The 72,089-nt window shown below is 33.5% G+C and overlaps 1 protein-coding gene across 1 annotated transcript; it reads right to left on the reverse strand.

Moving 5' to 3' along the window:
- Nucleotides 1-34,926: 34,926 nt before the first annotated feature.
- LOC149556558 (uncharacterized) lies at nt 34,927-36,462 on the reverse strand. Its single transcript, XM_089785887.1, has 2 exons — nt 36,194-36,462; nt 34,927-35,400 (listed from the first exon to the last, which is right to left on the reverse strand). The coding sequence occupies exons 1-2, from the start codon at nt 36,373-36,375 to the stop codon at nt 35,040-35,042; spliced, it is 543 nt and encodes a 180-aa protein (XP_089642013.1). The 5' UTR covers nt 36,376-36,462; the 3' UTR covers nt 34,927-35,039.
- Nucleotides 36,463-72,089: the final 35,627 nt, after the last annotated feature.

Consider the following 72,089-nt stretch of genomic DNA (forward strand, 5'->3'; position numbering starts at 1 on the left):
CAAAACATCAAGAACGACTTAGTCAATCTTGGTACATGCATAAAAGAATTTCAAAAATGCCAGTAGGAAGGGAAAGTTTTGTACGTTAAGTGTACCTTATCATACAAACTGACTAAAGATTTGGACAATCAGATAGAGACTAAGATGAGTGAGCTAGAGGCTTTATCTAGCTAGATCTAGCATCTATCTAGAAAAGTTGATGATTTTGAGAGTCAAATTGCTAGTGTTCTTAGTGACATCAGGAAATTGGAACTTTAGAAAGAGAAGATCTATTGAAGAGAACATCTGATTTCATAGATTCTATTGCTTAGAAGTTATCTTTTGTTGAGAAACAACTAAAGGAATGTGTCAAGGCCAAGGACACATAGACAAACTTTTTTGTATTCAGATATCAGTGCAATTGAGATTGCATCATATGCATTATGTGCAATTCTCACATCAGCTAAGTCTACCAAAGAGACATGGACCAAAGGTATGAATAGTCTGAAGACCATTTTTGATGATTGTATAAAGATAATATCATCATAAGGGAAGACAACAGTTTCAGTAGTTTTGACCAAATTTGGGCAGAATCTTGACATTTTGACCTTTTTCATTGATGTCAAAGGGGGAGAGATGTGAAAATTGTTTACATGAAAAAAGGGAGATTATTGGGAGAAATACATGTGAAGATTGCAAAAGTGTAAATTATATTGTAAGAGGGAGCACATATATAAAGTTGAACAAGTTGTAATAGATGTAATGTTTATTTTGATAGTTTGTTTTTGTCACTTAGCCAATTTTCCCTATTTTGTTTCCATCAATGCCAAAGGGGGAGATTATGGAGAATTGGCTAATAGTGATATGTAATTTTTTTCATTAATGGAAACACATGATGTACATGTTGAAAGGAAACATCAGAAATAAAGATACTTAGTGTTTGGAAATTAGAAAATTGTCTAAGTATAGAATTTGGTTTACAATAATGTATCGTTTTGTTTAAACATGTTGCAGATGTCATATTATATAAGCTATAAGCTAAGTTTTATATAAGCTATCTGGTGATCTAAGATCAAGTTGAAGATTAGAGATCAGACTAGGAAGGAAAATAACAATAAATTACTTGTTTGATCAGTGAGCTCTTCTTGTAGTTGAAATTGCATGTTGGGGTAGTGCGCTCTTCTTGCATACATTATACTACAACTCCTAACATGGTTGGTACAACTCCTAATAGGTTTGGAATCTCCTAGCAGGGATTTAAAGTCTCCTAATAGGGACTCCTTATACTAAATTTTCTCATTGACTCCTAACAAGGTCCATCCTCTAACAAGGAACTTATATATTAGTATATTATATAGTGGGTACCATCCCCACTAGGGTTTTCCCTTGGCCAGGGTTTCCCTAGTTAAAAAATATGATGTTATGAGTTATCTTTGTGCATTGTAACTATTGCAGTTCAACGTTACTTTATTGCTTTTTTATGCATAGTTTAAAGTAAATAATAATATCCAGTTGGCGACTAAAGTTTGTAGATTACTGATTCACCCCCCCCCCCCCCCCAAACAATAATCCCTATTTCTGATACACACACACACATATATATATATACATATATATATACATGTATATGCATGTATATATATATACATGTATATCTATACATGTATATGCATGTATATATATATACATGTATATCTATACATGTATATACATGTATATATATATTCCAATAGAGGCATCCTATTCCATGTATAGGATTCTCCCAAATCACTCAAATCTAGAAACAACAAACTATAAATGAGAGAGAAAGCCAAAATTCAAACAAGCCTATAGGGGAACTAAAAACCAAAAAAGGATATAAAGAAAACATCAGTATCAAATCCTTGAAATGAGTTAACTGATGAAGCCTTTAATCTATAGTATGGGAACCAAAAACTAGACAAACCTGTCCACAGTCTACCAAAGACAACTAGTTGATACAATACTAATATCTCAAGAATGTTATGAACAAAAGAATTAATAGTATTAGGCCTCAAAATTTCTTAAAAAATAATTTTCATTTAACATTAAAGAGTGAATTTTAAAAAATTAAAAGGAAATTCCTTAAAAATTCATAGTCCATCTTCACATTATTTTCTAGAGCACATCATTATGATAAATTCATAAATACATATTCACAAGGAAAATTTAAATGAATGTATAGAATACCAAATGCTCATATCATTATATTAAAACATGTACATTATATTCAAAACTATTTAGAGATACCAAAAAAACCCAAAAAGGACTATAGTTTTTCATATGATTAAGATTCAAAGCCTATCTATAAACTATTCACATTAGGACCTATATTACTATGCTAATAATGGAAATATTTAACAAAATTAAGAAAAGGACACCATCCATAATGAAGATATAACATACATGCTCAAAAAAATACTCTTTTCATAACTAGTCCCATTACATGATATCTTATCTTCTAAGATACCAATCCACACCCTTCTAGTCCAAGAAAAAATGAGTGTTTGTTATAAGTAATAGCAAACATCCAATTGCTCTTGACTTCCTCCCTTTTCTTTGAGAATTTATTGAGGTTCTTAATCTAAAAAATTGGATATACCCTAAGTGGTTGGTCATTAACCTGATACTCATTATGCTTAGGGATGTGGAGATCATCATCAATATTCTCCAACACCTTGTCCAGCTCTTCAAGAAGAGGTCCCTTAACACAGCTCAAAAAAATTGTTATCACAGGTTTATCCCTATCAACATGGAGAAATATTATAATGAACATGGAAATGATATAATAATTGTGTATTTGCCCATCCATAAAATTAGAGAAATCCTCAACCACTATCAAAATAGTGCTATGAACTAGTTCGTTTCTATTTGTGACCATCTTGTTGATCCTAAGTTAACTAACTTCCCCCAAAAAATATATTTCCCTTTTCCTTTACTTCATTTAGATTGGAGTATCCATGGACTAAACTAAGAAATCCCACAACCAAAGAAATTATAAATCCCTCGCTACCAATGATTGTGAAAACACACAGAGTTAAGCTGCTTAAATAAGAAAAGTCTATCCCTAAATTCTTATGGGAAGGATAATATTTTTAATAGTAATAATAATGACCTTTTTCTATTGTAAAAAGATTCCAATAAATTGGGCATTGAACCGTACCCCTATACCATGTAAACATGTGTAACTGGATACCCTTAAGACCTTGACACATAATTGGTATCAATAGTTCTATGCAAAGATGGGTTCATCACTTCCGTAAAGGGATTTTTGATAGCTTTAAATATATCCTAGTTCATTTACTTATTAAATTTTAAGTAATTTTAAGATACAAAAAAGAATAACAATAAGTATCCATATTTAAGTAGTAATTATATGTACTTGGAAACTGCAAAAAATAATCAAAGACATGAGCTAAACCATGAAAGAAATCATCAAAAAATATTAGGTAAATATTTAAAGGGCTTGCTAATTATATCAAAAAATGGAACTATATAGGTGTCAGTTCCACAAAATGACTATCATTAGATATTTCTAAAAATGTATCATTAAAAAATGTATATGATTCCCATTCCCAAGCCCTATTATGATCTTCATAATAAAGGCATCAATCTAATTTTGAATTGATGGGGAGAGTACATGAAAGAAGAAGAAGAGAAAACCTAAATTACTTCACAAGTTAGGGGTCTAGATTAGAAATCCATTTATATCCTCCACTTCCAAAACTAGAAAAAGATGGAACAAATCAGTCACCCACTAATTGTTGATTGTAGAATATTGGTTTTAGAATAGTGACATCTCCTCTAATATTTGAAATCACCAAGCCTAATTCCTAAATATAAATGGCTTTAACAATTCTTTGGCAAAGATGTTTAATAGTATCTTTATATGAATCCACCTGAAGAGCTAACACGATGAACATAGCCAAAATATTTGAGTTTACCTTGCATCTATCATAGTTATGGATAAAGTCCTTTCCAAGAATCCTTTAGACTACTCTAACCACTATAAATGTGATAAAAACATGATATTCCAAAGTTTGTGGTCATCAATAAGGTCATCAAAACCAATCTAAAGATTAGGGTCCCTAATCTTAATTGGGTCATCATCATGAAGATTCAAGCTCAGATCGGCCACATATAGATCAAAATGGAAACCTCCTCCTACTTAAAAGGAAAAAATCCTAAGAATATGGGAAGGCATGACAATTGGAATGGGAAAAAAATTGCTAAGATAGTTTGGCTACTAAGGAGGGAAAACCTAAATGCCAAAAACTAGGATGCTAGAGGGAAAGGAGAAACCTAAAAGAGAAAATAAATAAATCAAAAGGTCCTAAAATTTCAAATTAACCTCCTTGATAAAAACTAACTTATACCAATCTTGTCCTTGTCTAACCGTCAGTTGCCTAAATGATCAACATCACTTTTATCCTCTCTGAAAAGGTGGTTAGCAATATAATGTCTAAGGTTGTGAAGGAATACCTTTTTATTATGTAATAGCCTATCCAATTCTCAATTAAGAGTAGAAACTTTCATAATAGAATTAATAACAAGAGATGAGTCCCATTTGATTTCTAAGTTCTCAATTCTAAGCCAATTACATTCTTTCAGACCTTTGATAAGGGCTTGGAATTTTGCAATATTGTTGGTCATGACTCTAATAAGTTTTGTAATGGAATAAATTCTAGATCCTTCCCAATTATGGATGTAACATATAGTTCCTACCAATCTCAGAGTACCTCTAGAAGCCCCATTAAATTTTAATTTAAACCATACTACCTTTAAGGTCTTCCACACACACTTCTTCCTAGCCTCTACTGATGTTAATTTAGTTTTTTCCTTTATATTAGGAATCATTAAGCCACCCCAAAAATTTTGCATACTTTTATCCCAAGGGGTAAATTTATTCAAACCTTTTTGAAGCCTTAGGAATCTATTCACTATTTCCACAATGTCTACTTCCAATTCGATCAAGTAATGGAGCAACTACATTGATTTATCCTTAAAAAATTTACTAATTTCTTTCCTTCTAAATCTCTTAGATGAGGAGGGAAGGAGATAAAGACCAAAGGCTTCCATTTGAATATTTAAGGTGGAGTTTAGGCCAACTTAAGAAGAGATTAACCAAATTGTTGGGGAGAATATATTACCAACCTAACTTATTCATAAACCAAATCTAACACTAATTAGAAAATTCACAATTTAAAATAATATAATCAAGGGTCTCATAATCCTTTTTACACATAACACATATAGATGTCCCTTGGTAACCCATCCTCACAAATTTTTCTATTGTTAGGATTTTTTAAGGAAAAGCTAGTGAAGAGAACATCCCAAGTTTAGGAAGACAACTTTTTCTCCAACGCAAATCCAAAGGGATATTGGATCTAGGGAAAGCATTAGACTTATATAAAATATCATATCCCAACTTAGAGGAGTATTTACCTAATGGAGATCCATTCCAAATGATCTTATCAAGCTTTTAATTGAGAAATATCATTCTTGATTCTAGAATCTCCTTATTCTAGATCTAAACTTTTTTGGGATGACAAGATTCAAATCTAATCTCCATTAAAGTCTAGGGGATTTGAATCAAATTTAATGATGTAATCTTCCACATACACCCCTATCATGTCTTTCAAGATCTAAATAGGCCTTTTATCCTTATAATTATTTGAGATAATTGGGTAACCGTCCCATGCACCATCCTAGAAGAGAGCTTTTTCTCCATTACCTAGGCTCAAGGATAGTTTATTAGTAATCAATGATCTATACTTCTTAATGAGATTCCCAAGAGGGGATCCACTGGGAGGGTTATCATGCCTAAAAATACTATTTGAATTCATGTCATCTAGGTACTTGCATCTCAGAGTCCTAACCCATTTCAAATTAGGTTCCAAATTCATCCTCAAAACAAGCTTGGGAGCTAGGGCCTTCATCTACTCCTCTAATCTCTTCATTCCAACATCAAAATATTCCTTAGATCTACATATCTTATCCTAAGCTAAGAGAGAGTTTTATTTTGTAAATAGACCCTTGCAAAAAGAATGATCTAAAATTATTAGTAAGTTGATAGCAATGTCTACCAAAACTAAATGAAGCATAGTGGTTATACCTGCTAGGGATAGCCACTTACCTTTCCAGTAGGTAATCTTATCATTCACTTTATTAATCATTTCCTTCCAAACTCCACCTTTCCTAGATCACATAGGGATGGTTGGAAGATTAGGGCCAATGGTGCATCTAAAAGTCCAAACACCTTGCTAAGTTAATGCAAGGGAATTAAATAATAGAGAGAACAACACCAAGGAGAGAAGAAACAAAATATTTTTATTGATTCATCACATTATCTACAAATATACATTGTTATGAAGTCTTTCAGGTTGTGACCAATACAAGATAATTACAAATGACCACTTTGAGATCCGCAGTCTCTATAAATGCTAACTCTAAACGTGTTCCCCTATGATCATCTTCTCTTTTTTAAAACTCTCTAAGCACTTCCTAACGTAAGGATAGACACCACTACTTATACTTTCCCAAATGGCTTACAGAAGAATCTAGATATTTACATAAGAAAAGGTCAACCTTATATTAGTTTTCACACATCCTAATGCATGATCCTTACATTAAATTCATGATTCAAATTAGATTAAAAAGTTGGATCATATTAGGAACCAATCAAAAAAAACTTGGTCAAAGAAGGAGCTGCGCATTAGCAAACCAACGAGATCACTTGACACCTAAAGGAACTAGGAAGCAACAGAACTCAACCAAAGCACAAACTCATCCATCATAAGGAAACTCAACCACTACTAGAACTGGGAAATCTCTGCAACTCAACAACAAATACAACTCAACAATAACTAAAAAAATGTACAAACATGAGAAGGATAGAAAAGGCAACTCAAGATACTCCTACATCAGACAATCAAGGCTAAAAGAAATAATTCGTCTATATCATTGAGATGTCACAACCTGAGTTGAATCCAACTAAGATTGAGAAACCCATGTAACATCTTCAACTGGTCTATTCCTCCACTTCACCAAGCATTCTTTGTAATATTTTCCTCTTGTGCTTTTACCAACTCTCTAATCCAATATTTCTTTAACCTCTTCAATATGCTTCTTAGGATTATCATCTGGTACAAAACCTTCATCATCTGACTCATGATGCTTATACAAATCAAGAACATTGAATATAGGAGATATATCCATGTCATCAAGTAACTCAACTTTGTATGCATTACTACTGTCAAACTTACTCAAGATTCTACAAGGACCAAACTTCTTCATTTTCAGCTTATTGTATGTACCAATAGGAAATCTACCTTTCTTTAAATGAACCATCACCTCATCTCCAACTTCAAAAAAATGATATCTTCTAGACTTTTCTACATTCTCCTTATACTTTTGGTTACTTTGTTCCAATCAAAACCTCTCTTCCTCATGCAAAGATTTCATAAAAATAGCAAATACTTCCCCCTTCAACACTTATCTTTTCTTCAATAGAAACATCTCTCAAATATGATATACCTTTAGACTACATTCTAGTAATAATCTAAAAGGTGTTTTCCTAGTACTCCTATTTACTGAATAATTATATGAAAACTCATCTTGTGCCAATACCATATCCCAAATACTCAACTTAGCTCCAAATAAAACATCTCAACAAGTTACCCAATCTTATATTCACAACCTCTATCTATCCATTTGTCTATGGATGGAATGTACAAGGAAACTTTAACTCGCTATCTATATTCTTCCATGAAGCCCTCCAAAAATAGTCAACATTTTTTCTATCTTTGTCAGAGATAGTACTTCTTAGTAATCCATACAATCTAACAATCTCTTTGAAGAAAATATCTGCAACATGCACTGCATCAGATGTCTTCATACATGGTATGAAATGTGTCATCTTCAAAATTCTATCCACAATGACAAATATGGAATCATACCCTCTTGTTGTCTTAGGTAATCTGAGAACAAAATCAATACTGGTGTCACTCCAAGGTTTCTCAAGTATAGAAATAGGTGTATACAATCCAATATTCTAACTTGCTCCTTTTGTAACTTGAAAATTCCACAACTTCTAACAAACTTTTGAACATCCTTATACATTTGTGGCCAATAATACTTGTCTTTAATCAAACTTAGTGTCTTGTCAATTATAAAATGTCCAGCCAATCCACCTCAATTTTCTTCCCTAATCAAATTAACTCTCGTAGAGCTTCTTGGTATACATAATTGAATCTCATTAAACAACATAAGTTAATGAATAAAATACTCATCATACTTATTCGGTTGACTTGATAGATTTGTTTCTCTGCACTCTGTCCATGCCTTAGAAAAATCAAGGTCAATATCATACAACTCCCTCATCTCATCAATGCCAATAACTACAATGGTTATCTCAATTAGTAACCAACATCTTATGCTCAATGCATCTGCAACTCAGTTAATGATTGCACTCTTATGCTTGATCACAAATGTGAAACTCTGTAACTACTCAACCCACTTAATATGTCCCTAATTCAACTTATGTTGACTTCCCAAATACTATAAACCTTTATGATGAGTATACAATACAAACTCTTTAGGAATCAAATAATATCTCTACTTATTCAAAGCTTAAATAATAGCATATAACTCTTGATCATAAAAATAATACTTCTTTTTAGCATGATTTAACTTCTCAATGAAGCAAGAAATAGGTTTACCTTCTTGACTCAACACATCTCCTATTGCATGACCACTTGCATCAAATTCAACTTGAAATATCTTATTGAAATTAGGTAAGGCCAATATAGGTAATTCAACAACCTTTTGTGTCAAAGTCTCAAAACTCATGTCATCTCCATGTGTCCACTTAAAATCCTTTTTATCTCCTCTCATAATATTAGTCATAGAATTACAAACAGAACTAAAATTCCTTATAAACTTTTTGTAGAAACTAGCTAAGTCATGCAATGATTTTACCTCATCCACATTCTCAAGTGTAGGCCACTCTAGAATCACTTTAACCTTCTCAAGGTCCATTCTCAAACCATCAACTAAAATCACAAATCCCAAATACACAATCTCCTCTTGCATAAATGAAAACTTCTTCAAATTAATCAGTAACTTCTCATCTTTCAATCTCTACAATACTTTCCTAATATGCTCATGATGTTCTTCCTTAGTCTTACTGAATATCTGAATATCATCCAAATAAACAATCACAAACTTACCCAAAAAAAATTTTAGAACTTCATTCATCAATCTCATGAAAGTATTTGGTGCATTAGTCAAACCAAAAGGCATAACCAACCACTCATACAAACCATCTTTTGTTTTGAAAGTAGTCTTCCCTCATCACCTTCTCTCATTTTGATCTAATGTTAATAACTCTTCAAATCAATCTTGATAAAATATTTTAATCTACTCAAACAATCCATTATGTCATCCATCCTTGACATAGGAAACCTATATTTCACAGTTATCTTATTAATGTCTCTAGAATCATGACACATTCTCCATGCTTCCTTCTTCTTAGGTACCAATACAATAGGTACAACACATGGAGTCAAGCTTTCTTTGATCAAACCTTTTTGCAACAACTCATGCACTTGTTTGTAAAGTTCTTCATTCACAATAGGTATCAATCTATATGGTTATTTATTCAACAAACTAGCTCTAGGAATCAAATCCATACAATGACTTATACTCCTTACTAGTAGTAAACCATTAGGGATATCTTCTGCAACAAACCCTTTATACTCATTTGGCAAGTTTTCAATTTCTGTTGGCACTCGACTAACACTGCCAACTTTTGTTGTTACTCATCCTCTACTATATTTTGTCACTCTTCCATTACTATTGTTTGTCACTCACCCATTACTATTATAACTCGGTCTTCTAGGGATTACAAAAACATAAACTTGGTTCTTCTTCATGTCCTTCTCAAATTGTTTCCCATTAACCATACAAATTCTAATTGTAGTACAATTTACCTCATCTAGAACTTCAATCAAAGGCAATAATGTTTTCTTCACTCCATTCACCTAAAGAGCATATTGGTTCAATCTACCATCATGCACAAGATGTCTATCATACTACCAAGTTCTACCCAAAAAAATATGACAATAATTCATAGGCATATTATCACACAAAATGTCATCAAAATTGTTTCTAATTCTAAATTTCACAACACATTGCTCACTTACCAATAACTTATGCTCATCCTTGATCCATGTAACATGATAGGGTTTAGGGTGTCTCAACTTCTATAACTAAAAATTTGTAACAAGCTCCTTTGATGCCAAATTTTTTGAACTGGCACTACCAATGATCATTTTCCAATATTTTCCAGCCATCTTTTATCTCATCTTGAAAAGACTTATCTTTGGGAGAGGTTCTTCACCAACTCTTTCACTACATAGAGTTCTCCTTACCATCAGGTTTTGACCATCCTCAGGTCCACTTTGTGAATCCTCAAGATCCCCTTGAATCACAACATTTACCTTCATTCTTCCTTCTAGAATGTTTACATTTTTTGAGCTATCATTTTGCATGATGTTTAACAACGAAAATCCTTTCGAACTCCTCTCTTGAAAAGTTAATCTGGGATCAACTCCAAGGTTATGGGTGATCTTGCAACCTACTGGAATCTACTTAATTGAAGATAAATGTGTTTGTTCATAGGGAGGCCTTTGCTTGTTTGAATAATCTAGATAAGATACAAAACCTTCTTGCTATCTCAAAAGAATAAAACACACAAAAAGAAATATATTTTTCTATTTTCCTATTTTTTGATGAATGCAATCTAACAATGCAACTATATGAATTCCTAATTTAACTGAGTTTTGTAAAAGAAAATAAAAAATATAGGGTAACAAGAAGTTTAAGAAAATAACTTGAAAATTAAATCCCTAATGGACATAAGCCACGGAAATAACATGTCTATGAGTTAAGCCTTTGAAAAGATCGATACGTAAATAATGAAAATAGGAACAACACTTCCTTAATTCCACTAATGTAATCATCGATGGGAATTCAATAACTATAAGATGTTTCACTTTTCATTAGATCACAAGGCCATGGAAAGTGTGCTCATGCAAGACAAAAAGCTATGCAGGGAAAATAAGGTGATCTCTTCTCAAACTAAGTATATTAATGAAATTTGTAAACATGTGGGAAACACCAAAATTAAAAGATCACACAACCAGAATAACACAATAAAACTATTGTCTCAATTACATTTCATGAACATACATTCACATAATATAACACACTTAAGAAAGAATCACTACTCTTCAAATGCAAGCGCCAATAGCATATATCTATATATTTATGCAAACATATGCTTCTAAACTAATAAAACAAATCTAATTATGTACAAACTAAATATCTAACCTATGCTAAGTAGGACTCCATCCATATTTATAACATTAAATGGATGCATGAACCTTTACATGTCTTAAAACCAAGAAATCATAATAAATAAAGAAGAAGAAAGCCATTCGATGATGTAGGAGTGTCTGGAAGTGCCAAAAATAGCTCCATGTTCATTGCATGTTTGTAGGAGTTAAATTGTTGTTAGAACGCATTTTTGATGCATGGAAAGCTCTAAATTTAGAACTGGCAGTTAACTGTCGGTGCACCTTAGAATTCTTCAAAACTTTTGGTGCACCTCTGAAAAAGTGCACCTAGCACACTTGCACACTTTTTGCATCTGCACACCTTAGAAGCAAGTTCAAAAAATACAAAATTTCACCAAGTGTCAAAACTAAAATTCTAGCTTCTGGGTTTTGATTCATTTCATACTAGAGCTATGCTTGAGTATTTGCTCTTAAATTTCTCAATAATCTCAATGACTTGAGTTCCATCTATAAAAACCTAAGGCTTCATATTTTTCCTTCACTTTCTACTTATATTTGCCCACCTCAATGTGGGTCTCTGCAAAATCTCCAAGTTTCACATCCAAATCTAGTAATGCTTCTTCAGTTCTGAATGCTTGTCTAATATCATCATCATTAGAAGCTTCTCCAAAAGTCTTTTAGAACTATTCAACAACTACTTCTACAAACATCAATTCGTCCCTTAAATCATCTTCAAAAATGTCTAAGCATGCATCACTATAATGTTGCTCTGCTTCCAAGATTTTCTCTTGGGTTTGATCCTTGAGCTTATGAATCTCTACATGTAATGTTTCCATTACTTTATTGCCATCTACAATCTTCTCTATTAAATCATCAAATTTATCTAACTCTTCAGCTGTATATACCTCCAATATCATCTGATATCTTTGACCCTTGATCGATTGCAGTGCTTGCAAGTCCTTTCTCCAGGTATGTACTTAATCCATTAAACTAAAATCCTAATTCAAAATAGCCACTAGCTTATCTACATTATCCTACATATGGTGTAGCAGCTTAAGATTTCCCTATATAATTTGTACACCTTTTTTTCAAAACTTTCTCACTACTGCTAAAAAGCTTTCAAAAATGGATCAAGTTGCATTGTCTCCTTATCTCTTTTCTCCAATGCTACATTCAAAGTCTCCATGAGATTTTTAGGATCTAAAGGACTAACAACTTCATTCAAATATCCTTTTAGGATCTCATTCTATTTTTGAAGTGTTATGAATTCTATATCATACTATTCCAAGTGCCTAAACACTTCTTTGATTCTCATTGTTACCATCAACTTAGCAGTGTCCTACATGGGTTTCCCAAACATAACATCCCTGATCTAATAATCTTTCAGAGTCAATTCATCAAGATCTACATACGAAGGAGGGATAGCAACATGAGAAAATAAATCTTGATTCTGATCACTCATAATAAAGGCCAATGCCCGTGTATCTTTTGGTGGTGACTCGGGTCTCTTGAGAACTTCAATCAATACTCTCATATCCTCTTCCTTGGTAGTATATTGCTTCCTTTTGTTCCTAAACACCTCTTTCCTCAACCACCTCATAACATGTTCCATCAAAGATTTTCCTTTTGAAGATGGAGTTTGTTCTACTATGTTCTTTTCCTTATCACTCCTCTCTGGAATTTTCTCCTTTTGTGATAGATCCATGTTAAGAGTCTTTGTATCTATGGATTCCATAGTTCTCACCTTTGTTTCTTGGGAATTGTTGAGGTTTCTCACATATTTTCCCTTACTCTAAAACTTCATCAACTATTATTTATTGTGGCTCTTCCTCCTACTCTTCTTGGACCTATTCTTCTTCATTGCTTGAAGGGAGAGGAGTAACTAAAACTTTATCCATGCAAAATATAACTTGATTTGGTGATGGTGGAGCTACTTTGGGTCTTTGTGGTTGAGATGATAATAGACTCTAATTCTCTTGTTGGGATTCATTAGTTAGAGTATCCCTTATCTTATCTCCCACCAGTTCAGTGCCAACCAACATAAAATCAAAATCTAACATCTTAAAGACATCAGTCCCTTCACCCTCTTGCTCATCAATCTATTATTGTAGCTCATCTTCTGAAGTGGTAGACTAAATAGGCTGCACAGGAATGGATGGTGGTGTAATTGTGGAGTTTCTTCTCTATGGCTTTGGCAAGATGAGTCCTCCAATTCAAAGGAAGTTTATCTTCTTCATCCTCATCATCCTCTTCTTCTCCTTCTTCTAGGATAACCTCAGGTACAGATGGAAAAGGAATAACTCTTCTAATCACCTTTTGTCTCCTCTTGACCATAGTCTTGATCTTTCTTCTCTTAGGAGTGGATGGGGAGGCTTGTACCTCTTATTGTGGTAGAGAGACTTCTTGTACTTCTATTTCAACTTCTCCTTGCCCTTTTTTAGTTGGTGGTACTTGAGAATTGTCCTGGGTTTGTGTAGCTTCAACATTCTTTGACCCTTGTACATTTTCTACCCCAGGCTATAGTGGTGCTTGAGTTGGTTCCTCTTCTAGCTCAACTTTTTGGGGATAAGTTTTCTTCCTCTTGCCTTTACCTTTCTAAGCCCTATAATATCCAACACCTCTATCAAATTGGTACACTGTTTCTGGCCTCATTGGGGATTCAGCTATAAAAGTGGGCACTGTTACCTTAGCTCCTCAACCTCTTTCTAGGTGGGTTGTAGCATGGAAGACTACCACGTGAGGAATTGGATCCAAGTTGAAAGGTCTCTTAATCCAATCCTTAGTTAGTTTGATAGCATACCTGGCCCTTTGACTAATATCTGAGTTTTCTTCCTTATCAATATCAGCATTCATAATGGATTGATCACCAATCTTATCCCTATTGAACAATAGATCAAGGACATCCTCAATATCTTATTGCATAACCTTCAAAGGAACTTGTATCTTTAAGGAACTACTCACCAGATAGAGACTAATGTGTTCATCTAGTGATCCTCAATTTCATCTTAATGTTGAAATGTCTTGCTAGCCAAATACTGCACTCTTCCAATGCTATCAAAATAATGGCGAGGAGAGTTATATTCCTCCAAGGGATACTGATCGCACTTAGGCTCAAAAGATGGAATATCCTATATCTAGACCACACTAAATGGACCTATAGTAAAGGGCCACACCCAATTTATTTTGTGTTGCTTCCTTACTCTATTGTATGCAAACAAGAGTTGTTGAGTGATCTCCAGCAATATAAGTCTACCACTTGGATACCTAGGATTGGTAGCGGTACCCGCTACCCTCAAATAAGTGAATGTTCAATATTGAATGTAGTAGGCTTCGACTTTTAAATCTTTTTCGTTGCCTCCTCTGACATCCTCTTCACATAATCCCCTTCAATGAACTGGATAATTGTAAATATAAAATCCTCATTCACTATCTTGTATTTCTTGTTGTGCTTGGGAAGCTATTTCTTCACCAACTAGGGATATACTATATATGGCCATGCATTTGCATCTTGCATACGACCCTTTTTAAAGAGTCCCGAATAATCCATTGCCCTTGTAGCTAACAGGAACACCAAATATGATGTCATGTAAAACTTACAATTAGTCTTAACTATGACCAACTTTTCATCCAAGTTCCCACTAAGAATGGAAGCCCAATCAATCGCCATCTTTGTTATCTAGATAGTCTCAATAAAGTGCACCATCCATATATTCATGTGTCTTGATGTTGCCAACCCCATGAATCTACTCAAGAGTATTATAGAATACCTAATATCTTCTTTCATGTAACCCCCTATCATGTCCACTTTACCTGCTTTATGCCCTAGAGGAGTCTTCTCAATGAGATATGAAGAATGGATGAGATGCTTCCTCTACATGTTCTCTATACCATCTTTCCACCTGGTGATAGGTTGATTGGATAAACTAATTTGACCTTGGAAGATGGAACACCTTCCCTATGTTCTTAGGTCAGAGATCTAATACAATCTCTCCAATTATATCCTTTATGACCCTTTCCTAAGAGACATAGTTTTCTGCCAGTGTCATGATCAGTTTCAGGGACTATAACAATACTAGGTGTGATGTAGTGTTGACTAGTCCCGATCGGATAAGAGTGGATATCAATGGGGACCTTTTTGTAGGTTTTCTGCACAATACTAGGAACACATTCTAGTCTATATGACCAAGCTTGGCATCCCAAATCTCTAAATAATCAACTTGGAAGCATGACTTTGCTAGAACACCTTGAAACTTGAAGATCATTGGTTTTAGGACCATCTTTGTAGCAAGGGAGGATGATGAAGAAGCCATTGAATCTACACAAAAATAATGTATATTAGTTCAGCGTTGAAGAAAAATCAATTAATACCAACCCTAATGATGACATGAAAAAACCTAAAAAACCCTAATTGATGAAAAATATCTAAAAAAACTCAATTTTATCCTTGAAATGTAAAAAAGGGCACATCTAGCACACCTCAGAGGTGCACTAGGTGAGCCAACCTTTGAAAAATTAGGGTGCACATCTAGTGCACCTTTGAGATATGTCAAGTGAACACCTTGGTTAAGGTTAAATTTATAAAAAGGGTGCGCAGTAGTGCACCTAGATAGGTGTGTTGTTGCACACCTATACTTAGATGTAAGTTCTTTAAAGTTTTTTAAATTTTTAAAGATTTAATGCAAAGAAAAAAGGTGTGCAATTATGTACCTTTTAGATGTTTAATGTGTTTGTGTTATTTTTGTGTGTAGGTGGAATAGAGGAGACCTGGCATAGCAGTGCACCTAGATAGTTGCACAGGTGTGGGTTAAGGATGCAGAGGAGAGAAAAGTGAAGAACGGGTGAGGGGGTCCTGGGTTTTATAGACTTGGGACCCAGCACACCTCTTTGAGGTGCACAATTATGTTGCTAGGCTACTATACACTTCAAAGAGGAAGTGCTTTCCTTGAATATTTGGCACACTAGCGCACCTAGATAGGTGCACTAAGTGCACCATTTTTCTCGCAAAATATGATTTAGTTCCTTAGAATTCAAGTTTCCAGAGTCTAGGTTTTCAAGTCAGGACCCAGACTGGCCAAATATACTAGGCAGAACTCTAAAAAAGATACACCCTAGACTATGGATCCGAAAAGCCAAAAAATAAAGTAGGGGGTCCTCATTTCTAGGAGAAATGGGGTATGTGTTGTAAAACCACAACAACATTCAAAGGCTCAATGTCCTTCTTCACCACATTTAAAGTAGTTACCACTAAATTCTCCTCTAGGATAAGAGTTACATATTCATCGCTAAGAACTAGTACCTCCTCAATACGAATTACAATATTTCCACTTGGTCTTGCATTTCTCATCAAATCTTCATTTAGATTTTCCTTTATCTTGTGCAAAATTGTCATATCTACCACTTTCTCCATAAGATCTACCTCTGCCTCTCTAGAATCTACTACCTCTATCTCTCTATCTTTTCTCATGCCTCTTTATCAAGATATCCTCAGGTTTTAAGGCATATTGATATGCTTCTTTCACACTATCCAATTTCAAAAAACTTATTCAATCTTGAATTCTAGATATCAATCCATTTAGGAACCTTGCTACTTTCTCAAACACATCATCAAAATGTCTACATCTTATGTCCAATCTATAGAATTCCTTAGTGTACTCCTTCATAGTCATGTCCTTTTGTCTCAAATTTTACATCTTCCTTAACAAAATAACTTGGTAATCAGAAGGAAGGAACATCTTCTTCTCCTTATTCACCATTTTCAACCAAGTTTTGATTTTTTCTTTTCCTCTTATTTTCCTATTAGTTTATAAATGCTCCCACCATAGTGAGGCATGACCTTTCAACCTAGTGACTGCATTCCTCACCTTTATATTATCAAGATTATTTTCAAACTCAAATAACTTATCCATATCAGAGATCCAATCCAAAATAACATTGGTATCCAACTTTCCATCATAAGGAACAACTTCCATGACAAGCTTTCAATGTGACCTAGATAATACTCTCAACAATTATTCATCATCTTGATCTTCCTCAGGTTCAAGATTAGGGTTTGGTCTCATTACTTCATCATCAAGATGTGCTCCTCTCCTATGGGTTATCTCCACAACATCTAATATAGCTAAAATCTCTTTCAACATGTCCAATATGGCATTATCAATATTTACTCTACCTCAAACCATTTTGACAAATAGGTTCTTGCAAGATCATAACCCTCTACAAGTTATAGATCAAATTCGCAGATCATCTTGTTGGTAACAATTGATTAATTATGTATTGTCTTTGATATTACACAAAATGTCATATCATTACCAGTCAGTGTATGTTGAGCTCACTTGGGAAAAGAAGATAGTTTCTTGTGTCTACCGAGCACTCCAGAGTTTGCCTTACTCAGAAGATAGTGTCTACCAAGTTCACTCGAGTGACAAAGTAAAGTTTACAAAAGTTGAGTGTTAACCAAGCTTACTTGGTTAATGAAGGAAACATTGGATGAAACTAGTGTTAACCAAGCTCACTCAGTTAACAAAGAAACTTTGTAAATATGTAATGTTGATTGATTTCACTTGGTTAACACAAGAAAATCGCTTTGAGTTAGTATCTACCGAGCAGGGTCAAATAATGAAGGATCTTTCTTATTTTGGCATATTGAGTTCAATTAAATTGTTTGTTAGTTCTAACCAGCTAAGAATATGAATATTAATTATTCTAAGTTGTATTCAAGCCAACTTGACAATGTGTAAGATATAAATATACGGTCAAGTTGATGATTGAATGTGTGGAACATAATTGAATATTTAATGATATGTAGAGGAAGAAAATTAAAAGGATAAGCAGAATATCCTTGGTGAGCTACAAAGATACATTTGATCGGGAAGGATCGAGTATACAAGCCAAAATTGAGATCTATAATAAGCAATTCAATTGCATCAAAAATTAGGTCATATCATTGTTACTCTCTAACCATTGTAGTAGTGATATAAATCTCTTAATAGAGTTGGCTTAACATCTATTTGTAAATCCTCTAACAAGGTGGTATTTCTATTTAAGTGTCTAAACACCTCTAACAAAGCCACTCCTAATAGGGTGATTAAATCATCTAATAGAGTTACATCTAATAGTGTGTTTTGTAACTTTTAACAGGCTTGGCTCCTAACAGGGCTCACTTCAGAAGAGTGAAAATTAGTAACTAGTTGCAATTGGTGGTATTTTCCAAATTGGGTTTCCACATTAAATCTTGGTGTCAATTATGTTTATGCTATATCTTTTATGTGTATGCAACTAAGTTAAAGTAAGATCAATCACAGATAATATCTTACATTTTTCATGATAAGCATTTTCTAAGTTACTTCATTATTTATCGAGTTACAGAATTGGTTAGTGTAAACCAAATGCCTGTGTATTTGTTCAGTTATAGTAGAGTTCAATTTAATCAAAGTTTTGATTTGTAGTAACATCTAAGGGATCTAGGATTATTTTTTGGTAATTGATTCACCCCTCTCCTCTTAGTTATTCCTCTCATATTTCCAACAATTGGTATAAGAGCTTTTGGTGCTTGCAAAGAAGGTTTCAAGGACCTAAGCTAAAGATTAGGATATCTTTAAAAAAAGAGATTTCCAACTTGAACAGAGACAACTTTACAGCATGGCAAGGAGTTATGAGGTTACATTTGGCAACTATTAGTGATTTAGGATGCAAATATCTTGATAATGAATACAAGACTCCTAGTGGAACATTACCAGTTGAAGAAATTTTTGAAAAGAAAAATCATAACATCATGATGATTGATATTGCATCTACTCTTAATTATGTTGAATTTGATGAAGTCAAAAGTTGCACTATAGCTTATGATGTGTGGATCAAACTGAAAGCCATGTATGGAGGAGATGATAATGCACAAGAAGAGCCAAAGTCAAAAGTCTAAGAGGACAATTTGATTAGATGAAGATGAGAGAAGATGAAAACATTGTAAAATATGTGGAGTGAATTAAAGCAAGTATGAGTGCAATCAAAGCATCTAGAGGAGACAATGATTAAAAAATAGTTGTAAGAAAGGTACTCAAAACCGTTCTTCCTATATATACAGTTAAAGTGTCTACTATTCAAGAGATGAGATGTGATCCAAATAGAAAAATAACATTAGATGCTCTAGTTGGAAGATTGACAACTTTTGAATTGGATAACTATGATAGCTATGTCCCTAGTTCAAAAGGTATTGAATATACATTTGAAGCCAAGCTTTCACTCAAGAAAAGGGGTAAGAAATCAAAAGCCAATCAATCAGAGAGTGAAGAAGAGGAAGAAATTTTAGACGGTGATCTTGAAGTTGTTGAAGTCCTACTTGCAAGGAAATATTTCAAAGGCAGAGGAAAGTACAAATTTAAGATTCCTCTAATCTATTTTTCTTGTGAAGAAGTTGGACACATTGTTGCAAGGTGCCCAAAAAGAGAAGAAAAAGATGAAAATAAAAGCAATAAGTTCAAAGGAAAGAAGGAATTCAAGAACTATAAGGAAAAAGGTAGGAAATCTTGTTTTATGGCTAAAGATTCTAATAATAGTGAAGATTAAATGGTATATATTATTATAAAAGATGAATCTGATGATGAAGGAGATAAAATGGAACTTAACTCTTACGTTAGCAAAAATGATACATGGATTATAGATAGTGGCTACTAACATCATATGACTAGTGATAAAAAAAAATTTGAACACATGGAACATAATGATGGTGGTAGTGTGAGATTTGGAAATAATAAACCTTGTTGCATAAAGGGAAAAGGTTGTATCTCATTAACCAATGAACTTAGATGTGGTAATGCTTATTGGGTTGAAGGACTAAAGAATAATCTACTAAGTGTGGCACAGTTGAATAACATTGGATTCAAGGTAGAATTCATGAATGGGAAGGCCAAATTGTTGGATGGAAAAGGTAAGTTGGTTGATTCTCACAAACAAACAAAAGGTAATCTATTCTACCAAGATCTCAGTGAAAGTTCATATTTTATTGCTCAACAAGAAGAAAGATGGTTATTGCACAAAAGATTACGTTATGTGAATTTTGATAATCTAGTCAAGATAAGGAAAAATAGAAGAGTAAGAAGTATTCCTAGCTTGAGGAAACCTGATATGGGTCTATGCAAAAATTGTCAAATTGGTAAGATGGGAGAAACTAGTTTCAAAAGAAAGAACTATCATTCTAAAGAAGTCTTAGAACTTGTACATATAGACGTATGTGGACCTACTAGAATACAGAGTTGCAGTGGAGATAAAATTTTCATTATTTTTGTTAACGATTATTCTAGAATGATGATTGTAATGTATCTAAAAGAAAAGTCTGAAGCATTTCAAAAATTTAAGTGGTATATGGCAAGAATAGAGAAAGAAACTAGAAAGAAGCTAAAATGTTTGAGATCAGACAAAGGCAGTGAATTCATTTCCAATGAGTTCAATGAATTTTGCATTGAAATGGAAATTAAGAGACAGATATCAACCCCTAGTACACCTCAGCAAAATGGCATAGTTGAAAGAAGGAACATGTCCATCATGGATTGTGTAAGAACATTGATGATAGAAAAGAATGTTGCAATCAAATACTGGAAGCAAGCAATCAGTATTGTAGTGCATACCTTGAACAGAGTACAATTGAAGAAAAACTCAAATCAAACTCCTTATGAACTATGGTATGGCTATAAACCTAATTTAAGTTACTTAAAAGTATTTGGTAGCAAATGCTATATCTTGAAAGAAACTAGGAAAGGTAAATTTGATGCCAAAGGTGATGAAGGCATATTCTTAGGATACTCCTATAGAAGAAAAGCATACAAATGTTTGAATTTTTCTACTCATAAAATCATAGAAAGTGCACATGTGAGAATTGATGAGTTTGTAGAAAGGAGTGAAGAGGAAAGTAGCAATGAACCTGAGGATTACAAAAGGTTTGTGTATTATGAACTTGATACATTGCCAAATATATCTAGAAATTTGAAAGCTTCACCTCCTAAATCTCTAAAATCTCCAAAAACTATCGAGTTGCAACTAGTGCAACCCTAGTCACAATCTAAAGGACCCAAGTCACAGTATGAAGCTATTGAGTTGTTGTAAGAGTAAACCGAGTCTAACAGACCCAAGTCACAAACAGTGAGATCTAAGCTTAATGTAGAAGATGATAAAGAGATTGGTAGAAAAAAATCAAAATCCAAAGAACCTATGTTAGCAAGATATGTCAGGAAGCATCATGCACCTAATCATATCATTGGAGACAAGTCAGATGGAATAATGACAAGAAACAAATTGAAAGGTACATGTTTGCTTGCTGAATTTGAACCTAGAAATGTTAAAGATGCTTTGGATAATGAAAGTTGGATTGAAGCCATGAATAAAGAAATAAAAAAAATAAAGAAGAATAAGTCGTGGACTCTTGTTCCAAGGCATAAGGATAAAAATGTAATTTGCACAAAGTGGGTTTTCAGAAATAAACTAAATGAAGATGGAGAAGTTTCAAGAAACAAAGAAAGGTTATTCTCAAGAAGAAGGTATTGATTATGGTGAAACTTTTTCTCTTGTTGCAAGATTGGAAGATGTTAGAACTTTACCAGCATATGGGGTATACAGAGAATTTAAATTTTATCAAATGAATGTAAAATTTGCATTCTTGAATAGAATTCTTGATGAAGAAATCTACATAGAGCAACATGAAGGTTTTGTAGATCCTAGCAAAAGAGATATGGTCTACAAATTACACAAAGCATTGTATGGTCTCAAGAAAGCTCCCAAAGCTTGGTATGAAAGACTTTATAACTACTTGATAAATATTGGTTTTCAAAGAACAAATGATAACAATAGTTTGTACATCAAAGAAGGACTAGACAAGAAGATTGTGTTGGTAGAAATATTTGTGGATGACACTTTATTTACAAGAAAATATGACTTGTGCAAAACATTCTTAGAAGAAATGAGTAAAGAATTTGAGATGTTTATGTTTAGTGAGATAAAATTCTTTGTTGGGTTACAAATCTAGCAAAAAAAAAATGGTATCTACATTACTCAATCTAAATATATCAAGAAGATACTAAAGAAGTTTGGAATGGAAGATTCAAGACTAGTTGGAAATCTTATGTATACTAGACATACGCTTTCCAAAAATGATGATTCCAAGGAGGTAGATCAGATCACATATAGATCAATGATTGGAAAATTGCAGTATGTAGTGCACACAAGGCTTGATATTGCATTAGCAATTGGTATGGTGGAAAAATTCTCAATAAATACCGAAGAAAATTGCATGATGGAAATCAAGAGAATCATGAGATATTTGAATGGTGTTGAAGACTATGGATTATGGTGCAAAAAAGGAGGTAATTTGGATTTGAAAGCATTCACAGATGTTGATTGGGCAGGAAGTGTTGATGACAGAAAGAGCACCAGTGGTGGAGCATTCTTTCTTTGTAAAAGACTAGTGTCTTGGACAAGAAAGAAACAGAATTGTATTTCTCAGTCCATAGTAGAGGCAGAATATATGGTAGTTCAAATATTTTTTCGTTCAAGCAACTGTTGGCAAGTATGAAGATAGCATTCAAGGATCCAATGGTTATCTTTTGTGATAATACTAGTGCAATTAAAATATCAAATAATCCTATGATGCATAACAAAACAAAACACATTTCTATAAAATATCATTTTTTGAGAGAATTGGTACAAGATAAAGAGGTGAGATAGGAATATGTGAATTCCAAAGAACAAATTGTAGATATATTCACTAAACCATTACCTAAGGATGCATTTATGTATCTAAGAGGTAAGTTAGGGGTCATTTCCCTATCTGAAGCTCACTAAAAGAAGTTTAGTGATGCATCAATTAGAGCATGTTGAATATCAGTCAATTGATGCAGTATTGACAAAGACACATTGCAAATGAATTAGTACATGAGGTACATTGATATTCACTAAACATTGTCTTTGGCATGAGATGTCAAAGAGGGAGAAGTTTACTATCATATATCATAGAAATTTTTATAAATATAAAGAGAAATAAATGTCAAATAAGGAGAATGAACTTGGTCTGGTATCAAAAACAAAGTTTTCTATCAAAAGGAGATGTTTAAGACAGAGTTTTGCTAACAAAGGGAAAAATTGAAGGCAGAAGGAGTTCACACTAATAGAGGGAGTTCTCATGGATGAGAATTAGAATGAAACTAAGGATATGTTACTTATTTTATTCTTGGTGTAAAGATTCCATTGCATTATGACATGTTGTATTGCCATTAATGCAAAAGAGGGAGATTGTTGGTGACAATTGATTAATTGTGCATTGTCTTTTATGTCACACAAAATGGCATATCATTGCCAGTCATTGTATGTCGAGCTCACTTGAGCATTGAAAACAACTTCCTATATCTGTCAAGAACTCTAGAGTTTGCCTAGTTTAGAAGATAGTGTCTACTAAGTTCACTCAGGTGACAAAGCAAAGTTTATAGAAGTTGAGTGTTAACTAAGCTCACTCAGTCAATGAAGGAAATGATGGATATAACTAGTGTTAATTGAGCTCACTCGGTTAACAAAGGAACTTTTTAAATATGTAGAGTTGACCAAGTTCACATCATTAACAAAAGAAAATCATTTTGAGTTAGTATTTGTCGAGCAAGGTTGGCTAACGAAGGATCTTTCTTGTTTTGGCATATTGAGTTCAATTGAATTGTTTGTTGGTTCTAGCTAACTAAGAAGATGAATATTAATTATTCTAAGTTGTATTCAAGTTGACTTGACAATGTGTAAGATATAAATATAAGGTCCAGTTGACGATTGAATGTGTGAAAATAATTGAAGATTTAATGATGCTTAGAGGAAGCAAATTAAAAGGATAAGAAGAATATCCTTAGTGAGATGCAAAGATACATTTGATCAAGAAAGATCAAGTATACAAGCCAAAATTGAGATTTGTAATCAACAATTCAATTGCATCAGAAATCAGGTCATTTTATTGTTACTCTCTAAACATTGTAGTAGTGATTTAAATCTCTTAACAGAGTTGTCTTAATAGCTATTTGTAAATCCTCTAACAAGGTGGCATTTTTATTGAAGTGTCTAAAGACCTCTAACAAGGCCACTCCTAATAGGGTGATTAAATCCTCTAATAGGGTCACACCTAACAGTGTGTTTTATAACCTTTAACAGGGTTGTCTCCTAATAAGGCTCACTTCAAAAGAGTGAAAATTAGTAACTAGTTGCATTGGTGGTTTTTCCCAAATTGGGTTTCTACATTAAATCTTGGTGTCAATTGTGTTCATGCTATCTCTTTCATATGTATGAAATTAAGTTAAAGTAAGATCAATCACAGATAATATCTTAAGATTTTCATGATAAGCATTTGCCAAGTTATTTCAGTATTTACTGAGTTACAATATTTGTTATTGTAAACCAAGTGCCTGTGTATTTGTCGAGTTACAAGAGAGTTCAGTTTAATCAGAGTTTTGATCTATATTAATATCTAAGGGATTTGGGATTTATTTTGTGTTAACTGATTCACCCCTCTCCTCTTAGTTACTCCTCTTATATTTCCAACACTTTCACCCTACAACCAAAACCAATCAAATTTCTACATGAGGCAATCTTCTCAAGGATGAACTTCAAGCTCTGATACCACTTGACACAGGGATGGTTGGAAAATTAGGGCCATTGTTGCATATAACAATCCAAATACCTTGTTGAGTTAGCACAATAGAAGTAAATAAAAGAGAGAACAATACTAAAGAGAGAAGAAAAAATAATATCTTTATTGATTCATTAAGTTATCCTCAAACATGCCTGACAATGAGGCCTTTCAGGTTGAGCCAATACAAAATGATTACAAATTACTACTTCAAAATCCACAATCTTTGCAAATGCTAAGTCTAGACTCGCTCCCCTATGATCATCTTCTCTTTTTCAAATCTCTCTAAGAACTACCTAACCTAAGCCTAGACACCACTTCTTATACTTTCCAAAACAACTTACAAAATACTTTAGATGTTTACATAAGATAAGATTGACCTTATAACGGTCTGCATGCATCCCAATGCATGATCCTTATATTAAATTTATGATTCAAATTAAATAAACAAGTCAGCTCATATTAGGAACCAATCAAAAAGAAACTCAGTCAAAGAACGAACTAAGAATCAACAAAATAACAAGCTCACTCGACACCTAAAGGAACTCGATAGCAACAGAACTTAGCCAAAGAAAAAACTCAACCATCATAGGGAAACTTGGCAAATACTAGATCTTGACAATCATTGTGCTCAAACAATACTGGAACTTGACAACAACTGTAAATCAACAATAACTAATAAAATGCACAAAGATGAGCAAGGTAGCAAAGGCAACCCAGGATGCTCTTGCATCACTAGAACAAGAGCTTAAGGAGATACCTAGATATTTATTTGGAAGTTGACCTTTGCTACAACCCAAGACATCCAGAATTTCCTATTCTAGGGTTGCAAGGGTATTGAAGAACAAGACCTCTATTTTTTCTTTATTAATTAGTTGACCCAAACTTGTGCATAATTGATCATAATCCTATCAAAACCTCTAGCTTCCTCAATTGATGTCTCCTCGTAAAGCATGGTATCATCAAAAAACTATTGGTGAGTGGTGGGATCCATTTCTGAAGTGATCCTAATGCCCTCAATACTACCCTCAATTCTATCCCGATGCAAGGATCTCCCTAATGCCTCTACCATAATGATAAAAAGAAATAGTGATAAGGAATATACTTGATGAAGACACTTAGAGATATCAATGAATCCTTATGGCAATCCATTTACTATAATCAAGATTCTAGAATTCAAGATGCATTCAAAAACTAGGTTAATCCATTACTTGGCAAAACCAACAGATTGGAGACATTTACATAAGAAGAACTAGCTTGAAGACATTCAAAGAATTGCATTGAGATCACCACCAATAATTAAAAAAACCTTAGGATGTGAGGCCAAGAAAACATCAATCTCTTCCCAAACTTCCATCTTATCAAGTGAATAAGAGGAACCATAAATGTTGATAATACTTCTATTTAGATCGATGATGTTCTCTCATGATGTTCCAACCCCACAATATTTTCTTCCAACCTTCTAAACTTTCCTGAACTACCTTAGTTTCTTAAATGAAAAGAACATCAACCAAATTTGTCTTTAAAGTATGCTTAATTAAGTGTACTTTGTTAGGGGTATTCACACCCCTAACATTCTAGGATAAGAACTTCATGGCTCCTTGGGAAGGCTCTTCCCTTTCCTAGTATAAAAAGATGAAATTGTGGCTTGTCCTAAGGCTTCAACATCTCTCAACCTTAATTCCAATAAGGACCTTCTCCCTCTCTTTTTATCCTTCTTACCACAATCCATTTGTGATTTACCTTTGTTAAGAACTTCCATCCTTAGACCTAAGGAATCCTTCATATCCTTTCCTAAATCTAGATCTTTTATTTCTATGATAGGTCCTACACATATCTATGAATCCATATTAGTCACTTCCTCTAAGATGGCTCCAACTTCTTTGAGACTAAGATTTTGAGAAAGGAAGTCTAAACCTATAAATTCACCAATTTCTTCCAATTCCAAACCAATCATTCAGTCATCTTGAGCTAGATCTTGCATAGGTGAAATGGAAAGATCTCCTCATTCTGTAAGTGGAACATTGTTCTCAATAAGAATAAGCTCCTTTTTAACTACTTCATTTACTAGCTCCATATGACTGTTCATTCCTAGCAGAGATTCCTTATATTTGTTAATGCTTAGATCCTTATTTTCAAGATCCACATTATTCCTTTCCACCTAATCTTCCTTAGAGGGAACCAAATTAGGCCTTACCTCCCCCTCCTCATCCTCCTCTCTAGAAGGGGACCAAACATTAGTATAATCAATGTTTCCATTTGATCCTCCCACCCTATAGATTTTATATCTTATAACCCTCCTCCCTCCCTTGGAGAGCTCATCCATCCACCTATCCTCAATCTCTCCCTCCTCCAACTCCAAGGGCACAAGGGTAGTTTTTTCCCTCATCTCAAAACTACCACCTTTTTTCCTAAAACATATATCCACCCCCAAAGGGTTTACTAACTTCTCCCTATCTTACTTGAGAAATACTCCTCAATAATAGGTCCATGAAATATTTCAAGGAACAACTTAAATTGTTTATTTCCTCTTCTTAGAACTAATGGGTCCAAATTTTAATACTGATCTCCATATCTATAAGCATCATGAATTCTGATTTAATATATTCTTGATCCACCTAGCCTCCAATTGATCCTAATCTTTACCAATTTCTCTAATAATATCTTTGTTTAATAATTCGACAGGAAAATTGGGAACCGTAATTGCTTTAATTAATTTTAGATTTTTAACATTGCTAGGGTGAAAGGTATCTTAACAAACCCTAAAAATGAAAGAATAATCATCAACGATTGGAGTTTTTTAATTCGTAAACTTATCTTTTAAAATAGAAGGACGAGCCAAGAACATAAGACTTATGGAAGAATGGTAATACTTATCTCCTGGAATTCCATTCAGAGCTAATCAATAATCGATTCTATCGGTTTACCAAATCCACAACATCTAGCAAAAGACTCATTTTTTTTCCATAAATTTAAGACTGATCTACCAAGTTGTCCATGAGCTCTATTTCCATAACTCTTGAAACTTTAGACAAAATTTGAGACACTGGGTTGCTTAGAATTTTTGCAAGCTTTTTAGAAACTACTCACTATGGCTTAATCATTGTTGGTTTTGAAAAACCCTCCTCCTTAAAACATAGAGGATTGACTCTTTGGGATAGATTTAGATATGCCTCTGTCAAATTTTTGAGTTTTTCTTTGATAGGAAGGTCATTTCCTATTAGTCACCAAATTTCATCCATCATTAAAACAAGAGGGAAGAGGGGGAGCCTTGCAACCATAAGCCATGCCTACATATTTTTTTTATTGAAACACAAAGATCTAATGTTTGATTTGTATCTACCCTAAGGTGTGAAGAAAAGTCACATATCATGTCACACCATAGTGAGAAGGGTATAATTATTAATGTGTTCCTTTAATCTTTCCTTTCCATCTAATGACCAGCCACTTGTGTAGAAAACTCATTCCAATATAGCTAATAAATAAGGTTCAAATTACAAAATCTAAATCCCTAACTTACTTCCCTTAAAGAAGCTTGAAAACTCTTCATAATCCCTCTAAAATTATGTCACTGCATCATATGAGTATATTGCAAGGTGGTCACATAGAACCAATCAAGAACCTTATACCACTTGGGGACTTAGTCATGTAATCATACCCCTTGCATCCATCTTTATCTGTATCCATTTGTTTCCAAAAATAATCCTACCAAAACTAACTCTTGTCTCTGGGTAGACAAAATATATTTGACCTTTCAATGTTAAGTAAAAAAGCCATACTCAATAGGATGTACCAATTACCTAAGATTTTAGCTCCCATATGTATCAATTTCCAAATTGCTTTACTATTAGGAGACTTTTTACTTGATGAAGAAGAGAGTCCTTGTTTTTCCAATAGCTAATGTCTTCCAAATGTAGCCCCATCATTGCAATTGCATCTATGACTTCATTTCCTTCCCTATATGTGTGATCAATAAAAAAAAATGTCTAAACCAAGAAACAATTTTCTTATATCCTCCATGACGCCTTATATGGACCAATTGGTTGTAATCATCCATTCAAAACATTCCATTATAAGTATTGAATCCCCTTTTATAGAAAGAGCCATGATACCCATAGAGAGGGCAAATTTGATTCCCCAAAATAAACCCATAAGCTCTGCCTAGTTATTTGTGGAGATAATGTTACAATTTCTAGAAGATCTAATAACATCTCCCCCTATAGCCTTTTTCTTTTCTAGCAACTCCATCAAAATGGAGCTTATGTCATCTTGGGTTATGAAGTTTATAGTTAGTATTCCTTTGTGTTGTTCTTTGGAAAGCTCAAACTTTGCATAAGCCTTAGGGAAATCCTACCTTTAGCCATTTTTTCATTAAGGGAATTCAACGGTGGTGACCTACAAATTCTCTATTAGCATCTTAAAAGAATTTAGAAGATAGTATCAATAGAGTTTTTAACATCCTCAAAAATTATATTATTCCTTTCCTTCCATAAATAGGCGGGGGATGGAGATATATGTTATGCATTTTTATTCAAAAAAGAGGGTTATAAGTAGGTCCTCTCCATTCAAAGACAAAATGTTGTATACTGAATTTGTTATTGACCCATGGTATCTCAAGTTTTAACATCACATTTTGCCATAGCTTTTGAGAAAACTAACAATGGATGATATTATGAGGAGTTGATGGGCTTATAAAAAATAACTTATCAAAAAAAAAGAGGAATTGACTCTTCCTCTTGCTTGTAGAGAACATAATTATCAAGAAATTGGAATCCCCTTTTGTTAAGCTTGCCTTGAGCTAGTATTCTATTATGTATGGTCATCCACCAAAAACAAGTTTATGCTTATGTAGGTAATCGATACTAACTTTCAAATTGGTTGGCTTAGCTAAAGACTTCAATCAATTAAGTACTAAGTTCTTAAATAACAATGTGATGACAAAAGAAACACAATAGAACCATGCAAACTCACACAAGAAAGCATACATCAATGACACATGGATATTTGTATGCAGAAACCCTCAATGAGAGGATGAAAAACACAATGGGAGTAACATAACCACTAGCCCTTTACTACAGATAAAAGGTTTGTTGGTTAAAGGCCACAATTATTCTTCCTGAGAACACATCTGATTAAGAATGTTGATAATATCCTAAGATTATAATGAGCTTGTCAAAGCTACCTTGTGAGAGGATTTACAAAACTCTTTCTAGAAGGTTCCTTGTTACAAGATTTACTAATGCTTACAATAAAACTAGCTGGATGATCTAAATGAGTGGCACAACTTTCCTTGAAGATCCCTTGTGTAACCCTTGAAGATTCTCTAATATCCTTCCTTTTCATTAGCTTTCCCTATGATCACCTTGTGTCACCTATCACTCTTGCATGTTCCTCACTGTCTCCAATAACTTAACTGATGTCAACTCTCTACTTTGTAACACTTGTATCCTTTTCTCTCACAAATAAACCATCTTCAACAACAACTCAATGAAGTGCACAAAGCCTATTTACACTTCCCAATACCTGAGTGCCAAAACCACATTCAAAGAAAATCTTTCTCAAATTGATGAATTCATAATTTGAATAGCATACATAACCTAGTCACATAACACCCATGACTACCTACAAGTAGGTACCTAGACTAGTAGGCTTGCCAATCTTCCTATGAACCTATGATGTAGCATTAGTTCTTTCTATTTGTGAACATTCAAACTTGGATGTCTATCACACCATACACCTTGTTGTCCTACTATCATGTCACATCAAATGGTGACTCATCAAACTTATTCTCCACCTGTGACTATTTCACTTTACCTTTATGCATGCGGCTCATCATAGTTGGTTACTTGTCTTGACTGGTTTAAGACTCTACCAGTGGTCATTTTGACTTAAAGTCTTCCTACTCGATTGGTTGCCAATCAATGACAACACTATGTGATGCTAAATATTAGTCATTACCTTTCTCCAATCTTCATGCCATTTGACAGATAGGTCCAACAATTTAAATCTTAATGTTTGTGTTTATATATACAAATATACTTATGTCAGATACCTTTTTTAATAAATGTATATATAATTGTACACCTTATTTATGTATGATAAATGCTTATGTACACGTACAAATCATTCATCTCAATTGTGTTTGTATAACCTAATTTATCCTACTCTTCTCTTTCTCTAAACATATTTTTAGTGTTAGAACAAAAACTGTACACAGTTTAGATTCCACTCTACCACATCCACTTAAGAAAATGTAAATTTAAATATTTCTATTATAACTAAAACTAGCAGTTGCACATTTATGTATGTACAATGATGAGCCGATAGGTTGTGGCATATAAAATAAATTATGAAAAATATTTTAGAAAAAATATCATAGAACTCTTAAAGATTATTGTCTTTAATAAATTTATATAAAAAATTAGTTGTTAAAAATATGTCATCCTATAAAGCAATCAAAATTACTTAAAATTGAAGTGTGTAACAAATTCATTTTAAGGAAAATCAAATTTCAAAATTAAACTAATTGAAAATGAGCATAATTTTTTTTTTTATATAATTATTATGAAAACAAATAACTTAACATTTATAAAATTTTAATTATATGATTTGTTCCATATTACATTTAAATAACTCTATCATGTTCAATGTCAAATCTAATTTTTAATATTCAAAGTTTATATTTAAAAATTTTCAAAATATAATATTAATAAAATTAAAAAATTTGTTACATTTTTTATATTTCATATATATTTACGTATGTAACAAATTTATCTAAGAAAAATAAAAAATTAGAACTAAATTCATTGAAAATGAACATAATTTTTTTTTAAATAAATAAAATCGCATATACATCAATATTTGAATTATATGATTTATTCCTTATTATATTTAAATAAATCTATCATATTATATGTTAAATCTAATTTGAATATTAAACTTTTATATTCAAAGTTTCTCAAAAAGCAATCGAATTCATTCTAAGAAAAATAAAAAATTAGAACTAAATTCATTGAAAATGAACATAATTTTTTTAAATATATAATTATTATAAAAATAAATAAAGTTACATAACATCAAAATTTGAATTATATGATTTATTCCTTATTGCATTTAAAAAACTCTATCATGTTATATGTTAAATCTAATTTTTATATTTAATTTTTTCCAAAAAGTAATATTAATAAGATAAAGAAAAAATTTACATATTTTATGTCTCATATATATTTTGCGTTATGTCTCTTCAAAAATTATTTTCTAATAGAGTTCCTATCTTATAATGTTTTTAGAAAAATCTACAACAATATTTATTTGAAATTTAGGAAAGTTTTTTAAATGAGATAAATTACAATGTTAAAAAGAAAGTATTATAAAAGAATAATTTCTTTTTAGAAATATTTTAAAATGAGTTTTAAACTCATGTAAGAAAATTTAGGAAAGTTTTTTAAATGAGATAAATTACAATGTTAAAAGGAAAGTATCATAAAAGAATAATTTATTTTTAAAAATATTAAAAAATGAGTTTTAAACTCATGTTAGAAAATCAATCCAAAAATCAAGAGGGCCAAGTTTTTACGGCATTATGTCATCCTACCATTCTTTATATTTTTCATTTATAGACTAAAATTGCCCTATTTTTCTTTTAAAAGTACAAAGCTGCTTAAAAATGTGTTTTTGTCTATTATAAAGTTTGTTAAAAATATTCGAATATTTTGGCCTAATGACAAACAATAGAAATAGAGTAGTCCGACTTTAAATAGTACATGTATCAAGAAAATGATATCTAATATATTTAGCTATGAAAATTAAATTAGTTTTAAATAAAAATGTGATATATTACTTTTAATAAAGAGTCAAACTGTACCAAGGATATGATAATTTGATATTTTGAAATGGAAGGTATAAATATTAATGTTTGACATTTTTACTATCTTCTTTTTGTCCATATATGTGTTAAACATTTGTATGTCTTATCAATTTCATCAAGTGACGTCATTCTATAATCAATCATATAAATTGAACCACTTAAATATAAACTAGTAGTCACATTCTTTTGTGCAGCTCACATGTTTATAAATAAGGGAAAATATATAACATTTAAACACCATATTCAATAAACTTTTTGTAGAAAGAAAAAATCGCACCTAGAAAGGTTATTACTATGGATATAAAACTCAAAGAACTTATTTGCATTTTTACAATTCATAATGCAATCTACAAATAGAAAAAAACTATAAAACAAGTTCCAAATCCATAGAAAAAGAATTACAAATGCATAGTAAAAATGTTTACATGGTATGCATGTATGTAGAGCATAAATCTTCTCTGTGATAAAACAAACATTATTTTCACGGTGTAGAGATGCCCACATTTGATTTAGGTGATCTGAATGACCAATCATACATTGCCAAACTGATGTATGATTGGTTAATTAGTCACCAAATCTAGCAATGAATTATTAGCAAAGGCATGACATGTGAAAGGCCAATTAGATCTGTAGAGAAAATTCTAGTCTGTTTAGGAAAACATCATCTTTGAATCAATAAGCTATGAATATAGTCTTCTAAAACCTAAAAATTATCATTGAAAAGGGAAAAAAACAATTTGCAAAAGCCCTTACCAGGTATCAAAGTAAGGCATTAATTTATAGTATTTAATTTAAGAAAATTATTTTGTGTAATGGAAATCTATAATCTTGAAAGAAAGAACATTTACATTTCTTATCCATGAGTTTTAAAAGAAGCTACTCATTTCAGCGTTAGACATAATGTCTGGTAGATAGCTTTCAGTAGAAAAAAAGTCTGCCATATGTAATTATATACTTTTAAGGTACACTTATCAACTACAGGACATTTCTCTCAACATAGCTAGAGGATTCAATACCCTATAGTTTGGATACCAATAGCATTACATGCGACAATTCTAACATTCCAGTGTATCTTCTGATTCATCTGGCATTACCAATCAATAATAATAACAAGTAAATTTCAAAGAATAAATAGGGATAACTCAAATCTAAGTCAGATGCACATACTTTTCCAATTTGTATCTTCAACATATAATTCATAAAAAAATTCATGATCGTTGAACCTAATTATAACCTTAATTTATAGTCAAATAATTGCAAAATGACAGTTTTTTTTATGTACCTACCTTTTTTGTCACTATAATCAAATATCATCTAGTTGGGGCGTAACCTCTGCAAAGAATCTAGTTCGAGGCCCTGAGTCACGGCAAAAACTAAAGGTGACTAGTTTATACAAATGGCTGCCAAGATTAGATGATGATAAACATTTATAGCAATTCACAAAAGACATTAGAGAATTAAGAGAATTAACAACTTAAAATAAAAGTAGAAAGTAGAGAATTAGCAACATAACAAAAAAAAAATAGAAAGTTTATATAAAAAAGATATTTATTTGAAAGAAGAAAAAAAAATTTATTGGTTATAATTTTTTTTTTTTAAATGATGTTTATCAAAAAGCTACCGTAAAATAAAAAACCAATTGAGCTGACAACTTTTCCGTCAAAATGTAATTTTTTGGGGAGCAAAGCTCCCACCTATCCACTTAATTAATGTAATATAATTGATTTTTTTTTCAAAATCTCTCTTTTCAATACAATCTTAATGTCAAACTTTTTATTTAACTATTTCTACTTAGCACATCAACATTTTAAATCACTAAATAATTCATCATAAGAATAAAAATAAAACAATATTGAATCTTAATTGCTTAAAAAAGTAATGACAGGCACAATTAAAAAAATCGTAAACCCAACAAAAAGCATATGATACAATTTTCTTCAAAATTTGATTATATTTTATGGAAAAAAAATATAATAGGATCCTTCAACCATCAAATTTAATCCTGTCCAATCTTTCAGCACAAAAAAAAAACTGAAACAGAGAACCAGTGGATCTTTAAGAAGTTTTAGAACAAGACAGACGCCTTCAAATTTTATTGAATTTGCTCATTAAAAATATACTGAAACAGAGACCTTTTTCCTTGAGCGGGATTAATCCCTTGGTCTTATGCTAATCCCTATCCAGGGGCCTGAAGCCCCCTTCTGCGTTTGCGTGATGTAATCGATTGTTTGAATATCTCGTTTACAGATCGAGTCCGGGGCCTAGGCCGCTCGTCTATATCCACATTAATTTCGTTTCTGCTTGCTCTGTGCGGAAGTAGAGTAAAAGGACAGGACTGCCGGCTATCAGACCTAATGGAAGATTCAAGCCCCTCTGCAGCAAAAGAATTTGAAGTCTCCTCTGCTGATTCGAAACTTCGGCTGCTTAACTCCATCAGCTGAGCAGCAGCCTCCAACTCTTCATCTGTCAAATCTTCATCAATCAACTCACCTTTCAACAAATCGTCGCCTCCATAGCCGTGCGTTTCCCACAGCCGCCTTAAAATACGTACCAGACAAATTTTAAAAACATCTTCCATAATGCATTTGGAAGATTTAAGGAAATGACTTACCATTTTCTAGAACTTTTGATTTACATGTAACCAGAACTATCATTTAAAACTGGAGTATATAAGCCTAATTCAAAATTTTAAGATAAATAGAGAATTTTTTCTCAGTATTTCAAAATTTCTATAACGGATCGAAGCTGAAATCAAACTTTGAACCTAGTTTTAACTTCATTTGAAAAGACTAAGTCTGAAATCATTTACAAGAAATGTTTGGTCTGAAACTGGAGTATTTGAGCTTAATTCAAAAAATTTAGATAAAATGGATAATTTTTTCTCAGTATTTGAGATTTTCTTTAACAGACCGAAGCTGAAATCAAAATTTGAGCCTAATTTAAGCTTCCTTTGAAAAGATAAAGTCTGAAAACTAAAAAATTTGAGCTTAATTCAAAAATTAAAGATAATAAAAATTTGAACATAAATTAAGCTTCATTTTATTTTTTTAAAGTCCAAAAACTTAAATATTTGAACTTGATTCAAAAACTAAATATAAAACGTATATTTTTTTTTTCTGTCAGTATTTCAAATTTGGGTAGCAGATCGAAGTCAAAGTCCAAAATTTGAACCTAAATTTGAATAATAGAGGGGGAAATCGCTCGATCGGACAAAAGCAGATCTCGAATTCTTAGGAAGTCATTCAAATTTTTGGTAGAGTGTGAATATAGAAACGAATAACCTGAACATTTTAAAGAAGGGAAGCTTCACAGGGGGAAAAAACGAAATACCTGTGGTCGCTATGATCATGATGAGGACAGAGATCACAAGGAAGGACGACTGATAAATGCAGATCTCCTGAGATAATGTCGTTATGCTGAAGATTGTGAAGTTGTTTAGCGTGTATTTGAAATTCTTGTGGACAGATATCGTGATGAAACCCTTCGTCTACTGTTCTTGTCAGTAGCAGCATTGTTTTTCAGAACTTTCTTCTCGCGATTCAACTAAAAAAACTCAGTGAAAATATAAAACGGTTTACTCGTAGATTTCTTGAAGTATACTCTTGTTTTCTTCGTTTAAATAAGTCCGGAACAGAACATTTCTAGATTGTTTTTCTATCTAATTAGAAATGCTTAGAATTGTAAATTAAAAAATTAAAAAATAATATGAGCTGACTATATTAATGCAACAATCGAGCAACATTAAATCAGATTAATTTTCAGAGTTTTCAGAGTTAGGTCTGCAAAGAATTTTTAAAATATAGGATGATAGAGGTATTTTTGAGAATAGTTTTTTTAAAAATGATTATTAAGTTGGAATTATTTGCTATTAGTAAAAAAATTGATTTTTCAATAAATATTTGCAATATAAGATGATAGATGTATTTTGAGAATAATAACTAAATAATATCTCATTTTTCTATTAGATATAAAGTACAAGTCTTAGAATAACAGTAAGAACATAGTATCATGATCAACTTAAGTTTACCGAGAGAAAGAGTAAAGAACCATGATATGTGGCCTGGTTAGATCTATCATTAATAACATCAAGTCAATCAAAATAACACAAGATGAAATAAAACTACACTAACTCATTAACCCATGTTGTCCAAGCCATGGGACCATCAGACCACTTAAGCCTCAAATTGCCATCTCTGGTATCATTGTGGGGGTTGTTGAGGAAGACTACCCAAGGGATACCATGAGCACGAGGGAAGGTGTCGATTAGGATACATGGAGTCCTTCCATTCTTGATCTCTGTCGTATTTTGGTGACAATAACAACATTCTCTTTTATGTTCTCTGGAATCAGCCTATTAATCACATTATTAATGACAATCATGTTTGCAATGTCTCTATTTGGCCTAGCATTTGATTGTTGGTTCTGATTTTTCTACATGTTCAAACCAGACATCTTCTTTTGATTGATATGATGTAATGTCTCCTTTATGGTACCGTCATAGTTGAAGTTTTCTCCCTCTTTGGTTTTGACCACATAGTGAACTCCCTTATTTTTTAGAGCATCTAAATAGGCCTTGGTAACTTTCAACATATGATGTTCTTTGACTTCAAAGCTTAGAGTTACCTACACACCAACATGTCATTTAATGAGTCTCCGTAGAGACTCGGTAAGAAACCCATTTAGATACCTTTGAAGATGCCTTCATTCCTATGAGTTCAAATGAACCAGAGTAAATGAGAAGAAAAGGTAGCCTAGAAGAGGTTGATATGTTTGGGACAATCAAGAAGAAAGCCAAAGAAAGCATGAAGTAGAGTGATGTTTACTACCAAACTACGTTGTCAAATCTACAATCAACAAAATTATGTGTAATTGATTCAGATCAATGACACACTGAACAAGGCTATGGGTTACCATCTATTTGAACAGTGGGAAGCTTATGAAGGAGAGATTTCCAAAGGAAACAATGAATCTTAGGTTCGACTTGGCTATGCCAAATATCTTAGCATTATCAAAGAGAAGGCTATAAAAAAACTTAGCTTTGGTAGAAGCTAAGGGTGATCCATCCAACCATTTTAGAAGAAGGAGCCTATCAACATACTCCCCAGAATCAAAAGGAATTCTAACAAGTTTCTAGGCATCTTAGAGGATAGTGAAGGTTTTTTTTTGGGAAAGAGGGGGTTGAATCTGGTTGCCAAGAGTCCCAAATGATAAACCTACCATCAAATATGAGGTCACTGAGCATGTTGATTCCCATTCTACACTAAAATCTTGTAAAAGATCCTTGAAGTAAAGAAAGAGGTTTTCCATTCCTTTCAAGGTTCCACCAAGGGGATTTCTCACCACAAATCTTGAAATTAGCATATGTCGCCCTAGCTTGAGAAAACCAATGTCTTACATACTACCAACCTTTCCATATGGCTTTGAAAATAGCAGATCCTTCCACTTTAATCTTCCATCTTTCTAAAAGAAGGTCATGGATATGGAGGTTTTTCCAAGGTTTTCCCTTCTATGGTACCCCTTTGGCTATGTTATTCTGAATCAATATCTTCCATGTCTTTTCTCCATGTGTGGACTTGGTGACCCATTTAACAGCTAGGTAAATGCCTTGGTATTTGAGTTATTTTAAACCCAAACCCCCTAACACTTTTCTCTTGACACACCATTCACATTTGACAACATGCCTCTTCTTGTGGTCTTTCACATTTGACCAAAAGAAGTCTCTAATGATCTTTTGAACATAATTGATATGGGCTTGGTTGATCAACCAAACTGAAGAGTAGTAGATGGTGTAGGCTGAAAATATTTTCTAGCACACTTGCAGTCTACTAGCCAAAGAGAGGTAATTGTTGTTTCATTTCCCAAGATTCTTCTCAATCTTTCCTTTAACCCACTCCCAAATATTATTAAGATTAGGAGCAATGGAAAAGGGAATACCTAGATATCTTACTAGATGGTTAGGATCCCCGCCCCCACCCCCACCTATGAAATACCAAAAGTGTTGAACCACTGTGGTGACTTCTCTTCTCATCCCAACATAATAGATTTTATTATTGAAATATTAATGCTTGAAGCTTTACAAAATGAATCTAGTTTAACAATGAGATTGGATAAGTTCCTCTCTGACAACTCAATCAATAGAGAAGTATAATTTGCAAATTGGACATTAGCTAGTTCCTCTTGGTTAGGGAGGGTGATTCATTTAACATTTGTGGAAATGATGACGGGTGAACCCACAATAATGGGTTCCACTTTAGTGGGATGAACAAAAATGAAAAAAATTGCAAAATGAGAAATTGAGTTTACCATATGTTCGCTCGAACACACTTATTGTGTTCATGCGAACTTTATTTTTAATCATGTTCACGCGAACATATTTCGTATGTTCGTGCGAACATATGTGATATATATGTTCGCACAAATATGATTTGTATGTTTGCGTGAACATACGTTCATGCGAACATGGTAAACGTGTTCGCGCGAATGCCATGTTCGCACGAACATGCAAAATCACAAAAATTTTAACCTTTTTTTCTTTTTTCTTTTTTTTTGCTCTTTTGACTGCCATAATTGCAAGAGAATGATCTCCTACTGTAAAATAAAAAAATTCAAAATGTGTTGCTCGGAGCAAGCTTTCCAATGACTATAATTTTATTACATAATTGAATCTTTAAGACTTTCAAATATGAGTTTAACTCATTATAGGTTCATTAGCGATTGAACATCAACCGACTTTGACACCTCGAGAAAATTAGTAAATTAGGTCAAATTTTTTTTGAAAAATATGGAGGCACTGGCTTATTGAGATACCTTTCTATTCAAAAAAAAAAAAAAAATGGTTTATGATAAATTGACTTCAAATTATCTGTGTCAAACAGAACGTATGTCTGAATTACAATTCATGTCACTTCAAAACTTCATAAACTATACAATATTCATCAAAAATAAATCAAACCAAATGCAGACACTGGATATTGATGTTACAAATCCAACGCCGATAGAATTACTCCATTATCATTTCTAGAAAAAAAATTATGTGTGTCAAATGGACTGTCACTTTTTAAAATATTGAATTTTATTATGTACCACTTTTGGAGGAGATAAAAAAAATTGACATAAATAAATTTATTTTTTAGATTAAAAAATATGGTTACAAAGTAGGAACAAAGTACTCAAAATCACTAGTTTATGTCATCTTGAAATTATTTATAGTTTTGGAGATATAGTCACTTGAACGTGACGTTTGTTGCAAAAATATTGATTTCAGTGTCAAAATTGGTCAAAAAGTGGAACCCATTATTGTGGGATCACCCTGCCATCTCTCAAAATATAATGTAGACTATCAATGGCTATAAAAAAGAGTTATAGGGCTAGGAGGCATCCCTTTCTATTGGATATTTTCAGAGTAAATGTGTTTGATCTAGCTCCATTAAATTTTACTAATACGTTACCATCTACCATAAGGATGAGGACCATTTTGTTGAACTGATTAGGGAATCCAAGACATTCAAGCATCATACTAATAAATTTTCATTCTTCTCTATCACAAGATTTTTCATAATCAATCAAAAACATATCTTCTTGTTGTCTTGAGGCTCTAGCCTAGTCCATTGCTTCCCAACATGTGATGAGATTTTCAGGGATTTACTTTCCTTTAACAAAGCTAGTTTGAGTGTAGTAGATGACTCTGGTTAAGACCTCCTTGAGTCTTAGAGCTAGGATTTTGGAAAGGATTATGTATGATACATTAAGGAGAGTAATAGGTCTCCAATTTTTTTATTAAAGTTCCATCCTCGTCTTTAGGAAATGGCTTTATTAGCCTAACATTAATGCCTACTCCTAGACACCCCTTATTTACAACATCTTGATATAAGCAAAGAAATTCCTACCAAATCCAATCTATAAGTGTTTTCTAGAATTCAAATGGGATGCCATCAGGCCCCAAGGTCTTATCATTATTCATTTGGGATATTTCCTTGACAATCTCATCTTTTGAAATAGGTTGATCCAACATTAGTTTGTCTTCTAGAGATATCTTCTTCGGTATGAGGTTCCTAATCCTCCTTCTCTCCTCCTCCATTTTAGGACCAATCATTTCCCTTTGGAATTTTAAAGCTCTTAAAGCAATTTGGGAGTTTTTTTTTTTGGGTCTCATTAGGTTTTAGAGAGGAGATAGAGTTTGGGGATTTGCCTCTCTCCCTAGTGTTCACTTGGCACATTCTTCTTGGGTCCTTTCATTATTACAAATTATTTCTATGTTTCTAATTGACCCCATCTTGGGTTTCCTTCTCTTCATTTTAGCATTAAAGATAAAGGTTTCCTCTTCCTCATCTCTATTACAGGGGTCTAAAGGAGTTTTGTTCTCTTCCAATTCAACCTTCCTAGTCTCATATTCCACTTCTTCTAGATGTGGAGTTCTAATCACATAAGCTAGCCTCTTGGGAGGAGGAGAAACTTGAGGAGATAGGAGAAGACAAGTCAGAGGAGGTTGGGATGACAAATAAATCAAAATTGTTTAGTTTGTGACCAAGATCAAAAGATCTCTTGATGGCATAAGTCCCTCAACACAATGAGTATGGTTGAGAGGAGAGTAGGAAAAAGAAGGATTTGTGCTTGGTATATTGTTTGGTTGAGAAACACCAACATGGGAAGACATATAGGGCATCTACAATATGACTTCCACCTCTTCAGGGGGAGGGAGAACAAGGAGGTGGAGTTATATTGCAGAACTTGTGTCCTACGAGTTTATTTTATTTTCTCTAACAATCTATTGAGAATTCATGGTAGGGTGCTTAGGTTTAGGATGGTGAAGCCCAAGGGATTCAGGTTTAGGAGCAGGGAGCTCAATGGCAAGGGAGCATCTATAACAGAGGGTGGGGCATGTTTCTTTGGTGCCTTGAAAGCATATCAGAGGCCACCCACTTCAGTAGAAAACTTCTTTGATATGGGAGGGGTTCCACATTCAATGAAGGAGAATTAGTTTGAGGGTGAACATTAACCTTCCCTTTAATCTAAAATGGTCAAACAAGTTTCCTTTTTTTGTGCATGGTTTGGGATGACATTAGGTAGACAACTTTTTTTCTAGAGGACATTTTTTTTCTAATACACCCTTCCCTCTTGTATATGAAACAAGCATTGATTCCACCAAGGAAGGAGATAGGGAAAACATAGTTGCAACCTTGAATGAAAAATTAAATATCTTTAAGGATGTCCTTTCCAAGATCAATGGTGATGAGGACCCTCACATCTATGTCGGGGAGTAGGGTACGTATAAGATTTGTTGACCCAGATGACTTTGCCAAGGGGTTTGATTGCTTGGGAAATAAGGTTCCATAGAAAAGGTGAAATATTGCTAATTGTGACTCATCATGAGATCGAAATGGATAGGATTTCAATGTTAAGAACATTTGGGGACCATGGGATGACTCTGAAGGTTGAATTACCAATCTTCCAAATTATCTATCGACAACACATTTTTGGGCATTTGGATCTTCGAATAAAACAAAAAACAAGCCTTTTTAAATAATTTTTAGGAATGGAAAGTGGGAACCTAATTTCTTATTTCAATTTTTGTGTAGTCAATCATTAAGGAAAGATCTGGCAACAAGTTTTTTAATGTCTTAGGAGGCAAGAATTATGGTAGAATATTTTTTAGTCTACTTTTTTCATTCTATATAGCTTTAACCATTAGGCTGTTAGGAATAAAAACATAGGCAGAAGATGTCAGAATATTACTTGCATCTCCTCCTCCAATATCATTTCTTCCTTTCCCTTGGCTCGCTAACTTGAACTTGGCTCCGTCCGGGATTACACAAATTTGAATCTATTAACTAGTTTTAAAAATGTATAGAGTTCAATATAGGTTAAAACTTTACTGGAGTTGAATCTAACTTCTTTGTATATATGAACTTGAGCATTGCAACTTAAAATTTAATGTGGATGAATAAATTAAGTTGTGTAAGAATGAACTGTTACTTACTTTTCACCTAGGGGCTCAAATCATGTAGAGCCATGTTGCTATAGGGTGTTCATTTTAAAATTTCATTCATTACTTCATGTCATGATGTAAAATGAATTTACTTTGATCCCATTCATTGAATAGATTCTATATTTAATGAAGAAAAGAGAAGAAGATTACATTAATTTCTACATTATTAAATATCTTTTCTAAAAATATAGCTTTAACCATTTCTACTTATTTCATTCTATATGGCTTTAACCATTAGGCTATTAGGAATAAAAACATAGGCAGAACATGTCAGAATATTACTTGCATCTCCTCCTCTAATATCGTTTCTTCCTTTCTCTTGGCTTGTTGACTCAAACTTGGCTCCATCCGAGATTGCATGAATTTGAATCTATTAACTAGTTTAGAAAATGTACAGAGTTCAATATAGGTTAAAACATTACTAGAGTTGAATCTAAGTTCTCTATATGTATATGAATTTGAGCATTGCAACTTATAATTTTATGTGGATGAATAAATTAAGTTGTGCAAGAATGAATTGTTACTTACTTTTCACCTAGGGGCTCAAATCAGGTAGAGCCATGTTGCTACAGGGTGTTCATTTTAAAATTTCATGCATTAATTCATGTCATGATGTAAAAGGAATTTACTTTGATCCCATTCATTGAATAGATTCTATATTTAATGAAGAAAAGAGAAGAAGATGACATTAATTTCTGAATTATTAAATCTATTTTCTAAAAATATAGATCTCATTTATCAAAGTATTCAAATGCTTCACACAAGTCGTGAAACTAGTTAGGGAAAATTAAAGAACAATTCTAGAATTTACAATATGAATACATGTGAAAAGAATAAATAGAGGCATGATAGTCATGGGGCCAATCATTGCCTAAGTGATTGACTAAGTTATTGATGTTTGATTTTGTGCACTCCATCTTTTTTGCTTTCCTATTTTCTATGCAGTAACCTATAATCTTAGAAGAGAAAATATATGGTTGGATCCAAAGATCTAAGCAATGTCCAGCCTGACATCAAATACCTTAATGCAAACATCCATGTTATCCAAAATCTAAAATATTGTTCCATTTTTTATAACTAGTTTGTGTTATGTACAACAAATGTGAATTAACAACATGTGGATGTAAAATGTGGCTACCACAAGGGCTCTAGTCAAGCGTGTCATTGATCAAAAAATATCAAATAAAAGAAAAAGAGGAGAAATATAATATCAAATGGACTTATTAATTCATGATATGAAACCTTTTATTATGTTATCATCTAGATCATAGTTGCGGTAAACAAGAAAATTATTGAAGGGACAACACTTTGAATAACCAAAACCTTATAGTTTGCAGAAATCACATTATATTAACTACCTTTTGAAAGGAGCACAAATTTTAAAGCAATATGCATTAATGAGTTTTGACAAAATTGAGGATTTTATTGAGAGTTCATGTGGTCAAGTTTTAACAAAAGAAATGAATTTGTGCAAATAATATGTGTATTAAAAGAGAAACAAGGAAAATATTGGAAAATATGAGAATATATTCTTCAAATAGAAAGTAAGTTTCGTTACCAATGTTATATATGTGTATCGTCTTAAAATGGAAGTACTTCCATGTTAAGAGCATTTAGCCCTTCAAGTAAGTGTTTTGGGATCATGTCAAGTGCCTTGAATGGGTCCTTGGTGTTAGAGTAAATAATTAATTAATTATTAATTATTTATTCTATTTACTTAAGCTTACTTAGGTTTATGCATTTTTTTAATATTTAGTATTTAATGCATGTAGTGATGAGTTGTTGACAACACGAAAGTTTGTTCCCTTCTAGCATGTTCCACCTTTTTGTGGAAGTGTGCTTAGTTGTCAACCTTATCTTCTACCACTTTCTAGCTTGTTCTACAAGCTTCCATGAGGCCTTTATATTCGGTCTCTCTCATTGTATCTCACAACTCCCTCCATTCTCATTGTAAATACATTTTCATTGTTTTCATTATGTTCTTTCTCATGTCCGTTTAGGGTTTTTCCAAGCTCTGCCTCTTCCTTCTTAGTTTCCCTGACAGGTTATTTGCATGTAGGTGATCTTGGAGACTACGGAGTTGGATTTCATTAACTCCTAAATGATATCAGAACCACCCTACTGCTGCTTCGTTGAAGGATTTTTCAAGCCATGATTCGAAGACACAAACTCTAATTTGTTTGTGCTTTTTTCTTCAATCTGGGGGAAGAGCATTTTTTTAGAGCACTTTGGGCCCAAATGGATGCTACCATTGGATTTGGAAGGCCTTTTATAGTCAAGATTCATATTAAAAATTTTCAATTTTGAAGACAGGGCTCCGAGAGGCAAAAATTTTTTATATAAAGGGCTTTTTCGTATGGATCGTACAAATGCAAGGCAAAAAAAATTAAAAATAAATATATAAAACTGCGGGTGCTACCAGTGCACCACTGGGTGGCCACCCACCCTTCACCAACCATCGATTGAGATGCTATAGGGCAGCCCGGCCCTACTGGCACCGACAAACCACCCTACCACAACCTACACTAGTGGCTCCGCTCATATCTTCTACCTCCACTAATGTTGCTAACAGTGCCACCTCTTCTATCATTCCTCTACTCCTATACACATCTACAGTTTGCACAGTCACCATGAGTGAGGATTGTCTGCATAGTCAATAGTGACGTGTGGTTGCACAATCACCTCCGCTTCTAACAGGTCAGCGCCAGCAGGATCCCTCATAGTCAGCACCCAGTTGGTGGATATTAACACAGTCAGCAGATTTTCTAGCCAGCCAATGTGTGACACATCATAGGGTTACCACATAGCACCTGCCACATCAGTTGTACTTGCCATGTGGCTTCCAAGTGGCACTACCATGTGGCCTTCTTTTTCTCACGATGACCTTCAAGCTGTCAATTTTAAGCTCGTGAAATGTTGATGTCAACACTACATCAGTCGACCTTCCTGCCTCTCCTCCAAGGTCTTTTTTTGACCTACCTTTAGTTTTTTGGCCATAACTTGAGCATACGGAGGTATTTTTTTGATCTGAAAGAAGTGTCAAAAAGCTAGTTCCAAGACAGAGACATTATTGTAGGTACTTTTAGATTTTGATGTAGTTTGTTTCCCATTTTTTTAGTTGAAGTCCAAAGTTCTATTTTTTACTCCAACATGCATATATTTTGCATCCCATGTCAATTTTTTGAAAACATTATCTTTTTGGAAAGTTGGTTTTGTCACCTTTTCAGAAATGTGGTCTTTTTTCTTAGATTTAGGCTCATGTTCTTTCTATCATGTTTTTCGCATTTTTTCTCTATGGTGGATATCTTGGGTATTTTAGGTCTGAGGATCATTTTCTTGGCATGGTTTCTTTTGTTTTGGGCTGTCCTATCTCTTTTGTCAATTTTTTTCCTATTTTGATCATTGTAGACATCATTGATAAGCTCTTTTGCATACGCCCTAAGATAAAGTGTCACTTTTACATTTCGGGTCCATGAACATTTTTTTGAGATAGTTGTACTTGCACTATTTTTATAAATCACCATGGGGGAGATAGTTGTTTGCTATTTTAGGCCTTCTTCCTTTTTTTTTCCCATGCAATGTTGGTGTAACCATGTCTTTATAGGTGTTTGTACCTCTTCCTCTCTCATCGTTCTTGATTCTGTCTGCAGGGGATTTTGGCCCACCTTCTTAGTTGCCTATCACCTCACCCCATTTGCATTAAGGGGGGGTTATGTTGTTGTTCTAATGCATCCATGGTTTGATGGTTCAATAGTGTGAGCTATGTATTCAGTGGTTGATCCTATATACGAGGCAATTGTAGTGGCTAGCTACCTATGCATTTCAGTGAGATGGATCATCTACCATATAGAAATGCTCAGTTTGTGCTGCCTTCTTCAGTGGAGATTCTTCAAATCAACAATTTCTTTTAGATGGTAGACTTTGCAACTTCTTCATGCTTTAGTGATGCTCTTCATGATCACTCCTTGTTCCTGTTTAATGGGGACATTCCCCTATTTGGAGGCTTCTTCAGTTCTTCACTAGGTTCTTACGTCTTTTTGGGGGAGGGTTTTTCCCATGTGTTTTTCTCTCTTTCCCCATTTTTAGAGGTTTTATCTCTTTGCATTATACATGGGTACCTAACATGGCCTCGTTGCTAGGACCCATTTTGCATTTTCATCTTAGTTTTTGTGAGCTTAAGGCATTCCCCTAAGTTGCACTTAAGGGGGGTGATAGAGTAAATAATTAATTATTTATTCTATTTACTTAAGCTTACTTAGGTTAATGCATTTATTTAATATTTAGTATTTAATGCATGTAGTGATGAGTTGTTGACAACATGAGAGTTTGTTCCCTTCTAGCATGTTCCACCTTTTTGCGGAAGTCTGCTTAGTTGTCAACCTTATCTTCTACCACTTTTTAGCTTTTTCTACAAGCTTCCATGAGGCCTTTATATTCGAGCTCTCTCATTGTATCTCACAACTCATTCCATTCTCATTGTAAATACATTTTCATTGTTTTCATTATGTTCTCTCTCATGTCTGTTTAGGGTTTTTCCAAGCTCCACCTTTTCCTTCTTGGTTTCCCTTTGACATGTTATTTGCATGAAGGTGATCTTGGCGACTGCAGAGTTGGATTTCATCAACTCCTACACTTGGCTTAGAAATGGCTTTTTCCCCTAATTCTACCCACTTTTCCACTTTCTTTCTGCATTTTCCTAGCATTCTGGACTAAGATCCTAAGATTTCTTACCTTAGGATCAAGGTCGACCTTGACCCTAACCTAGGTCTAGGATAACCTCGACCTTGACCTCAACCTTGACCAAGGTCCAAATTTCAAGGTTCCATGATTTTTGGATGTTGGCTTTTGGAAAGAATTATTTTTACGCTTTTGGGTCAGCTATTTTGGTCTCTGAAATGGTAAACTCTTAAATTGCATTTAATCTAGGTCCATTTCTAGGGGTAAGGGATAGATGGAAATTTATTTCTTATATGTCAGCCTCTCTATGATTTTGTGCCCTAGATCGCTATATAAGGAAGCCTCCTCTCATTTTCTCTAACAAGAAACTAGAAGAGAAGGACATGAAGATTATCTACAAGCTATTACCTATGATAAAGAATCCAATTTCATGATCAAACTCTCAAGTACAAGAAAGCATTCAAGCATTCAATCCTTCAAGAGATCATGCATTCAATTCATCAAGGAGATCCATTAGTGTTCATTGAAGGATTCAAGCTCTATGGAGCCCTCTTGTTGAAGATTCATCAATTTCAATTCAAGTCTCTTCCTAATCTAAGATTCATTCAAGATTGGTGTTGAAGATATAAGACAGTTTATTTGAGACATCCTACATCATATTCTACATTCATTTGGATCATCCATACTTTTGGATTCAAGGATTCAAATCCTCCACAAGGATTTCAACATAAGCAAGGTGAATAGTTCCATTTACTTTGTTTCTACATATTACAATTTCAATTACATTTCAAGGTTGATTCCAAACTAGGGTTTGACCAAGGAAAACCCCCCATCCAAAAACCAAAACCAATTTTCTTCTAGGTACATGTGTGGAACAACGAATCAAAGTGTAGATTTGGATACCCTTTTTGTTGAACTTATGGGATCCGCAAAAACAAAATTCGTCAGCTATGCAGATAAAGGTTGACTTTTTTGGGCACAATTGTGCCCTAGGGTAAGATTATGCCCCACTATCTAGGTCAAGGTCAACCTACCATTAGAAAAGAAAAATATTTTTGGGTTTTGTAGATCTCGTAGTTTCGCTTGAGATGAACTAAAATCAACAGTTTTTTTTAGATTTTTTGACAGGGTTTTCAACAAGTTCTTTTTTGGAGGTAAGTACCTTTTATTTATTCATTTCAATATTAGTCATCTATATTTACTTTCCATATCATAATAATTTAAATGTATGTGTAAAATATGGATTTAGGGTCTCTTTCATGTGCACTATTCTAAAACCCTATTCATCCATATTTTATCTTATACTTTTTGGTGAACCCAACGTGAATTTTATGTTAAGCATGTTGGGTTCACCAAAATGAATAGTAAGAAAATAGGACCTCTCCTCAACCCAAATTCCCAAAAGGAATGATCCAAATTGATTAATCACAAGGAAGTGATAAATGCACAAATGGGTCATGCAATGGAGAATACGAAGAAAGGAGGAGATCCTATAATCTTTCTATGGAAAATTATGTGATTAAAATTTGAAATGAATAGAAGACAAATACTAACCTCAAAGTAGGGAAATTCACCAAAATGAATAGGAAGAAAATAGGACATATCCTCAACCCAAATTCCCAAAAGGAATGATCCAAAATGATTAACCACAAGGAAGTGATCAATGCACAAATGGAACAAGCAATGGAGAATACAAAGAAAGGAGGATATTGATAGTGTGTTTGATGTTTCTTTTTCCTCTTTCAAATTACCTTGTAAAGATATATTAGAGCAAGAAGATGACCTTAATCTATCTCTCCTTTGTATTTCTCTTTATGGAGATGAGTTGAGGATTGATGTTAATTCTTATCCTAATATATGTCCTTTCTATGCACCTATTTTAGAATATAATTTACCTTCTTCCCCCTTTAGGGATCAAGAATTAGTGAATTATGGTGCTCCTACAATGTGATTTATTGATAGGGATGATAATCATCCTATTTGGGATGAAACTTTGGGTTTAGATGTTGATTACTCTCTTCCTCATAAAACCATTGTGAATGAATCTACTTTTTGGGATGAACTCTTGGATAAAGATAATGATTTATCCCCTCCTCATGAAGAAGCTTTGATACAAGAGAGTAATTTATTAATGGATGGCATATTCATACATGCTGATAACTCTATTTCTAAAACACACTCTCCTTATGTAGATATTTTAGTTTAAAAAGATGACATTATAGATGCTTTACCTCCATTTGAGATTCCTTCTAGTGATGATGCATCAGTGGAGAATGATATGTTTTCCCTTAATGCTCTCCCTCTTAGTGATGGTCTTATGAAGAATCAAGATCCTAACTCATCTCCTCTTAGGATATCTTCTTTGCCTCCTAAATTTGTTTGTAGTGTTGAGACAACTAATTGTTAGGATAAACCACGGACAGAAATCAAAACTACATGCAAATATAACCAATAACAAAAAATAATAGAACACACAGAAATGAACACAAAGCACCAAGATTTAACATGGTTCACCCAATCCCTGGGCTACGTCCACCAAACAGCAAGTCCGATCTTATTACAATCCAGTGATTACAACCTGATTACAATCCGTAATCCCTTACAGCTCAATACCACCGCAAGAACCAATTTTGTATCACCACACATATCAAAAATACCCAACCCTAAGCCCTTTTTATACAAGTATTAAACTGCTTTAGGGTTATAACATGTCAGCCATATGTCGGCCATAATATGTCGGCTACCATGTCGGCTACTTCCCAAAAAAAAAAAAAAATTCGGGGTGATGCCCTGAACCCCACTATTTATGAAGTATGTATAGTACTTTCCTGATCAGTCACCACAATCTAACACTAATATGGTTTATCCAGAACCTTTGTTGACTATCAAAGGTTGTCCTTACATTACTATCAAAGGTAAATCTATGGAATATTTAGATTCTTTTAGTGACAAAAGTTCTATAGCCCACAAATATCATACAAGGAGTAACCTTCACCCTTATCTGGTGGTTTCTACTTCATTGCCACCTTCTGAACCCATTCTTCCTCCTCCACCCTGTCTTCCTAGCAAGGAGTATGATTTGATAAACCAATTGCAAAATACCCCTACCAAGATTTCTTTACGGGAGCTTTTTCAAACTTCATCTACCTACTATGAACCCTTGCAAAAATCTCTTACAATTCTTCCCACTCCACCTCCTAATCAAGAGAATATCAATAACTTCTTACAATGCATGCATATTACTCTGAGTGCTCCTAACATTGTATTTACTCAAAAGGATTTACCTTTTAAAGAAATCCAAAATCAATATGATGCTCTTATGGTGGTTGTTACTATCAATAAAAGTATCATTTGTAGGGCATTTATTGATAATGTATATGGGCTTAATGTTTGTAGCATGGACATGCTCAAAGCAATTAAAATTGATCTTTCAACTATTCAACTTGATAATTTTCCTATACATGGCTTTGATAATATTGCTAAGAACACTTTGGGAATCATTACCTTACCTATCAAAGTAGGTATGGTCATCCTGAATACACCTATTCATGTTATGTATGGACCTCTCAATTATAACCTTCTTTTGGGTAGACATTGGTTGCATGAGATGCATGTTATCCCTTCCACCCTTCACCGTAAAGTGAAGTTTATACATAACAACATGATGTATACACTTCATGCAGATGATGCACCAAATCCTTGTTTGAATATTCAAATCCATACTACTCCTATTTATAATAGTAATCCTTCTTCCTCTAATGCTCTTCCTGGTGATGATTGGGGAACCTTGGATTTTAATCCCACCTTATTGGAGAGGATAAGGTTTTTGAACTTGATTTTATGAAGCCACAAATAGAGTTTAAACAATGATTTTTTACTTCTACATCCCTTCGTAAAAAAAAAATTGTTGCTTCTGTCGACAATGAAACTATCAAACCTAATAATGATGACATAGTGACTACTCAAGTTCCATTGACTCCTTCTGATATGGCTTGTCATTATGGTCTTGGTTATCATTTCTTAGTTAAACAAGGATTCAATGGTCAAGCATGTGGTAAGCATAAATAAGGAATTCAAATGCCCTTACAGAATGGGGGGCATGAGAATTCTTATGGATTGGGATTTAATCCTCAACAACAAATCAATGTTAAAAAAAATCTTAAATAACACTTCAAAACATGATAAAATTATGAAGGATTTTGACCAAGAAGATTTTTTTCCTAAACTTCATCGTTATAAGATGATTACTAGACCTAAATGAAAAATAGGGTGTTTTTTAGTGGTAAATATTCATAATTTTGTGAATTTTAGAAAAAAAATTGCTAATAATTTGGCTAATAATTTAAGATTTAATGCAACCTAAATTGCCACATTTTTATTAAATTTAGTTCTAAAATATTTAAAATCGCTCAATAATTTATTTTATTAAAAAAAACAAACTCAAAGATTCGCCACAATATTTGATACATGATTAGATTTGATTCACCTAAATATTATATATTACCAAAGAAATTAAAATTAATTCACCAATAATTATCATAATTATTAGTTACTTTAGGGATATATTACCAATATTTAGTTTTCACTACTGATTCAAATATAATGTAATTATCCTCATAATTTCCATGAGATAAAACATGTTCAATTTTGATTTGTAATATCCCATGATGATTAGCAAACTTCCTATTATTATTGAGATTCGCCAATATTTTCTACTCAAAAAATTATGATTCCAAAATTTAATCACCAATGTAAATAATATTTAAAATAAAACATTGAGAGATTCGCCGATAAAAATAATTTGATTTTCAAAATAATGAAAGATTCGCCAATAATTTATATCTTTTTCTAGAGGGGGGTTTCTTAAAGCTTACCCTAACACAAAAAGAAACATAGTCCACACTTGAAAATTCTTCCTTTTTGTTTGTATCATAGATTTCATGATCACTCTACTAATGAATGTCAAGCTTTACCTTATAAGATTAGGCAGCTCATTGTTAGTAAGGTTATTTATATATAATGTCGCAATGAGTTGTATTTCAATCTAGTTTTCTCTAAATAACATTTATGTGCCTATTATGGAGCTCCACATTATGTAAATAATGTTAGCCTAATCTTTGGGGGCTCATTGTCTTGTATAGTGTTGGGAGAGATATAATAGGTCGCCTTCCAACTTTTTTCCTATGCTTAGGGGGCAAGAATGCCATCTCTTTCCTTTATGTCTTTCTAGGATCCACTTTTCCTTGGTTAAGCACTATCTATCTATTATGTGGTATGCAATCATACATGAAAAGTTGGTTTGCATTGAGGATATATGTCCTTAATCATAACTTATTTCTTTGTTTGACATTGAGTTTCCATGGTTGATAAATATCTCACCTTTGAAGCTAAATAGTGTGATATCCCTCACAAGCATTACTTTTTCTCTTCTTGCATGATATCTCTTTGCATTCTCCCTTCCATGGCTTGGATTGGGTCTTGTCTATGGATATTGTCTTGATGTTGAAGAAGGCTTTATCCTTGTTCTTTTCTTTCCTTAACATTTCAAAATAGTATGTATTTTTCCATCTTAAGGAGGGGGGCATATATACAGACTCCTTCATTCTATATTATACATTTTTTTTCTAACCTTTTGTTTTGTAGCATGCTAAATCCTCCAAAGGTAATGCACACATGTTGTTAAATCCTGAAAATAGACACATTTTCAATTTTCAATATGCTAAATCCTCGGAAGGTAACACACATAAGTTGCTAAATCTTGAAGAGATTGACATTTTTAAAATGTATTCTATGGTGATATCAGAATATGGATCCATGGGTACTTTATAAAAGCCATCATAATATGCACTACATACATGAACACAGTTTCTAGAAGGCACATACCTTTATGGGGTGACTATCAAGTTCTTGCTTGGTGGGCTTTCCTATTCATTTTGTTGTTCACAATGAGATACACACATCTTACTAGGTGAGCTAGCCACTCCTCTCTCCCTTTTGTCTCTTTTTTCTAGTAATGTCTCTCTTATTATAATCTTTGAGTTGACAAAGACTTGAGTCCCTAGGGGCTTGAGGATCTCTTTGTCCTTTTGATTTTAATAAGATATTCTTTCCATTATGATCTCCTTTACCAAGAGTTTGCATCGAGTCCATACTCTTGCTAAGGTGGGGGCTTAATGTATCATCTTAAAATGAAAGCACTTCCATGTTAAGAGTGTTTATCCCTCTAAGTAAGTGGTTTGGGGTTATGTCAAGTGCATTGAATGGGTCCTCAACTTAGATCTAGCTTTTTCCCCTTATTCTACCAAGTTCCATAATTTTTGGATGTCAAGTTTTGTAAAGAATTATTTTCCCACTTTTGGGTTGGCTGTTTTGGTCTTCGAAATGGTAAACTATTAAATTACATTTTATCTAGGTCCATTTCTAGGGGTAAGGGACCAATGGAAATTTATTTCTCATATGTTGGCCTCTATAGGAGTTTATGCCCTAGATCTCTATATAAGGAAGCCTTCTCCTCTCATTTTCTCTAACAGGAAACTAGAAGAGAAGGACATGAAGATTATCTACAATCTATTATCTATGATGAAGCATCCACATTCATGATCGAGCTCTCAAGTACAAGAAATAATTCAAAAATTCAAGCCTTCAAGAGTTCTAGCATTCAATTCAACAAGGAGATCCATTAGTAGCAATTGAAGGATTCAAGCTCTATGGAGCCCTCTTGTTGAAGATTCATCAATTTCCATTCAAGACTCTTCCTAATCCAAGATCCATTCAAGATTGGCATTGAAGATCTAAGACAATTGATTTGAGACATCCTACATCCTATTCTACATTCATTTCGAGCATCCACTCCACAAGGATTTCAACATAAGCAAGGTGAATAGTTACATTTACTTTGTTTATACATCTTGCAATTTCAATTACATTTCAAGGTTGATTCCAAACTAGGGTTTGCCCAATGAAAACCCCCCATCCAACAAAAAAAAAACCATTTTTCTTGCAAGTACAAGTGTGGAACAATGAATTAAAGTGCAGATTTGGATACCCTTTTCATCAAACTTGCAAGATTCATGAACAGAATTTTTGTTAGAGCTATGCAGGTCAAGGTCAACTTTTTGGGGCACAATTGTGATCCAAGATAAAATTATGCCCCGCTATCTCGATCAAGGTCAATCTACCATTAGAAAAGAAAAATATTTATGGGTTTTTTAGATCTCGCAGTTTCGGTTGAGGTGCATGATAATCAATAGATTTTGAGATCATTTGATAGGATTTTCAGCAAATTATTTTTTGGAGGTTAGTACCTTTTATTTCTTGTTTTCAATATTAGTCATCTTGATTTACTCTTTATATCATAATAATTTAAATGTATTTGTAAAATATGGGTTTAGGGTCTCTTTCATGTGGACTATTTTAAATCCCTATTCATCCATAATTTATCCTATACAATATGTTTGGGTAAAAGCACAAACCTGTGTCAGCTTTTATAAAGAAAAGTGATATCAGAATGTGATAGTTCAACATTAATGACAAAAAAAATGGTATTTGCATTTAAAATATGAAGATGATGTAAACTGATGAAATGTGTACAATTGTATGAATTTTATGCCTATAATTTTTATTATTTTTTTGACTAAGAATTTATTCATTTTATTTTATTTTGAAGTCCCTTTTTTAACTGTAAAAAATATAGGATGTAGTTCCCGTCAAACAAGTATGTGCAAATCATCTTTTTTTGTTATGATTTGAAAATATTTTATAGATGACATGTATAGCTAGTGCACAAAAAAAGAAATAATTATTTTTGATGTATATTTTCTTTGTTATAAGTACTCAAGTTCGACCTTGTCAGAATCCAACAGTTTTTTCCTCCCGTCAAAACTTCCCTATCAAATCTATACCTTCTTGAAAAAAAATTACATATTCATGAAGAGGATTCTCTCCTCTAGTGATAAATATATATATATATTTTTTTTTGATATGATTTACTATTTTTTTTCATTTTTTGAGAGAGCATCTTCTGAAATGTTGAAATATCAACTTATAATATTTTTAGATTATAGCATATTATAACTAATCAAAACATTAAAAAATTTATATAATGATGATATTGAATCTGAAATCTATAAAAGGGTATTTTTAGTTTCTTTTAAAAATTGAGTTTTGATAGAGAAATGAGATTTGACCAAAATAGGTTTTTGTATCACAAACGGTGACACGGATCTATGCTTTTACCCGTTTCTTAAAAAATTAAAGTAAAAATGAAAATGGTTGTGACAATCAAATAGAAGGACTGATGGAGTTTGTGTTTAGAAAGGAAATTGTATGTAGAATTAACCAGAAAAGTTTCAGCAAATAATGGTTTTCATTTAGGATTTTTTAAGCTTCATATGTTGTCATATAGATAAACAATTTACATTAAAACTAATATGTAAATGGGTCATTCAACATGAAGTATTCAAAGCACTCAAATTGATATGTAACATGAATGGATCTAGTGCTACATATTACAAGTAGAGAGAAAAGTAATCATAGTAGAAGAGATTTCTTCAGAATTTACAAAAAGGAAATATTTGAAATGTATGGCATAAAAAGTGATATGTAGTAGATAAAATCAGCATAATGCTATAGATAAAAAGTTACACATATGTCATTGCAAAACAAAGGACATAACTATAGTGTTTTGGTTGTACATATCAAATATATATGACCAGTTACAAGAGATTTTCTGAAGAAAATGAAGCTTTGGATTGACATCAAAGTTTCACATCATAGAGAGCAAGTTATCTTGCTTATAGAAGAGCTACTTTGTGGAGTACAGCTACAAAAGTGGTATGATTATTTGAATTCGAGTTTCAAAGTTACACTTTTATAGGATATATAGCTAGTTTGAAAAGGTGAAACTCCAATCAATCAAAAAGAAAGTTTTGACATATGAATGAGTATCTACAAAATGCAACATGGAAATGTCTATTCAGTAAGAAGAGATCCATATCATGACTCAGAAGGGGAGTCCAAAACTCATGAATTTTCCAAGGAGAAGAAGCATTAAATTCTTAGGAAAACCCTTATGAATTTTTAAGGTAATAGAGTTTAGAGAAGATGAAGAGAGGAAACCCGACATGTTTTGAGAAGGGTCATGTTATGAGAGAAGCCTGAAAATATTTTAAAACTAAAACCCATGTACCCATCACATAAAAGTGGAAATTTCAAACCATTATAAAAAACCTTCAAAATATCCAATTTTACCTTCTTATGGTAGCTTATATGTGTCGTTATTTCAAAAAGTATGAAGTATCAGTATAAGAATATGCAAGTTGTTATTTAGATAACAAATTGACTAAGTGGACCAATATAATAATAGTGATCTATTTGTATAAATTGAGTGTGGGTTTGTAATAGAAGCTCATAGCCACAAAAAATATAGAGAAATCCAATGGTAACAAAGATAAGAATCCCTACAACAAGCAGCTTCAATACCCATAAACAAATTATCAAATATAGTAGAGGCTTTATCTTCATTTTAAATATAACACATTGAGATCACAATGAGACACAAATTTAAAGATAAACATTTTCAGGAGATTGAGTAAAAGTAGAGAAAAAAAGAATATTAGGATTTACTCACCAAAGAAGGATAATGGAATAATCATCTTTATAGTCTCTCAAACCTCCAATATCAACAAAAAATGTCACAGAATTGACCAAAAGACATACAAATTTACCAATTTAATCATCAAGGTCAGCTAGGGTTCACGACAGACAATCAAATACTTCTCCAGTTGCTTTAACATGAAGATGTGAAATATCTTTATGGTTGAGGAAAAGACAAATATACATGTCTTTAGACTAAAGTTTATATTTTTGGGGGGTTCAAGATGTATTTTGATGACTTTAGTGTCATCGTTATGGTCACTAGGTAAGTGCTTACCTTAAGGATTTGAAGATTTTGCATTTGTTTATAATGTAAAGTAAAGGTATATGATGGTGTTTTTTAAACCATTTTATATTTTTTTAATCCTTTAATGCATATCTTTACTCAAACTTATTGTTTACTCTATTTTTCCACCTCATTTTCTTGATATGATTGTCTTTAATGTCAACATGCAACATGTGTTCAAGGAATGAAAGTAGGCTCATTATATCTTAGCCAAGTTGTTTGACTCATTTAGAAAACATGAGGAGTGTATATAGGAGTTTATGGGTCATATTTGACTTTTCAAAGGTAGTTAATGGTTCTTTATTGTCAGTTGGAGCTTTTCTAGGGTAGGTTTGATTAGTCATAGGGGTATTCATGACTCAGTCCTGTTTGGAGAGTGGTTAGACTTCATTTTTGGAGGTTCTAGACCTTTTTTGTAGGTTTTCATTTTGGCATTTGACCCTTGGAGGTTGTGAGGAATTTGTATTTATGGGTTTGAACAACTCATTTTGGAGTTAGTTTTGATGATGCAGGGAAAGGTTGTAGTGACATTTTTTGTGTCCTTAGTGTAATATTTTTATATATTTTGTAAATTATCTTGGAAACAAAATATATTATGATTGAATCTTTCCGAGAAAGTCCTATTGAGTTTTAACCTTCTTTTCTTTATGTATATTTTTTTTAATGCATGATTGCCAAGGATAATCAATGAATTTTATCATTCCTTATTGTCTTGTCTTATCTAGTACCTATTTATAGGAGTGTATAGCATTTGTAGGTCACAATTTGTGTCTATAATATTTTAAAATTGTTAAGTGGAAAATATCTTTTCCTTAACTAATTTATTAAGGACCAACCTATATAGAATAGAAGTGTTTGCCCACCAAATAAGATCTTACAAATTGAGATTAGTTATCTTTTATGTTTTCACATCTTTGGTGTATCACCTAATAGTATAGTTCTATTTTTAGTTATTAGGTTATTTTCTGCATTCTCTTTTCTCTTTCCCTACCAAAGTTTTAACTTACTTTCAAAGAGAAAATAAGTGATTATTCATTAGGAATTGGCCTAGGATCTGAATGTTTCATTTCAAATCCGTATATCCCACATGAAGAAGTGATTTCCTAGTTATGCTAGATTATTAAACTTAGTGTTTACTAGGGTACAAATCTAATGCTAACATAAAAAAATAGAAGATGTGTAGTGCCTCTCCCATTTGATTTATGTAAGTCATCCTGATGGGTGCAACCTTGATGATCTTTCTTTATGAATAATCATAATTAGGACCTGTGAGTGGTCTACACCCATAAGGTGATCTGATTATGTTATTTGTTCAATAGGATTAATTATTCTTATGCCCAATTTATGAGATTATGATACACTAGATGGTTTAATTAACACTTGTGTCAGTGATGTTAGAATATAGTCCACTAATGTAACTGAGAGGGTGCCGGGGGTGGGGGCGGGGGTGAATCAGTTATCCAACTATTATCAAAATTATCAACCTTATTAAACTTTAACCATATGAGCAATATAATCAAAAACCACAACAAGATACTCATACACAATAACATTAGATATGTTAAATAGGGAAAACGCCGATGGGGATGGTACCCACAAGCTGATGTACTAATATAAATGTTCCTTGTTAGAGGATGGACCATGTTGGGAGTCTATGAATACATTTAGTATATATGAGTCCATGTTAGGAGATTTTGAATCCTTGTATGGAGATTCCAACCTTGTTAGGAGTTATGGAAGATAGTTGGACCCACTACCCAAACAACTTCAAGGTTAAGACCAATGAACCCACTGTCCAAATGATCTTTGTATTATTCCTTGTAGAATAATAGAAATGAAATGGACTTCATTCATCTTCCTTTTTCTTGTAAATCAAATTTCTGATCCTTCTGATCTTGTAACCAAATCAAAAAACTTGCATCCAATAATCCTTTGGATCACTTACATGCATATACCAAACACTCTACTCCTTTTCACACTTCTTGTTGTATACAATGATCACAAGATTTTGCAATCAAGAAAAACATCTTTCCTTTATACCACATCTTCAAAATAATTCCTTGAGTTGACCTTGAGAATTTCTCAATTAATTACAATAAGATAATTAAATAATTACAATTACAATAGCACTATTGACTCACAATCTATCAAAACTTCACATGTATGATGCTAGGACTTGTGGACTTGATGATATTACCAATAGACTATCATCTATCACTACCTAACTACTCATCTTCTCATAATATCTTAGATGTAAGATAGCAAATAAACATTAGGAAGTGCTTTCCAACTGCTCTCTATAAACTAGGTACAACTTTCGTACATCTTCAACTTAAACTCTGCGCATTGAACCACATCATTAGGACACTGTGCTAAACATGTCCATGACCATGCATCACCAAACAATCAAACCATTATCCATACAACTAAGATCTCTTTCTACTACTCAGCCAATCTTTACGGAAACCATACTATGTTGACATCAATGACAAACACAGTCATGAATGAAACATGTCAATGCTCTCCAATGCTTAGGATACTTGCCCAAGGTAGTATCATCTGAATTCATGCTAACTATCTCCCCCTTTGGCATTGATGGCAACATAGATGAAAAAAAAATCTAACTTCCAAGAATACCAAAGCAATACTCTGTTGATGTTGTTGTTCTTATCTTAATAAATCCTCTTCATTATCCAAGTCTAAAATCCTTTGGATTCTAGGATTAGTGTCAGTTGTTCACACAATAAAAAATTCTCAACACATCAAGTGCATATCTCTTGCTTTCTTACATGAATCTTTCTAAATATCTCTAAAGAGATATCTCTCTCCCATTGCTTATGAATTCTTCTCCCTCATTACTTAGGAGATGATTTTTCATGTATATTCTCTCTCATTCACATCAATGTCAAAGGTCTCAACAATTACAAAATACCAATTGTTATAACATTGTTCCAATTCTTCAACTAGCTCAAGTGTCCAAAGACACTATTCAAAACCAAATATCAAGATTCCTAAATGACTTAGCTCATCATATATACTCCCCCATATGGGAAGCATCAACATTTAATCTGATCTAACAATAATGCTCTGTACCACTGAACTGATGCACTTACTACATCATCTACTTAGAAGTAGGCAGAGGCATAACCCCAAGCATACCTCTCAAGTACTCAAACGTATCTTTAGGAAAAGGCTTCGTAAAGATATCTACAATCTAATCTTTAGTACTCACATACTCCAATCTGATCTCCTTTTCTACTACTTTCTCTCTTAGCACATGATACTTAATAGATATATTCTTAGTCTTAGAATACAATACATAATTCTTAGACATACTCATTGTACTTGTGTTATCACAGTAAATGATAATAGGTTCTGCAAACTCAATTCTAATATCCTTTAACATTTGCTTCATCCACATTACTTGATTATAGTTATTTGCTACTGCAACATACTCTACCTCAACTATACTCTATGAAATCCAATCTTGCTTCTTGATTAGTCAAGAAACCAATCTTCCTCCAAGAAAGAATGTTCCACCACTGGTGCTCTTTCTGTTATCCATACCACCTACCCATTCTGCATCAGTACATGCACAGAGTAAAATCACTCGATCTATCATACCAAATTCCATAGTCAGATGTTCCTTTCAAATATTTGAATATCCTCTTTATTTTTGCATAATGATACTCCTTAGGATCAGCTTGAAATCTAGCTACAATCCCAACTGCATTTTCTATGTTAGTGTAGTTTTTTATTTTTCCTATTTTGCTAGGTTTTTCCTACACTTTTTAATAATCTTGCTTAGATTAATAAAGCATGTCTTAATAGGTGAATGGTTGTGAGGTGTCACCTTCCTACATGTGAGCATCCATTAGCTATCTTGGGAAGATACTTTGCTATCTTTAGTCCGATAGATGGTTGCTCCTCATTGGTTGGTGTTGCCACCTCCTCCCTCTTCCTAGCCTATATAAGTATGCTACCTAGCTTGTATTTGCATCTCTTGTTTTTGCATCCTCTTAATGCTATTTTTCTTCCAGCATTTGCATTACTCTCTTGGAGACTAACTCTATGATGCTATTTTGATTTTGTATCATTTGCATTCATAGTTTAGATATTTACTCTTTGCACTAGTTTTCTGGGTTATTAATCTTTTTAGATTCTAACATGGTATCAGAGCTTTTCTATGTGCAAGAGTAGATTTTAGTTTCCTTATTTGAGAGATTCGGGGGGGGGGGGGGAATAAAATTTATTGTAGTTTTTTGAAAAATGAAGTATGCTCTTCTCTTGCATCTTTGGATGGTCCTAAGAATCAGAAATTTTTTGACAAAAATAGTTTTTCTCTGGGGTTTCAATCTCAAATCTGACAACCAACTTGCATATTTGGAGTTTTCAATCAGTTTTGCAAGTTCCAACATGCCTTTTATGGACTTCAGAAGCTGATCCAGCATTTTCATGTCATATTTTGGTTGCTGGGGTCGTTTTATGATTTTTGGAGCCATTTTTTACTGTTAAAGGCATCTGATTTACACTATAGCAACATCTTTTGTACATCAGCATAAAAATGCTTTTTGGATTTTGTTCGCAGCCCCGAAAAACCATCTGGGTATCTTTTAGATTTTGCATGCAAGCTGTATATTTTTTAGAATCGACCATGCAAAGCTACAGCCATACCCCTCTCTGTTGGCAGTCGCAGATTTGAATGCAGTTTTCAAATGTCTCGTTCTTGCTCATACGGACTCTGATTTTGATGATTCTTGTTATGAACTTGGCTATTATTTTGTGCTCTATCCACTAGTGGAGTTGTTATTTGATTTTCATGCATGAATTCTTTAGAAATTGCAGATTCTCAGCCATGACTGTGCACAGTTCTCATTTTGGAAACTTCGAAGGATCATAACTTTCTCATACAACCTCGTATCGAGGCAATTCTTTTTTTGAAAGTGCATGATTTTTCGAGTAGATCACAATGGTGCTATTTTTTTCCTTGATTATTATGCCCAAGTTTCACTTTTAGCATATGCTCTTCATGAGGGTTTGTAATGCATTGAAATCAAGACCACTAAGTATCTCTTTCTAGTGGTAGTTGTAAATGCACTAAAATAAAGTGCTAAATCATATTTCTTTTGGGGGGATTCTTTGATTGAGTAAAAAGGGGGGGGGGGGGGGGGGGGGGGGGCATTGTCGTGGTTGGTTTCTTTTTTTTAGCATTTCTTTGCATTTCTTCATCATGGATCAAACAAATATGCCCATCCTAACTCCATACAATTACTTTGAGTGGAAATCATGCATGATAATTCACTTAAGGAAAGCTGGATTAAATAGGATAACTATGGGACTTGAAACTGAACCTGCTAAAGATGAAGACAAGCCTAAGTGGTTTAACAAATGTGATGAGGCATATGGAACATTGTGTTTGTCTGTTTCTCCTGACTTGCTATTTCACATTGAGTCTTTGGATACACCAAATGAAGTATGGACAAAGCTAGAAACATTATTTGGCACACAAGATTCAATGAGGGGTCATATGTTGGAAAATGAATTAATTAGTTTGAGTCCAGGAAATTTCAACACAATCCAAGATTTCTTCACCAAATTGAAATCACTAAGGCTGTAGTTAAAACAATGTGGAATTGAAAAGAAGGATGAACAACTGATTCTCAGTATTCTCTCTAAGCTAAGTTCAGAATATTTTGTGTTTGTCTCTACCTTCTATGCTACTAAGGGTGCACTTGGTACTCAATTCACCATGCCATCTTTAGATGATTTTGTTGTCAATCTCACTCGAGAATAGGACAAGCTAATCCAGATGGGCACTCTTAAGTCCTCTAAGTCACATGCCTTAGCAACCAACCAAGGTACAAAAGAACAAAAAGGACAAAGTAGTAACAACAATAGTAAGGATGAGAAAGAAAATAATAGTGAGGAAAAGAAGGATCAGATACTAATTGCTTCAAAAGCAACTATTGATACCTCATCCTCTAAGGGCGATAAGCCTAAGAAAGAAAAGGTTAAATGTGCCTATTGTAAAAGACCCGGTCATGATGAACATAAATGTTTGAAGAAACAAATTGATTACTTGACATACATTCTTGAGAAGAATAATATTAGTGTTCCTGAGTCTATCAAACAAAGTTCTAATGAAGAGTCTAACAAGGCAAAAGAAAACAACAAGGGGAAAGGAAAGGGCAAAGCTCTTGTTGCAGTTTCTTCCTCACCATCCACTTGGGTTCTTGATTCGGGTGCTTTGCACCACATGGCTTCATCTAAGGAAGAACTTGCATCCTTGGAGCCATGTACTATGCCTTCTATTTTGATGGGTGATGACACTCCTATTGAGGTGTGTGGGAGAGGGTCTATTGATGTGGGGGATGGCACATTCCATGATGTTCTTTGTGTACCCTCATTATCAACTAATCTCCTATCAATATACCAAATCAATCACACAGGTTTAGGCAAGCGGGTTGAGTTCACTCTTGATTCAGTGGAGATACGTGAGTTGCATAGTGATTATGTAGTTGCAGTTGGGAGAGCAGATTATCAGTCATGGCTCTATCTATTTTCTCACTTTGTTCCTGATCCTCCTTCATCTGTTTTTCTCACTCACTCTAATGATGTGAGTAAATTATGGCATGAGTGGTTTGGCCATCTTAACTTCCACTATTTGCATCAGCTCAACTAGTAGAGCATGGTCATAGGGTTGCCTTCGGTTCAATTCTCAAGAGGTGTTTGCCAAGGTTTCATTCTTGGTAAGCATCCTAAGGAAAAGTTTGACAAAAGTAAGGCATGGAGAGCTTCATAGATACTAGAGCTAGTTCACAGTGATTTGGCTGGTCCATTTCAACATCCTTCTTTCAGCAGGGCCCGATATGTCCTCACATTCATTGATGACCTTTCTCGATATACATGGGTGTACTTTCTCAAAAAAAAGTCAGAGGTATTTGATCATTTTCAAGACTTCAAAATTTTTGTAGAAAAGCAATCTGGGAAAGCCATCAAGGTTTTGTGCACAGACAATGGTGGTGAGTATGTCAACCATTGGTTTGAAAGATTTTGCACTTCAGAGGGGATTGATTTACAGCATTCAATTCCATACAATCCTCAGCAAAATGGTGTTGCAGAATGGAAGAATAGATCCTTGAAGGAAATGGCAAACTGTATGATTCACTCTAGATCTCTTGCACCATAGTATTGGGCCGAAGCCATTAACTGTGCTTGTTATATCTAGAACTATGTTCTTCACCGAGCCTTGAAGGGAGTTACTCCTTTTGAAGCTTGGAGCGGTCAAAAACCATTAGTTAAGCACTTTCGAGTTTTTGGCTCCCCTGCATGGGCCCACATTCCTACAGAGAAATGTAAGGCCTTGGATCTGCAAAGTAGACCTTGCATATTTGTAGGTTATCCTGATGGTGTGAAGGGTTATCAATTGCTCCACCCTACTACACATGAGTTATTCATTAAGAGGAGTGTTCAGTTTGAGGAGGGATCTTCAAGCTCACTTTCTATCACTTCTCGAACCCCTTCTACCTTGACATTAGAGTCACTTGGAATACATGACAGATCTTCTAATGAGTCAGATTCACCTAAACAGTCTTCTACCTCTACTTCTGATGTAGAAAGTGATTAAGAGAACTCACCTCCTTCCTCTCCTAGTCATCATTTAGAGGTTAATGATTCCCCTCTAGAGTCTCCATCTTCTTGCCCACTTTGGGCTAGACAGACCTTGCAGTCTGCAGGTGATTGGGTTGGGGATCCATTAGACACCAGGCAAACTTGTTCACAATTCCAGGATGCTCCACATGTCTTCATTGCTACTACCTCAGATCTACAGTCCTTTCATGAGGCTTCTGGTATTTCTGAGTGGTATATAGCTATGCAGGAAGAGTATATTTCCTTGATGAGGAACCACACTTGGGATCTTGTCCCTCTTCCTAAAGGAAGAAAACTTGTTTGATGTAAGTGGATCTATCAGACAAAATTTGTAGCAGATGGGTCAGTTGACAAACACAAGGCTCGCTTGGTTGCAAAAGGATTCTCCCAGGTTCCTAGGATTGACTACTCTGAGATGGATGTGAAGAGTTCTTTTCTTCATGGTGACCGTCATGAGGAGATATACATGGAGCAGCCACAGGGCTTCCTTCAGGATTCTTCACTTGTGTGTCATCTTCGAAAGTCTCTCTATGGCTTCAAACAGGCTCCTTGGGCCTGGTATGCCAAGATGGACTCCTTTCTTCTATCAGTTGGGTTCACTCGATGCCATTTTGATCCTAATGTGTACATTTTGCAACAAGGTGATTCACTTCTATTTTTGGTTTTGTATGTTGATGACTTGTTGATCACAGGAAGTTCTTCACCCACCATTAAGGCTGTCAAAGTGGCCCTTCAGGATAGTTTTTTGATGATTGACTTGGGCTTGTTGCATTACTTTCTTGGGATTGAGATCCTTCAGTCTCCTTCTGGGATCACCATCACACAATCCAAGTATGCTCTAGATTTACTCTCGAGGTTTCATATGGCTGACTGTAAGCCTGCTCTGACTCCCTTCCTTTCTGGAGTCAAACTTGAGGCTCAATGTTCTTCTCCACTTGTTGATGGCACTTTGTACCGCTAACTTGTTGGGAGTCTCATTTATCTGACTCATACGAGACCTGACATATCCTATGCTATAGGCATGGTCTCTCAATTCATGCAAGAGCCCCATGAGTTACACTGGAAAGCAGCCAAGTGGATCCTTCACTACATTTAGGGTTCTCATAGTTGTGGGATTCACTACGCAGCAGGTATTGAGCTTGATTTGGTGGGCTACATAGATTCATATTGGGCAGGTGATTTCAAGGATAGCAAGTCTACTTTAGGGTATAGCTTCTCACTTGGGTTAGGTTTTGTTTGTTGGTCGAGCAAAAAGCAGTATGCTATTGCTCTATCTTCTACTGAGGCTGAGTATTGGGGGGCTGTAAATGTCGCCACTGAGGCCATTTGGATTCAACATCTTCTCACTGAGTTTGGTATCCAGATCAGATGACCATCAGTCATATTTTGTGACAATCAGAGTGTCATTCAGATCTCACGGAATCCAGTTCATCATCAACAGACCAAAAACATAGAGGTCCACATGCACTACATCCAGGAGCTCATCCATGGTCATGTCATTGACCTTTGCTATTGTCTGACTTTTGAGCAAGTTGCTGATATCTTCACCAAACCCTCACTGAGAGAAAGTTCCTTTATTTGCGCGCTTTGCTGGGGGTGCGGGATGCTTCATCTTTTGGGGGGGCCTCTTCCTCTCACTCAAAGTTCTGACTTTTTGTGGGGGGGTCTCTTTTCTCTCTTTTGAGAAATCTTATGTACATGGGTACCTCATTAGGCTTGACTTGCTGGGACCCATTTTTACATCCACCTAAGCTTCGCTTATGGGAGGGTGTTAGTGTAGTTTTTTATTTTTTCTATTTTGCTAGGTTTTTCCTACACTTTTTAATAATCTCGCTTAGGTTAATAAAGCATGTCTTAATAGGTGAATGGTTGTGAGGTGTCACCTTCCTACATGTGAGCATCCATTAGCTATCTTGGGAAGATACTTTTCTATCTTTAGTCTAATAGATGGTTGCTCCTTATTGGTTGGTGTTGCCACCTCCTCCCTCTTCCTAGCCTATATAAGCATGCTACCTGGCTTGTATTTGCATGTCTTGTTTTTGCATCCTCTTAATGCTATTTTGCTTCCAGCATTTGCATTACTCTCTTGGAGACTAACTCTATGATGCTATTTTGATTTTGTATCATTTGCATTCATAGTTTAGATATTTACTCTTTGCACTAGTTTTTTGGGTTATTAATCTTTTCAGATTCTAACATTCTATATGTGGTCTGGTGTGAGTTACATATTGCAAACCTCCAAGCATAGATCTATACTTCTACTCTACTACAAGTGTCTCATCTTTGTTGGATAACTTGTGACCAATTATCAGAGCTGTACCAATAGGTTTAAAACTTCCTAATCCAAATCATTTCCAAAAGTCTTTTGAGTACTTATCTTATGAAATGAAATGCCATCACTATTCTGCACAATCTACAATCCTAGGAAAAAATTCATTTCCCCTATCATGCTTATTTCAAACTCATTCTTCATTTCTTCAAAAAACTTATCACTTTCTTCATCATTACCTTCAAATATGATGTCATCAAAAAATATTACTATTATCAAAAAACCAATCTCAATTTCTTTCAAATACAAGTTACTATCTATCATACCTTTAGCAAATCCAACCTTTTCCAAATAGTTGTCCAACCTTGCATGCCAGGTTCTAGTTCCTTTCTTCAGACCATATAGAGCTTTATTTAGTCTATATACCATGTCTTTGTCTTATGTCAAAGGAAAACCTTCAAGATGCTCAATATATACCTCTTCTTCAAGTTCTCCATTCAAGAAGGCTAATTTTACATCCATTTGATAAACCTTGATCTTCTTATGTGTTGTATAAGCCAAGAACATTCTTACTACTTCCATTTTGGCTAAAGGTGCATATGTCTCCTCATAATCTATGCCTTCTTATTGTGAATATCCCTTGCACACAAGTCTAGCCTTGTTTCTCACAAGTTCGCCTTGCCCATTCATCTTGTTTTTGAATACCCATTTTGATCCTATCGCATTCTTCTCTTTATGTCTAGGAACTAACTCCCATATTTCATTCTTCACAATCTAATCTAATTCTTCCTTCATTGCTTTAATCCAATGATCATTTTTACATGCTTCATCTACACTCTTAGGTTCAACTTGAGAAATCAAACATATATCTTCATTAACTTTGTTTCTTGTCATCACACCTTTGTCTTTGCTTCCAATTATCTATTCAAGAAGGTGATTGTTAGCCATTTTTTCCCTCCCACCAAAATTTGAGTTTTACCTATCAAGCATGGCCAACAGCCATATCATTTCAAATTTTCAAACATTCTAATGTCATAAGGATACATATAAAACCTTGGGTTATCTGTATATCCTAAAGTCCTCAAGTTGTTTCACATTATAAACACCACGACGGGGGCCTGCATCTTCTCAACTGTCTGATTTAAAGAGATCAAACAATGTCACTTTTTTGCTATGGAATATTGTACGATAATTTTTTGTAATGACAATGTGACATGTGTCCAGATGGGACTTCTTGGTTCAACTCATGCACAGTAGTCAATGGAATGTTGGGAACCATAGATTGAAGATAGATCTATGACTATCATTAGGTCGCTATAAAAAGTTGCTAGAAATTTAGCCATAGCAACATAATGACAGTGTGCTACATATCCTAGGTGGGCCTTTCTTCTTTGTGGTTGGTGGAGTTGTTAGACAAGGTAACAACTATCACAATTCTATTCACTACCTTTTGAAGTGGGCCAGTTTCTTGATGTATCCTTGTCCACTATTGATTTGGAAATGATCAACGATTATCATTTTGTCACTATGAAAAGATGCAAGATCTTTAGTTATAGCGACATAACTATAGTTTGACATATGGAGGTGGTGGGGCCAACCCATGCAAGGAGTTGTTGAAGGTTTTCTACCATAAATGAAGCTCTAGCTATTAGGTTTCTATTCGCTACAGGTATAAACATAGAGAGAAAGGGTTTTTGTCATGGCCCTAATGATTATGGCTTTGTTGCTATCGAAAGTTGCATGATGAATATACATAGAGAGATAGCAATGATGCAACATGTGTCCCAGTGGGACATCATAGTTCATAAGATGTTGTATTTTCTCCACTGTCAGATTGAAGACAGATCAAGGTTTGTCATTATGTCACTGTAAAAAAATTGATAGATCTTTAGTCATAGCAACATAACAACAGGTTGACATGTGTCCTTGCAAGCCTAGGTGGTGAAGATAGAATAGAGAAAATAAAATCAAAGGTTTTCCATGTGGCATATTCTAGGAAATTCGAAAAGTTAGCAGGGAAGGGTAAGAAATTTAAGCTTAACTCGAAGGGAAAAAGTGGTGAATCAGCAGTGGTGGTTATGATCACGATTTAATAGGGTCATTAATATTTGTTGTAAGCTAAGAAAATTGTGGTAATGATACAAAGGAAAATTTAATGCATTCATTGGGTCGCAACAATTAGTCAAATAAAGAGAAGGAAAGCTATGAAGCAACAATAACACTTAGTTTGATGGGTTCGCACTTTCACAAGGTTAAATAGTTAATTAAGAATGAAAGGTGGTGAAGCTATGACTAGGGGAAACACATGAGTCAACATAAGTTTGAATGCTGGGATGAGGTGGGAAAATGTTTTAATATGGTTCGACCTCATGGAAAAGCTTGAGGATTGACTCTAGTTGACTGATGACATGGCTGACTTGGCATGCTGAGAACAAAGAAAGGCAACTCTTTAATGCAAAATTTGATCTTCTTGATCATCTACAACCACTTTTTTTTTTCTGAAAGAGGGGTAAACACTTTGACCTAGAGCTATGAACCAATGAGGCCACAAATGGGGGACCTCATCCCCATGAGATTTGAACCTTGATGGCAAGGATAACAACACAACAACTTAACCATCACAACATGCCACTATTGGTGATCATCTAGAACCACTTACAAACATTCTCTGTGCCTAATAAATGTAAAGGAACACTCCATCACTACTTGGTTATCCATCTACTTAGTTAAAAAATTAATGGTCATTATTTATATCTTCTCATGGCTATTTTTTGGTGAGTTATATGATTTTCCTGCATCTAGATGTGTACCATGATCAGATCTTTCCCAGATTTGTAGTGATTGTTCTCTACAACCTTAAATGCAGTTATTGTGCTTTGCCTTAGGGTAGAAGCTATCTAAGTTATGCTTGAACTATAAAAGCAAATTTTGTAACCTTTCTTAGGGTCGACCTTTATCTAATTCATTAGTATTGCATTTTATGTTGTGCTACTATAATTTTCCTTTTGTCTATGCATGAATGTATTCTCTATCTTACCTCATTCCCCCATTAATATGAGTGTAGAACTCCCATGCCTTTGTTGGTGTTTAGTCTTCTATCCTTCAATTTGCATAACAATATCTATTTTTCCTCAGATGTTATAGATTGAATTTCCTTCCTTATAGCATTTCATTTGGTTTCTGATCTATTTGTGGCTGTTGGATTGAAACAGAGGTTGAATCAGTGTATCTTGGGAATATGTTGATGAATAGTGCATTGTTAGGCTGAAATAAGGTTGAACAAACTATTTTGGTGTATCACCCCATTTAGACTAGATTAGGTGGTTTTATTTCATGCATTCCTTCTCCCTTTCAATCTCAAAAAGTAATTAGGTGCACCCTGATAGTAAGGAATTTGGCCTTCTCTGAAGACTCAATCTCATAGTTCAAGTCCCACAGCTTGGAGATCGTTTCCATGTTTCACAAGGTTAACTTTAGGTAAAAAATTTAGGCAAGGGTGCAAGCTTTTGTGACAACAATGATTCTTTGTTAGATTCCTATTAAGAGTAAGAGTTGGCATCTCAACTCTTATCTCATCTCTAGGTTTAGATCTCTACTCTCCTCTTTTCTCAATAATTAACACATCATTCTATAGATCATTGTTAGTCTCAATGACAAATTCCACATTTTCATGGTTAGCCTTTGGATCAACAATAGTTACCAAAGCTATCTCTTCTATTACTTCCTCTTCCTTAACCAATTCAGGCTCATTATCTTTATCATCACAATCATTCAAGAACCTTTCCATACTTACTTTGAATTATTCATCTTCATCAGAAAAAAAATTCTTTCTAGATTTTCTTACTCTCTTAGGACATCTAGACAAAAAATAACCAAATTATTTACATGTCCAACAAACAAAAAATTTCATAGCTTTTGACTCTCTTCTCATAAGCATATCAATACCTTCTTTGATCTTCTTGTCTTCTTTAGATATGGATCTATCTTTACTTGCGCTTCTATTCTTTTTTATGCAACAAAAGGATTTTGGATCAAAAACTTAATGCTCAGATCTTTACACATACCTGGCAATTCACGTTTATGTGCAGGATCATGGTGTGCCAAAAAGTGGTGATGTGAAAAAAAAAGAGTTTGAAGACACCTAAAAGCGCTTCAAAATCCGCTCTAACTTTTTTTTACCTATCCAGGAACCAAACCTGGAAGGTTAAGCCAAGCCTTATCAGATATCCGATATCATATTGGATATCCGATTTGATATCGGATATCCAATTTTAAATCCAATATCCGACTAATAATTAAAATCATATAATAGTATGATATATTATTTAATATTATTATTATAATAATTATTATACTATAATATAATAATATTATTATAATAACATATTATATTATAATAATATAATATAATATTTCATATATTATAATATATAGTAATGTAATATAATATATATATAATATAATATAATATAATAATAAAAAGTAATATCTTATAATATAATATATAATAAAAAAGTATAATATATTATAAATTATAATAATATAGTATAATAATAATATTTTATATTATAATATATAGTAAATTAATATAATAAATATAAAATATAATATAAAAATATATAAAATGTAATATATATGTTATATTATATATATTATAATATCGGATATCCGATATAATATCAGATATCCGATACCTGTGCATGGA

Source organism: Cupressus sempervirens, chromosome 5 (genome assembly GCF_028749045.1).
Source record: "Cupressus sempervirens isolate cs-2001-9-10 chromosome 5, ASM2874904v1, whole genome shotgun sequence".
Classification (NCBI taxonomy): domain Eukaryota; kingdom Viridiplantae; phylum Streptophyta; class Pinopsida; order Cupressales; family Cupressaceae; genus Cupressus; species Cupressus sempervirens.

Bases quoted from the DNA above. Each gene is read 5' to 3' on its own strand.
- LOC149556558 (XM_089785887.1), bottom strand. From the start codon at position 36,375: ATGCTGCTACTGACAAGAACAGTAGACGAAGGGTTTCATCACGATATC. The intron at 35,401-36,193 runs GTATTTCGTTTT...ACGTATTTTAAG, and splicing joins CATGATCATAGCGACCACAG to GCGGCTGTGGGAAACGCACG.